This window comes from Phyllobates terribilis, unplaced genomic scaffold (genome assembly GCF_046119375.1).
Source record: "Phyllobates terribilis strain yellow unplaced genomic scaffold, ASM4611937v1 Scaffold_5__5_contigs__length_657084704, whole genome shotgun sequence".
NCBI classification, from domain to species: domain Eukaryota; kingdom Metazoa; phylum Chordata; class Amphibia; order Anura; family Dendrobatidae; genus Phyllobates; species Phyllobates terribilis.
Genome location: NW_027362765.1, coordinates 378,040,517 through 378,111,398, shown reverse-complemented (window position 1 = coordinate 378,111,398; position 70,882 = coordinate 378,040,517). Strand labels below are relative to the sequence as shown.

At 48.2% G+C, this 70,882-nt stretch overlaps 4 protein-coding genes across 12 annotated transcripts in view; 3 read left to right on the top strand and 1 right to left on the bottom strand.

Moving 5' to 3' along the window:
- Positions 1–13,879, top strand: part of LOC141273247 (peroxisomal targeting signal 1 receptor-like) — a 22,689-nt gene extending 8,810 nt beyond the window's left edge. For 3 of the 4 annotated variants that reach the window (XM_073684824.1, XM_073684825.1, XM_073684823.1), the window contains 3 exons: positions 9,993–10,158; positions 10,682–10,839; positions 11,155–13,879. In XM_073684824.1, the coding sequence (XP_073540925.1) occupies positions 9,993–10,158; positions 10,682–10,839; positions 11,155–11,359 (529 nt within the window). In that variant the 3' untranslated portion in view covers positions 11,360–13,879. The remainder of the gene's footprint in view (positions 1–9,992; positions 10,159–10,681; positions 10,840–11,154) is intronic. The other variant, XM_073684826.1, reaches the window with a different exon arrangement.
- A 9,251-nt stretch (positions 13,880–23,130) lies between these two features.
- Positions 23,131–27,006, top strand: LOC141273256 (peroxisomal targeting signal 1 receptor-like). The gene is made up of 3 exons (XM_073684849.1): positions 23,131–23,290; positions 23,812–23,969; positions 24,285–27,006. The coding sequence occupies exons 1-3, from the start codon at positions 23,171–23,173 to the stop codon at positions 24,487–24,489; spliced, it is 483 nt and encodes a 160-aa protein (XP_073540950.1). The 5' UTR covers positions 23,131–23,170; the 3' UTR covers positions 24,490–27,006.
- NECAP1 (NECAP endocytosis associated 1) lies at positions 27,005–48,957 on the bottom strand. Of its 5 annotated transcripts, none has more exons than XM_073684847.1 (8): positions 48,757–48,956; positions 48,585–48,685; positions 47,686–47,790; positions 45,493–45,574; positions 44,382–44,490; positions 43,735–43,909; positions 43,231–43,321; positions 27,005–27,748 (listed from the first exon to the last, which is right to left on the bottom strand). In XM_073684847.1, the coding sequence occupies exons 1-8, from the start codon at positions 48,849–48,851 to the stop codon at positions 27,733–27,735; spliced, it is 774 nt and encodes a 257-aa protein (XP_073540948.1). In that variant the 5' UTR covers positions 48,852–48,956; the 3' UTR covers positions 27,005–27,732. The 5 variants fall into 5 exon arrangements, with proteins under 5 accessions (XP_073540948.1, XP_073540947.1, XP_073540945.1 ...); XM_073684846.1 differs by lacking the exon at positions 27,005–27,748 and adding an exon at positions 36,582–37,305 and having other exon boundaries at positions 43,735–43,906; positions 48,757–48,957; XM_073684844.1 differs by lacking the exon at positions 27,005–27,748 and adding an exon at positions 36,583–37,308 and having other exon boundaries at positions 43,735–43,906; positions 48,757–48,957.
- Positions 48,958–64,833: 15,876 nt separating this feature from the next.
- C3AR1 (complement C3a receptor 1) overlaps positions 64,834–70,882 on the top strand; it is an 11,946-nt gene continuing 5,897 nt past the window's right edge. For both annotated transcript variants that reach the window (XR_012322079.1, XM_073684838.1), the window contains exons 1-2: positions 64,834–66,672; positions 68,824–70,882. The exon at positions 68,824–70,882 is cut by the window's right edge. Coding sequence is in view for 1 of the 2 variants with exons in the window: in XM_073684838.1 (XP_073540939.1) it covers positions 66,535–66,672; positions 68,824–69,921 (1,236 nt within the window). In the remaining variant the exon portion in view is untranslated. The remainder of the gene's footprint in view (positions 66,673–68,823) is intronic.

Below are 70,882 nucleotides of genomic sequence, written 5' to 3'. Positions count from 1 at the left end.
CCTTCAAAGGTGTCCAAAAGCTGACAAACTGCTCAGAAGACACAACTAACACATGGAAAAGTGACAAGTACATATAGTCATGCGAAAAGAAAAGAGGTGGAGGAGTAAAAGGAGGGGGAGACACAGATATAGGCATGTCATGCCCTTCCAAAATCCAAAAAGTGAGAAGCCGACACGTTCAGTCCGCTCCTGCCCGTGCCACCTCCGTGTCGCCGGGTTTGTGCCAGAGCCGCGGTGAACCCTAACGGCCAGCCCCCCTCTCCCAATACTGGTGCCTGTCCGCTGGTGGGTCGAGCGAGCCCCCCTGTGGTGGAGGCAGCTCTAAGCTTTTTAATTTAAATTGTCTCTCTAATTTGAATGAATACACTTTAAATCCATTTACAAGGATCTATTGGAGGGCAAGTCTCATGCCAGCAGCCGCGTAATTCCAGCTCCAGTAGCGTCCACTAAAGCTGCTGCAGTTAAAAAGCTTTTATAAGGATCGAGCTCGGCTGTCCACCGCAAGGCATCCTACTGCCAGTCCGAGCCCCTATGCCTTGGGGTGCCTCCTGATGCTCTTCACTGAGTATCCCGTGGTCCCGAAGCATTTCCTTTGAAAAAATGAAGTGTCCAAACTACAGGTGGTGTAGCTTGCTTAACAGCCGGGATAATCCGCTGACTAGCAGACCCTGCTACTAGGCACAAAGTATTTCCTGGGCTAGATGCAGTTAAAAATTTGTAATTAGATACTCTCGTTGGATGCTGAGAAAGCATTCCATAGAGTCTCCTGGCACGCCATATATGATTCTCTTAAAAAGCTTGGGGTAGGGGTCTAGGGGACCCTTTTATAGCCAAAATCACGGCCTTGTATCGCAATACGTCACCTAGGCTGAAGATAAATGGAACTGTAGCACCGAGGGCTCGGTTGCTACAGACGTATTGCACCTCACCCAGAGGTGTGATATCTCACTCTCAGGTAAGGATGTAGTGTGGATCAGGACCCGACACCTGCATGCATTACACCACATTGCCGTGGGGCAGGGCGACCAATATGCCCCTGAGATGGGCACGACAGTCCCTGTCCCTGGCTGGAGTGGGGGGAGGGAACACTGAGGAAGGGGAACCCTGTAGTGCAGGAGCAGGGAGGAAGCAGTTCCTGGGTGCATTGAGAAGGGAGTATAAAAGGTGGGCACCATCTTAGTTCAGTGCAGAGAAGTCTGAGCAGAAGTGGCAGGGAGCAGGGGCTCTGCATGAGCTCTGCTCCGGAGGCGGGCCTAGTAACAGAGGCCCAGGCCTGGAAGAGGGAGAAGGAAGGAAGAGGAGCGGAGAAGGCTCCAGGAACGAGGAACGAAGGGATCTCAGGGGTGCGGACGGGCGAGTCGCCACCGCACGCCCGAATCCACCTGCGTGGAGGGGCCAGGCCAAAGGGGGAGACCGGTCCCCGAAACTAGTGGAGGCAGAAACCGACCCTCAGCTAGAAACAGGAGGCTGTGACATTTTATGTGGCGCAGCCCCTCGCTACACCCGCTAGGAAGGCACCACATATGGTCAGGGAAACTGGCGCCAAGTTTACCAAGAGGAGGCCCGAGGCAGCCGGACAGAAGTGTTGGTAAGAAAGGCCAGACAAAGGACACACAAAGGGGGTCCTGTGAAGCACTCCAAAGTTATTTGGGAGTTGTCTGAGCCCCTCACCTGGTGAGCACAGTACGACGTGGGCAGCCGTTACCTGCAGACGTGGTCTGGATAATAAGAACTGTGAGTAAAGGCCCTGAACTGCATCACTGACTCCGTGTCGTTACTGCTGCTGCCCTGCACCATCACCCCCATCCTCCGCATACACTGCCCTGAGGCTATACTCCTCCCGTGGGGAGTTATGCTACGCTCTGCTGCACCCACAACACCAGCCTTAGCGGTCTGCCCTGTAGCGGCGGTTCACTCTGACCGCAATCCACGGGTGGCGTAGTCGGACATTTAAACATCAAAACCACATAAATAGTTCCGCCACTGGTTTGACCGCCCTGAGCCACGGAACCGGGTCGCCGCCACGAAGACTACAACCACCAGCATCCACCAAAAAGGGTCCGGCTCCGGGTGTCCCAAGGCCCAGGGGGTGCGTCAGAACATTTTCATCACCTTTCACAATCACCAATGGGACAAGGCAGGGATGTCCTCTGTCCCCTCTCTTATACATCCTAGTGACGGAGCACCTGCTCTCATCAATTCGCCATAACCCCAATATTAGGTGGATTGAGGTGGGAGGCACCGAGTACAAGTGCTCTCTATTTGCTGATGATGTCCTAGTATATATCACTCAATCACATATATCCATCCATGCTGTTATGGCTGAAATAGATCACTTTGTTACATGGTCAAATTTTAAAATCAATGCAGCGAAGTCTGAGGCCCTCGATGTCTCCCTCCCTAAATCCATATAGGATTCCATCCAGTCCAACTTTCCCTTTGCCTGGCCCTCACAGGGTATCAAATACTTAGGAATTCCTATTCATAGAGACCTCTCCCATCTATGTTATCTTAATTTTGGGCCCTTTATTGAACAACTCCATACAGACCACGGTTGGCAAGTTAGAACTGTAAGATTCAGTACGTGAACCACTGGTGTTTTGTGGAAAAGCACATGTACACTGCGTTCCAAATTATTATGCAAAAAGTGTTTAGGAGTGATAAGGGAAGAATTTGTTTGTTTGTCAGTTAAACTCATTGATGGTGATGTGTGTCAGGGCTCTTTATATCACTGTAAGCAATTGCAGACACCTGTGCTAATTAGTTTGGCAGGTGTGTCCCATGAAAGGCAAGACTACTTAAGAAGACTCTCTCACATTATTAAGCAGCCTACATTTTCTGCCAAAATGGGAAAGAAAAAGGATGTGTCGGCTGCTGAGAAGCAACAAATTGTGGAGTGTTTAGGTCAAGGCATGACTACAATCAACATTGTGCGATGATCAGGATGAAGTGTCTTGGCAATCAAAAAGTATGTAGCTGATTCACAGTACACACGTGTGCGTGCTGATAAGGGCAAATTGAGGACTCTTTCCCACAGGCAATTACGTCAGGTTGAAAGAGCAGCGGCAAAAAAGCCTTGTCATAGCAGCAGACAAGTTTTTGAAGCTGCTTGTGCCTCCAACGTCCCCCGAACAACAAGATGCAGGGTCCTTCAGAGGTTTGCAGCTGTGCATATGCCATCCTGTCGACCTCCTCTATCCACTTCACACAAGCAGAAACGGCTCCAGTGGGCCAAACATTACATGAAGACTGATTTCAAAACTGTTTTGTTCACGGATGAGTGCCGTGCAGCGCTCGATGGTCCAGATGGATGGAGTGGAGGATGGCTGGTTGATGGACACCCCTCGCAAACACGGCTACAGCGCCAACAAGGAGGAGGTGGAGTAATGTTTTGGGCTGGAATCATGGGGAGAGAGATTGTCGGCCCCTTTAGGATCCCTGAAGGCGCTAAAGATGAACTCCATAATGTATGTGGATTTTCTCAAACAGCACTTCCTGCCATGGTTCAAGAAGAAGAACCGTGTATTTCACAGCAAGATCATTTTTTTGCATGATAATGCACCATCTCATGCTGCACATAAAACATCTGCATCTCTGGCTGATATGGGCATAAAAGGGGACAAACTTATGGTGTGACCCCCATGCTGCCCTGACCTCTACCCCATTCAGAACCTTTGGAGCATCATTAAAAGGAGTGTCTATGATGGCGGGAGGCAGTTCACATCTAAGCAACAGCTCTGGGAGGGTATTCTGTCCTCATGCAAAACAATTGAAGCAGAAACCATCCAAAACCTGACAAATTCAATGGACGAGAGAGTTCAGAAGCTCCTTTCGAACAAGGGGTCCTATGTGAAAATGTAACATCACCTAGAATAAAGTTTTGAGTTGAAAACTGTTTGATTTCAGTTTCTAACAACCTGCTAATGCTTATAATTTCAAAAATGACCATTTTTTTGGTCTTTATTAAAATGAAAAGGTTGATCGAAAAGTTTGGGGGATCTAAGAGTGTGGCAACCCAGTAGTCATGATTACTTCGAATTCTGATAATATGAGGGTCATGCTGCAGGTAGTGCAGCAAGAAGGCACTTATGTGTCTTGCGCATCTCGGAGCCCCAAAATTATTTTCCGGGCTAGATGCAGCTAAAAATTATTAGTAATTTTAAATCTGGTGAAGCTTTAGTATAGATGGCCTAATAGGATCAGTGCTGCACACTGCTACAAAGCCCAAATTATTTTCCAGTCAAGATACAGATAAACATGATTAGTAATTTTAAATCTGGTGGAGCTTATTATAGATGGCCTAATAGAATCAGTGCTGCACACTGCTACAAAGCCCAAATTATTTTCCAGCCAAGATACAGATAAACATGATTAGTAATTTGAAAGCTTAAAACGGTTGGTAGGGTGATTTTAACCAATCATCAAGCTTTTACTCTCCCCAGGATGACACAGGGGTAGAAAAGTCGTTTCGGATCCATGATTTGTTCATCTTTATGAACGTGAGTCTGTCTACATTATCAGTGGAGAGCCGCGTGCGCTTATCTGTCAGCACACCACCAGCAGCGCTGAACACACGTTCAGACAGAACGCTGGCTGCGGGGCATGACAAGATCTCCAAGGCGTAAGTGGCTAGCTCCAGCCATTTATCCAGATTGGAAGCCCAAAAAGAGCAAGGGTCCAGTGACACAGTCGTGGCTTCAATGTTTACTTGGAGATACTCCTGTACCATCGTCTCTAGGCGTTGACTATGTGTCAGACTTCTTGTCTCCTGTGGCCTTGCAAAGGATGGGCTAAAAAAGTGGTGAAATGATTCCGCAAAATTGATGTTACCAGCAGATACTGTGGTTCTGTTACGGTTTGAGTGCTGAACACTTGACGGTCCCACGGTTGGCAAGTTGGAACTGTGAGATTCACTACGTGCACCACTGGTATTTTGTGGAAAAGCACATGTAAGATTCTGCAACAGTCTCTGCTGATACTCCTGCATGCGTGCATCCCTTTCTATGGCAGGAATAATTTCTGCAAATTTACTTTTGTACCGGGGATCTAACAGTGTGGCAACCCAGTAGTCAGGATTATTTCTAATTCTCACAATTCGAGGGTCATGTTGCAGGTAGTGCAGCAAGAAGGCACTCATGTGTGTTGCGCATCCAGGAGCACCAAGTCCCTGTTGTGTTGGTGGCGAGGTAACAATCATGCTTCCTTCCTCTGTCCTCTCCCCCCAACCTCGCACAACAGAAATGTGATCAAGGTCTCCCTCATCTGATGAGTCTTCCATCAGTTCGTCCTCCACTTCTTCCGGGGCTCCTGCACCTTCCTCACTAGTTTGGCTGCTACCATGCGCCCTGGTAAAACCATCTCCCCCACCCTCACATGCCTGCCGCCTTGGTGCTGCCGACCGTCTGGACCTTGCAGATGTTAGCCCTTCCGCATACAACTCCTCCTCCTCTACTTCCTCCACCTCCTCTTGTGCCACCACCTGACTCCGAATTCTGTTTAACATGTGCTCCAGCATGTAAATCACCGGAATAGTCATGCTGATAATGGCATCGTCAGCACTAAACATCTTCGTCGCCATTTCAAAACTGTGCAGAAGGGTGCATAGGTCCCTGATCTGAGACCACTCCTCCAGCGTGATTTGCCCCACCTCTGGATCTCGTTGGCCCAGGCTATACGTCAGAACGTATTGCACCAGGGCTTGTCGGTGCTGCCACAGTCGCTGCAACATGTGCAGAGTTGAATTCCACCGGGTAGGCACATCGCATTTTAGCCGGTGAAGTGGCAGGCCCAACGACTTCTGTAGAGATGTAAGTCGCTGAGCTGCGGGATGCGAACGGCGGAAGTGAGCACACAGCGACCGTGCCCTCTGCAGAAGGCCATCTAGTCTGGGATAGTGGGCTAAAAATTGCTGGACAACCAGGTTCAACACGTGAGCCATACAAGGCACGTGTGTGACATTGCCCCGGCGAAGGGCCGCACCCAGGTTTGCAGCATTGTCGCACACGGCCTTCCCTGGTTTCAGGTCCAGTGGAGACAACCATTCATGAAATTGGTTCTCCAGAGCTGACCACAACTCCTCAGCTGTGTGACTCACATTTCCCAGACATTTCAATGTAAAAACCGCCTGATGACGTTGAGCCTTACTGCCAGCATAGTAAGGAGGTGTGCAGGATCCCTTCTGCGCAGTTAGAAAGCTTGTGGCATGACCAGACAGGCTTTGGGTGCAGGTGGAAGACCGAGAGGAGGTTGAGGAGGCAGAAGCAGTGGAGGAACTTTGACATAAAGAGGATTGACGCACAACTCGTGGGGACGGCAAGACTTGGACAGCAGCCCCTTGTCCTGCTGTCACCATAGTTACCCAGTGCCCAGTCAGCGACATGTAACGCCCCTGTCCATGCCTACTCGTCCAAGTGTCTGTGGTGAAATGCACCCTGTCACACACAGAGTTTCTCAAAGAAGCGGTGATGTTGTGTGCGACATGCTGGTGGAGCGCAGGCACACCTTTCTTTGAGAAGTAGTGCCGACTGGGCATCTGGTACTGGGGCACTGCGACGGACATAAGGTCTCGAAAATCCTCTGTGTCCACCAGGCGGAAAGGCAGCATTTCTGTAGCCAAGAGCTTGCAGATGGTGAAATTCAACCTCTTAGCTTTCTCATGGCTAGGAGGAAATGGTCTTTTACTTGTCCACATCTGAGGGACCGAGGGCTGGTTATTGTGCTTAGACGGGGTTGATAAGGGTGTCCCCGGCAAACTGCCGGTCTGTGAGGAAGATGCAGGCGGACATGTTAGGTTGCCTTGATCCAAAGGTGGTGCTATCGATGTCGGACAGCGCTCAACACCAGCTGGTGTTACCACCTCCAAAGAAAATGATGACCTGCCAATCACGCTGGCTGTTGCGGGTAAAGAGGTGGCAGGTCTGCGCCCCAAAACAGGTGTGACTGCTGTCCCCCCAGTCACAGAGGATGAAGAGGCCGCGGATGCACAAGATATGGCAGACGGTGGTTGGCCCGGCCGGCTAGGCCGCATTGTAGCACACTGAGCTTCCCACTGCAACTTATGCTTCATGTCCATGTGCCGGTTCATGCATGAAGTACTCAAACTATGTATTTTTTGGCCTCTACTTAGCTTTTGCTGACAAATGTTACAGATAACACGAGTTGGGTCATCTTTATCGATCTGAAAAAATGCCCAGGCTATGCAAGGCTTAGCACCCATGCGACCTGAAGAGCCACCACGACTTGTGGTGAGAGGCAGAGTTGTGTTTGAGGATGCAGTTGTTGACGTGCTTCCAGTACTACGTCTCTGTCCAGGAAGGCGCAACCTGACCTCGTCGTCACTAGCATCTTCCTCCACCTCCTCTGCTGACCTCATCTCTTGGCTGACTGTGGGTTGACAGTAAGTGGGATCTCCGACCTCATCATCATCACCCTGTGCGTTATCACACCCGTCGTCCTCAGAGCCAACCTGTTCCTGCCCTGACAAAAAACTAAAGTTGTCGCTCCAATCAGGTATTTGAGTCTTATCATCGTCTTCCTCATTGTCTCCACCAACAGGAGTTACAGTTTGGGAATGAGGGTCTACATTATGGTCAGAACCTTCTGCGTCTGGTCCTGGATCCGACTCATAAAGATTCTGGGCATCAGTGCAGATCATTTCCTCGTCTGGATTCACAGAAGCGCTGGAGTCGACCTCTGATTCCCAGGCTATAGTATGAGTAAACAGCTCTGCAGACTCAACCATCTGTTCTACCTCATACTCAGACGGGCAGCTGGAGATTTGGGAGCTGTGAGGAAGCAAGTGCGATTTGGGTGACACCTTTGAGGACTGGAGTATTTGTGATGTTGAAGTTGATGTGGAGGAGAGCCCACTTAAAGGAGCACTTGATATCCGTTGAAGCACCTGCTGTTTTTGTGCCTCATCTGGAATTTGTAGCGATTGGCGTGGCCGTAAGAAAGGGATCTTATCACATTGTCCGCTAAAAGAAGTAGACATTTTAGTTTGGCTGGAAGATGGTCTTTCTTCTGCAGATGTTACTGTTGCTTTAACACCTACCCCACGGACACAACCTTTTTTCCCCTTCCCAACACGCCTATTCCCCTTTCCACCAGCAGCAGGCCTTTTTCCACTCATTTTGGTGGTTAACTAATTCACAACTCTGGAGTTGTTTGCACAAAAAAACAATGGATGGGAAACGAGCAGAGCTGAGTGGCCAAACTGTGGTATTAGGCCAAAACTATTGGCTGGGTTAGATGCAGAAAAAAATTATATTCAATTTGCAACCTGATGGAGGTCAGTATAGATGGACTAATAGAGAAAGTCCGACACACTACTAGAAGGCCAAATATTTTTTCAGAGCTAGATGCAGAAAAAAATTATATTCAGTTTGCAACCTGATGGAGGTCAGTATAGATGGACTAATAGAATGATGCTATGCCCAAAAGATTTTACTTCACTAGGTGCAGTAAAAAAATTGGTATTCTATACACAGGTGGTATATCTTGCAACACAGATAGGCTACTCCACTGACTAACACACTCTGCAATAGGCCAAAAAGGATTAGCTTTGCTAGATTCAGCCAAATGCTGTGAAAAAAACTTGCACAGCACTGGCACAGACCTGCCTGGCAAAAACTGATAGGAACTGATGTAACCTAGTCCTGAAAAGGACTCCAATTACAATTAGTCTTTACTCCCACAACCTATCTATTTAAGAGCACAGACCTGCCTGATAAAAGTCGTAGGAAATGCTGTAGCCTAGTCCTTAAAAGGACTGCAATCACAACTATTCCCTACTCCCAAGCTATCTGTAGATTTGTGCGAAAATTGGCTTGAAATTAACAAGGTATAGCGCACACAGCAACAGCGGTGCCGTCTAACACGCAGCTGCAGCAGTGAGAAAATGGTGGCGACGGGGAAAATGGCTTGGTCTTATAGGGCAAGGACATGTGACATACACTGCCAATCACACATGCCCTTGCTTGTGTGAAAAAAAGCCCTTCGCTCCGTGTGTGCGCTGCTGATAGGCTGACAGATTGCACCTCCCCACTGTAAATGCGGGAAAGAGAAAAAAAAATGGAGATCTTCATTGTTCCTGCAGAGATCCATCCCCTGCCCCTCCCCCCGCCCCGCTGTACACTCAAACTGCGTATTAACATTAATTTTCATCATTACTGAGAAAAAATCCAGTTATGATTTTGGTGCACGAACAGTTATCGAACATAACCTCGAACAGCCGAATTTTTCTCAAATTGTTCGTGTTCGCCGAACGGCTCGAACACCGCCCAAAACAGCTCGAATTTGAGATTGACGAACAGTTCGAGTAGAACAACGCTCATCTCTACTAAGGACCCCACCCCGGGCACCTCTTCTGATTAGCAGGCACGGTCTAAGGACCAAACCCCGGGCACCTCTTCTGATTAGCAGGCACGGTCTAAGGACCCCACCCCGGGCACCTCTTCTGATTAGCAGGCACGGTCTAAGGACCCCACCCCGGGCACCTCCTCTGATTAGCAGGCACGGTCTAAGGACCCCACCCCGGGCACCTCTTCTGATTAGCAGGCACGGTCTAAGGACCCCACCCCGGGCACCTCTTCTGATTAGCAGGCACGGTCTAAGGACCCCACCCCGGGCACCTCTTCTGATTAGCAGGCACGGTCTAAGGACCAAACCCCGGGCACCTCTTCTGATTAGCAGGCACGGTCTAAGGACCCCACCCCGGGCACCTCTTCTGATTAGCAGGCACAGTTTAAAGACCTCATCCGGGGCTCCGGCAGGTTGGAAAAGGTTCGCCGGGCTCTGGTCTGGTGGCCGCTGGACCAAGGTCCTGGGAATCTCTAATTTTCAGCCCATAAATGTAAAGAAGAATATTCCCCTACACTGCCAGCAAGCAGAGGTATTGAACATATACAAGAAAGTTGCAAAACTTTGTAAAAATGATTAATCCGTGTCCAGTCGGTGGAACGATCACTTCTTCTCTTGCTTTTTGCTTTCAGCTCCTTATTCTCAGAGGTGCGGGAGTTGTTCCTCGCCGCCGTCCTAATGGACCCCAATCAGGTGGATCCTGACGTTCAGTGTGGACTTGGGGTCCTCTTCAACCTGAGCGGGGAGTATCAGAAAGCCGTGGACTGCTTCACGGCCGCGCTGAGCCAGAGGCCGGATGTGAGTAGTGGTTGCGAGAACACATGGACACAGTTAGATCTCTGGGAAAACAGTGGAGTAATTATTCCTGACAACCAATTGGGTCGCTGCATCTATTTATCGGGATTAGTTTGCTATAGGTGATTACTCCACGCTTCCATACCACGGCCTGGTGATTGGTGGGGGTCCATTCTCTGACTGCTCCACCGATCCCCAGAGCGGAGGGGCCACAGGGTCAGTAAAGTTTTTTTCCATTTCATGGTGCCAAGTAGCACCTGGTCAGAAGTGACGTCGGGGGCATTTGCTACAGATCTAATACTTCTTCTCACAGCTGAGTGTTTGTTACTATTGCATCCAGTCTCTTCTGCGATCTAATCCTGCACGGTAACAAATTATAAGGAAGGGAGAAGGGTTTGTGCTGCAGATCCAATTGTAACAAACCCTCAGCTGTGAGAAGCGCTGGGGGTGAATACACTCTTAAACTGGGTTTTAGGGACTCTCTTGACCCCCCCTAGTGGTGATAATGCTGTGTTGCCTCCTGCAGGACTACTTACTGTGGAATAAGCTGGGAGCCACTCTGGCAAATGGCAGCGACAGCGAGGCTGCGGTGGAGGCGTACCGACGGGCGCTGCAGCTGCAGCCGGGCTTCATCCGCTCCCGATACAACCTGGGCATCGCCTGCATCAACCTGGGGGCGCACAGGTGAGGGAGAACATCCTAATAAATATACAAATCCAATAAAATGTCTGCAGCTCCTATGCAGACCAATGTGTCAAACACTCTGTATTTCAGGAGGAGGCTGCAGGCTCAGACTACACAGAAGTTGTTTGTAGTCTGTAACCATGGAGACACATTAGTCTGCATCAGCGCTGTGGAAGCAAAACAATTTTCTTAAGTTGCTTCAATATTTTTAGTTTTTTTTAAATTTGCATTGAAGAAATAAAGAAAAAATGAGTTTGAGAGGCCTCTAAATTAAAAAAAAAAATAATAAGAATAATTCTCCACCTTGGTTTGCAGGGAGGCAGTGGAGCATTTCATCGAGGCCCTGAGCATGCAGCAGCAGAGCGGCGGCCACGGAGGAGCCATGTCTGACAATATCTGGAGCACCCTGCGGATGGCGCTGTCCATGTTAGGACAGAGCAGCTTGTACTCTGCAGCGGATGCCCGCGATCTGGCCACTTTACAGGCAGCATTTCCTCCTCCCTCCGCACCAGCGCAATGACCGCAGTGTGACCGGTGGCCGTGCGAGTGCATGCTCGCAGGTGTCAGCCAATGTACCGGGAAAACGGAACCCAAAACCATGCACTAGGACTCCGCAGACCCAGACGGAGCCAAGAATCGCCCCCATCGTGGATCGGCCAGAACTGACGTGACCCTCTCACTAAGGGCTTGATCTTTCACTCCATTGGCTGGTACAGGGATGAAGGGACTAAGCTGATTTTTTAATTAACATATTGATTTTTATTTAATTACCTTGTGTAGCGGGAGATGGACGTTACAGACTTGTCCTGGCCATACACCTGACTTATCAGGCTGCGTCGCCTTGCCCTCCCGTTACCTGCGTCCCCCCGATGCTGATGACATTATAACCCGCGACCGGATCGTTATCTTCTTATATCTAGTATTTCTTCTGGAGAAAACGTCCGGCCTGTGACCGAATCGATCCTGGGTGATGAGAGCGATTTTGCACCTTTCTCAGACACATCGGGCCCCGATTCATCCTTTGAGGGTTTTTTTTTCCCCTTGGCCTCATGGTACTGATCGAATTTTTCTTTTTGCCAAATTCATCAAAATGGCGCAGATGGTTCATGAATTTCGCGCCAAACGAAAAATGCTCCTTTTTTTGGCTGCAAAGAGTCACACATTTCACTAAAGGTTTCCAAAAAAAAAATAATAATAATAATAGTAATAAAGTATAATTTCAGACGTACATTAGAAATCACTCCAGGAAAATTTTACGACTTCTTAAAAAATTTAATTTCATGAATTGGGCAAAAATATCCCGAAAAAATGCAAAGATGTCCTTAACAAAAAAAAAAAAAAAAAAAACTTGGCGAATTCACAATATAGATTTTAGAAAAAGGCTCAAATTAAAAACACCTAAAAATTGGCGCTATTGCAATAATGAATCAGAGCCAATGTATTTTCAGTTCTTCACTACAGGCAAGATCCCGGCTTGCTGTCGGTGAATGGGAACATTTTTGTTTGCAAGTGGAGGTGTAAAGAGATTTACTTGCCAAACCGTGCGGCCATTATAAAAAATAAAAAAAAAGCGTCAAACAGCACGTGGGCGTATCGCTGCACGTGGCCGTATCGCTGCACGTGGTCAGATGTGACGAGCCTTGCAGCTGGGTCACTTGGACACGATTAGGATGCGTTTCCAGCCTCTGGATGGGTTACTATTCACTGACAGCAAGCAGAAATCATTTAAAAAGGTAGGAAACTGAGTAAGGAGGTCTTCTTAAAGGAGTTCTCCAGAACCCTTCGCTTGTGCAGCAGGAGGCGAGAGGCGCTGCAATGCCGCTGCGTGAAATCCGCAGATGTCTGGTAAGCGGCTGTGAACGCAACGTGTGCATTTTGCCTCCTAATGCGGCTCTAGCTATCTCCGTTTTGGGCAGTGGTCTGCACATATCGGGCTATGCTGAGAGTTGTAGTACAGACTAGAACATCTAAGCAATCATCTGAAAGTGTATGGCCGAGGATGCATGACTGCTCTGGAGCACTTAACGTGACTGGTGTTGTCTTTTGGTCATTTCCTACATATCTATGCAATGTCTCCAGTCTGACCTAGCATGGAGCAGCGCCCCCCGTCTGTAGGTGACGGCACTGTTACTTGTAGCGTAGTCACTATTTATATTCAGTCTTACTGTCGTCCGTGCTCCAGTAGTACAGAAATATCTTGGGCACGTGGAGGAGATGACGCGTGGAAGGTTTACGGACGTAGTCGTCAGTGTAGGGTGTGATGGCGACACGGCCCGCAGAACTGCGCTCTTATAGGAGAAATGCATAGTAGCGCCACCACCAGGTGAAAAATTGACAGCAGGACGTGCTTCCGGCATGATCGAAACTTCCACAGAAAGCGTCAAACAGGAAAGAATTGGGGGTGGCTTGTAAAAATGGCAAATAGACGTGCGTGGCCAGCGGCGAGGTGCGTAGTCCTCAGCTGCACAAAGCACGCGCGCCCACTGACCATGGACGTCTCATCTCTTATCACATAATGCTGAAACATACTAACACGTGTAAAGATCAGAAAGACTCGGCTGCTGCTTGCAAATACAGCGCCACAACGGCTCATGGGACGAGTCTGGTCCTGCAGCTCAGCTCTCTCCATAAATGAAGTAAGGACTGAGATGCAATACCGCACATAACCTGTGTACAAGTGTGGCGCTGTATATGGACGAACATGACTGCATTCACCTATCCGTGTGGCCGGAGTACGACCTGCGACGCACAGACCGGCCTCAGGCAAATATGAAGCTGTTCAGGTCAGGAGCCCCGCAGCCTCTTCGGGCTAGTCCCACCTAAGCCACGGTTCTGCAATCCTGTGCACCCCCTGTAACAGCAGTGACCCTCTGCGGAGCAGAGACGACAGGTGCTCGCTGATCACAGACGGTACGTGTGCGTTGTGTGGGATGTAACGAGCCGTAATGATGGCGTCCTGCTGGAGGAGCGCAGACGTCGCTTTATTACACAATTATGTACATATGGAATAATAAAATATAAATAATGTTGAAACTTGAAACGATGCAGACGATCTTTATTGTGTGAATGGAGCGAGAAGGCAGCCCAACTCTGGGGCACGAGACGCGGCCACACCAATCCGGTATATCATGTAGATACAGTAGTGTTCAAAATAATAGCAGTCCAATATGACTAACCAGATTAATCACTGTTTTTGGTATAAATTCTATCACCACATGTCAAACAATTTACCAGTTGAAAACCACTAGATTCCGCATTTATGATCTGCAGGTTTTTGAGTCTGTGTATGTGAATAATTAATTGTACGGGGATGTGTTCAAAATAATAGCAGTGTGGAGGTCAATTAGTGAGGTCAATCATTCTGTGAAGAAACAGGTGTGAATCAGTTGGCCCTTATCTAAGGGTGAAGCCAGCACATGTTGTACATGCATTTCTCCTTGAAAGACTGAGAAATATGAGTCGTTCGAGACATTGTTCAGAAGAACAGCGTACTTTGATTGAAAAGTTGATTGGAGAGGGTAAAACTTATAAAGAAGTGCAGACAATGATCGGCTGTTCAACTAAAATGATCTCCAATGCTTTACAATGGAAAGCAAAACCAGAGAGAGACATGGAAGACTACCACTCGAATAGATTAAAGAATAGGCAGAATGGCAAAGGCTCTGCCAATGATCCGCTCCAGGATGATCACAGACAGTCTCAAGTTACCTGTGAGAACTGTGACAGTTAGAAGACGCCTGTGTGAAGCTAATCTCGTACCAAGAAGTCACCGCAAAGTCCCACTGTTAAAGAAAAAAAAAAAAAAGACCTGTACTGAAGCGGATACAATTTGCCAAAGAACACATCAACTGGCCTAAAGAGAAATGGAGAGACATTTTGTGGACTGATAAAAGGAAAATGGTTCTTTTTGGGTCCAAGGGCCACAGACAGTTCTTCAGACGACCCCCAAACTCTGCATTCAAGCCACAGTACACTTTGAAGACAGTGAATAGTGTTGAGCCACCCCCGTAGTGTTCGAGTTCGGTTCGGTTCGTCGAACACCCGTGTGTTCGCCGAACTGTTCGTCGAACACCTTCGAACACCGTTAAAACCAATGGCAGGCAAACAAAAACACATAGAAACACATAGAAAACACCTTCAAAGGTGTCCAAAAGCTGACAAACTGCTCAGAAGACACAACTAACACATGGAAAAGTGACAAGTACATATAGTCATGCGAAAAGAAAAGAGGTGGAGGAGTAAAAGGAGGGGGAGACACAGATATAGGCATGTCATGCCCTTCTAAAATCCAAAAAGTGAGAAGCCGACACGGCCAGTCCGCTCCTGCCCGTGCCACCTCCGTGTCGCCGGGTTTGTGCCAGAGCCGCGGTGAACCCTGACGGCCAGCCCCCCTCTCCCAATACTGGTGCCTGTCCGCTGGTGGGTCGAGCGAGCCCCCCTGTGGTGGAGGCAGCTCTAAGCTTTTTAATTTAAATTGTCTCTCTAATTTGAATGAATACACTTTAAATCCATTTACAAGGATCTATTGGAGGGCAAGTCTCATGCCAGCAGCCGCGTAATTCCAGCTCCAGTAGCGTCCACTAAAGCTGCTGCAGTTAAAAAGCTTTTATAAGGATCGAGCTCGGCTGTCCACCGCAAGGCATCCTACTGCCAGTCCCAGCCCCTATGCCTTGGGGTGCCTCCCGATGCTCTTCACTGAGTATCCCATGGTCCCGAAGCATTTCCTTTGAAAAAATTAATTGTCTAAACTACAGGTGGTGTAGCTTGCTTAACAGCCGGGATAATCCGCTGACTAGCAGACACTGCTACTAGGCACAAAGTATTTCCTGGGCTAGATGCAGTTAAAAATTTGTAATTAGATACTCTCGTTGGATGCTGAGAAAGCATTCCATAGAGTCTCCTGGCACGCCATATATGATTCTCTTAAAAAGCTTGGGGTAGGGGTCTAGGGGACCCTTTTATAGCCAAAATCACGGCCCTGTATCACAATACGTCACCTAGGCTGAAGATAAATGGAACTGTAGCACCGAGGGCTCGGTTGCTACAGAGGTATTGCACCTCACCCAGAGGTGTGATATCTCACTCTCAGATAAGGATGGAGTGTGGATCAGGACCCGACACCTGCATGCATTACACCACATTGCCGTGGGGCAGGGCGACCAATATGCCCCTGAGATGGGCACGACAGTCCCTGTCCCTGGCTGGAGTGGGGGGAGGGAACACTGAGGAAGGGGAACCCTGCAGTGCAGGAGCAGGGAGGAAGCAGTTCCTGGGTGCATTGAGAAGGGAGTATAAAAGGTGGGCACCATCTTAGTTCAGTGCAGAGAAGTCTGAGCAGAAGTGGCAGGGAGCAGGGGCTCTGCATGAGCTCTGCTCCGGAGGCGGGCCTAGTAACAGAGGCCCAGGCCTGGAAGAGGGAGAAGGAAGGAAGAGGAGCGGAGAAGGCTCCAGGAACGAGGAATGAAGGGATCCCAAGGGTGCGGACGGGCGAGTCGCCACCGCACGCCCGAATCCACCTGCGTGGAGGGGTCAGGCCAAAGGGGGAGACCGGTCCCCGAACTAGTGGAGGCAGGAAACGACCCTCAGCTAGAAACCGGAGGCTCTGACATTTTATGTGGCGCAGCCCCTTGCTCCACCCGCTAGGAAGGCACCACATAGGGTCAGGGAAACTGGCGCCAAGTTTACCAAGAGGAGGCCCGAGGCAGCCGGACAGAAGTGTTGGTAAGAAAGGCCAGACAAAGGACACACAAAGGGGGTCCTGTGAAGCGCTCCAAAGTTATCTGGGAGTTGTCTGAGCCCCTCACCTGGTGAGCACAGTACGACGTGGGCAGCCGTTACCTGCAGATGTGGTCTGGATAATAAGAACTGTGAGTAAAGGCCCTGGACTGCATCACTGACTCCGTGTCGTTACTGCTGCTGCCCTGCACCATCACCCCCATCCTCCGCATACACTGCCCTGAGGCTATACTCCTCCCGTGGGGAGTTATGCTACGCTCTGCTGCACCCACAACACCAGCCTCAGCGGTCTGCCCTGTAGCGGCGGTTCACTCTGACCGCAATCCACGGGTGGCGTAGTCGGACATTTAAACATCAAAACCACATAAATAGTTCCGCCACTGGTTTGACCGCCCTGAGCCACGGAACCGGATCGCCGCCACGAAGACTACAACCACCAGCATCCACCAAAAAGGGTCCGGCTCCGGGTGTCCCAAGGCCCAGGGGGTGCGTCAGAACATTTTCATCACCTTTCACAATCACCAATGGGACAAGGCAGGGATGTCCTCTGTCCCCTCTCTTATACATCCTAGTGACGGAGCACCTGCTCTCATCAATTCGCCATAACCCCAATATTAGGTGGATTGAGGTGGGAGGCACCGAGTACAAGTGCTCTCTATTTGCTGATGATGTCCTAGTATATATCACTCAATCACATATATCCATCCATGCTGTTATGGCTGAAATAGATCACTTTGTTACATGGTCAAATTTTAAAATCAATGCAGCGAAGTCTGAGGCCCTCGATGTCTCCCTCCCCAAATCCATATAGGATTCCATCCAGTCCAACTTTCCCTTTGCCTGGCCCTCACAGGGTATCAAATACTTAGGAATTCCTATTCATAGAGACCTCTCCCATCTATGTTATCTTAATTTTGGGCCCTTTATTGAACAATTCCATACAGACCACGGTTGGCAAGTTGGAACTGTGAGATTCACTACGTGCACCACTGGTATTTTGTGGAAAAGCACATGTAAGATTCTGCAACAGTCTCTGCTGATACTCCTGCATGCGTGCATCCCTTTCTATGGCAGGAATAATTTCTGCAAATTTACTTTTGTACCGGGGATCTAACAGTGTGGCAACCCAGTAGTCAGGATTATTTCTAATTCTCACAATTCGAGGGTCATGTTGCAGGTAGTGCAGCAAGAAGGCACTCATGTGTGTTGCGCATCCAGGAGCACCAAGTCCCTGTTGTGTTGGTGGCGAGGTAACAATCATGCTTCCTTCCTCTGTCCTCTCCCCCCAACCTCGCACAACAGAAATGTGATCAAGGTCTCCCTCATCTGATGAGTCTTCCATCAGTTCGTCCTCCACTTCTTCCTGGGCTCCTGCACCTTCCTCACTAGTTTGGCTGCTACCATGCGCCCTGGTAAAACCATCTCCCCCACCCTCACATGCCTGCCGCCTTGGTGCTGCCGACCGTCTGGACCTTGCAGATGTTAGCCCTTCCGCATACAACTCCTCCTCCTCTACTTCCTCCACCTCCTTTTGTGCCACCACCTGACTCCGAATTCTGTTTAACATGTGCTCCAGCATGTAAATCACCGGAATAGTCATGCTGATAATGGCATCGTCAGCACTAAACATCTTCGTCGCCATTTCAAAACTGTGCAGAAGGGTGCATAGGTCCCTGATCTGAGACCACTCCTCCAGCGTGATTTGCCCCACCTCTGAATCTCGTTGGCCCAGGCTATACGTCAGAACGTATTGCACCAGGGCTTGTCGGTGCTGCCACAGTCGCTGCAACATGTGCAGAGTTGAATTCCACCGGGTAGGCACATCGCATTTTAGCCGGTGAAGTGGCAGACCCAACGACTTCTGTAGAGATGTAAATCGCTGAGCTGCGGGATGCGAACGGCGGAAGTGAGCACACAGCGACCGTGCCCTCTGCAGAAGGCCATCTAGTCTGGGATAGTGGGCTAAAAATTGCTGGACAACCAGGTTCAACACGTGAGCCATACAAGGCACGTGTGTGACATTGCCCCGGCGAAGGGCCGCACCCAGGTTTGCAGCATTGTCGCACACGGCCTTCCCTGGTTTCAGGTCCAGTGGAGACAACCATTCATGAAATTGGTTCTCCAGAGCTGACCACAACTCCTCAGCTGTGTGACTCACATTTCCCAGACATTTCAATGTAAAAACCGCCTGATGACGTTGAGCCCTACTGCCAGCATAGTAAGGAGGTGTGCAGGATCCCTTCTGCGCAGTTAGAAAGCTTGTGGCATGACCAGACAGGCTTTGGGTGCAGGTGGAAGACCGAGAGGAGGTTGAGGAGGCAGAAGCAGTGGAGGAACTTTGACATAAAGAGGATTCACGCACAACTCGTGGGGACGGCAAGACTTGGACAGCAGCCCCTTGTCCTGCTGTCACCATAGTTACCCAGTGCCCAGTCAGCGACATGTAACGCCCCTGTCCATGCCTACTCGTCCAAGTGTCTGTGGTGAAATGCACCCTGTCACACACAGAGTTTCTCAAAGAAGCGGTGATGTTGTGTGCGACATGCTGGTGGAGCGCAGGCACACCTTTCTTTGAGAAGTAGTGCCGACTGGGCATCTGGTACTGGGGCACTGCGACGGACATAAGGTCTCGAAAATCCTCTGTGTCCACCAGGCGGAAAGGCAGCATTTCTGTAGCCAAGAGCTTGCAGATGGTGAAATTCAACCTCTTAGCTTTCTCATGGCTAGGAGGAAATGGTCTTTTACTTGTCCACATCTGAGGGACCGAGGGCTGGCTATTGTGCTTAGACGGGGTTGATAAGGGTGTCCCCGGCAAACTGCCGGTCTGTGAGGAAGATGCAGGCGGACATGTTAGGTTGCCTTGATCCAAAGGTGGTGCTATCGATGTCGGAAAGCGCTCAACACCAGCTGGTGTTACCACCTCCAAAGAAAATGATGACCTGCCAATCACGCTGGCTGTTGCGGGTAAAGAGGTGGCAGGTCTGCGCCCCAAAACAGGTGTGACTGCTGTCCTCCCAGTCACAGAGGATGAAGAGGCCGCGGATGCACAAGATATGGCAGACGGTGGTTGGCCCGGCCGGCTAGGCCGCATTGTAGCACACTGAGCTTCCCACTGCAACTTATGCTTCATGTCCATGTGCCGGTTCATGCATGAAGTACTCAAACTATGTATTTTTTGGCCTCTACTTAGCTTTTGCTGACAAATGTTACAGATAACACGAGTTGGGTCATCTTTATCGATCTGAAAAAATGCTCAGGCTATGCAAGGCTTAGCACCCATGCGACCTGAAGAGCCACCACGACTTGTGGTGAGAGGCAGAGTTGTGTTTGAGGATGCAGTTGTTGACGTGCTTCCAGTACTACGTCTCTGTCCAGGAAGGCGCAACCTGACCTCGTCGTCACTAGCATCTTCCTCCACCTCCTCTGCTGACCTCATCTCTTGGCTGACTGTGGGTTGACAGTAAGTGGGATCTCCGACCTCATCATCATCACCCTGTGCGTTATCACACCCGTCGTCCTCAGAGCCAACCTGTTCCTGCCCTGACAAAAAACTAAAGTTGTCGCTCCAATCAGGTATTTGAGTCTTATCATCGTCTTCCTCATTGTCTCCACCAACAGGAGTTACAGTTTGGGAATGAGGGTCTACATTATGGTCAGAACCTTCTGCGTCTGGTCCTGGATCCGACTCATAAAGATTCTGGGCATCAGTGCAGATCATTTCCTCGTCTGGATTCACAGAAGCGCTGGAGTCGACCTCTGATTCCCAGGCTATAGTATGAGTAAACAGCTCTGCAGACTCAACCATCTGTTCTACCTCATACTCAGACGGGCAGCTGGAGATTTGGGAGCTGTGAGGAAGCAAGTGCGATTTGGGTGACACCTTTGAGGACTGGAGTATTTGTGATGTTGAAGTTGATGTGGAGGAGAGCCCACTTAAAGGAGCACTTGATATCCGTTGAAGCACCTGCTGTTTTTGTGCCTCATCTGGAATTTGTAGCGATTGGCGTGGCCGTAAGAAAGGGATCTTATCACATTGTCCGCTAAAAGAAGTAGACATTTTAGTTTGGCTGGAAGATGGTCTTTCTTCTGCAGATGTTACTGTTGCTTTAACACCTACCCCACGGACACAACCTTTTTTCCCCTTCCCAACACGCCTATTCCCCTTTCCACCAGCAGCAGGCCTTTTTCCACTCATTTTGGTGGTTAACTAATTCACAACTCTGGAGTTGTTTGCACAAAAAAACAATGGATGGTAACCGAGCAGAGCTGAGTGGCCAAACTGTGGTATTAGGCCAAAACTATTGGCTGGGTTAGATGCAGAAAAAAATTATATTCAATTTGCAACCTGATGGAGGTCTGTATAGATGGATTAATAGAACAAGTCCCACACACAGCTAGAAGCCCAATATTTTTTCAGAGGTAGATGCAGAAAAAAATATATGCAGTTTGCAACCTGATGGAGGTCAGTATAGATGGACTAATAGAATGATGCTATGCCCAAAAGATTTTACTTCACTAGGTGCAGTAAAAAAATTGGTATTCTATACACAGGTGGTATATCTTGCAACACAGATAGGCTACTCCACTGACTAACACACTCTGCAATAGGCCAAAAAGGATTAGCTTTGCTAGATTCAGCCAAATGCTGTGAAAAAAACTTGCACAGCACTGGCACAGACCTGCCTGGCAAAAACTGATAGGAACTGATGTAACCTAGTCCTGAAAAGGACTCCAATAACAATTAGTCTTTACTCCCACAACCTATCTATTTAAGAGCACAGACCTGCCTGATAAAAGTCGTAGGAAATGCTGTAACCTAGTCCTTAAAAGGACTGCAATCACAACTATTCCCTACTCCCAAGCTATCTGTAGATTTGTGCGAAAATTGGCTTGAAATTAACAAGGTATAGCGCACACAGCAACAGCGGTGCCGTCTAACACGCAGCTGCAGCAGTGAGAAAATGGTGGCGACGGGGAAAATGGCTTGGTCTTATAGGGCAAGGACATGTGACATACACTGCCAATCACACATGCCCTTGCTTGTGTGAAAAAAAGCACTTCGCTCCGTGTGTGCGCTGCTGATAGGCTGACAGATTGCACCTCCCCACTGCAAATGCGGGAAAGAGAAAAAAAAATGGAGATCTTCATTGTTCCTGCAGAGATCCATCCCCTGCCCCTCCCCCCGCCCCGCTGTACACTCAAACTGCGTATTAACATTAATTTTCATCATTACTGAGAAAAAATCCAGTTATGATTTTGGTGCACGAACAGTTATCGAACATAACCTCGAACAGCCGAATTTTTCTCAAATTGTTCGTGTTCGCCGAACGGCTCGAACACCGCCCAAAACAGCTCGAATTTGAGATTGGCGAACAGTTCGAGTAGAACAACGCTCATCTCTACTAAGGACCCCACCCCGGGCACCTCTTCTGATTAGCAGGCACGGTCTAAGGACCCCACCCCGGGCACCTCTTCTGATTAGCAGGCACGGTCTAAGGACCCCACCCCGGGCACCTCCTCTGATTAGCAGGCACGGTCTAAGGACCCCACCCCGGGCACCTCTTCTGATTAGCAGGCACGGTCTAAGGACCCCACCCCGGGCACCTCTTCTGATTAGCAGGCACGGTCTAAGGACCCCACCCCGGGCACCTCTTCTGATTAGCAGGCACGGTCTAAGGACCAAACCCCGGGCACCTCTTCTGATTAGCAGGCACGGTCTAAGGACCCCACCCCGGGCACCTCTTCTGATTAGCAGGCACGGTCTAAGGACCCCACCCCGGGCACCTCTTCTGATTAGCAGGCACGGTCTAAGGACCCCACCCCGGGCACCTCTTCTGATTAGCTGTCACGGTCTAAGGACCCCACCCCGGGCACCTCTTCTGATTAGCAGGCACTGTCTAAGGACCAAACCCCGGGCACCTCTTCTGATTAGCAGGCACGGTCTAAGGACCCCACCCCGGGCACCTCTTCTGATTAGCAGGCACGGTCTAAGGACCCCACCCCGGGCACCTCTTCTGATTAGCAGGCACGGTCTAAGGACCCCACCCCGGGCACCTCTTCTGATTAGCAGGCACGGTCTAAGGACCCCACCCCGGGCACCTCTTCTGATTAGCAGGCACGGTCTAAGGACCCCACCCCGGGCACCTCTTCTGATTAGCAGGCACGGTCTAAGGACCCCACCCCGGGCACCTCTTCTGATTAGCAGGCACGGTCTAAGGACCCCACCCCGGGCACCTCTTCTGATTAGCAGGCACGGTCTAAGGACCCCACCCCGGGCACCTCTTCTGATTAGCAGGCACAGTTTAAAGACCTCATCCGAGGCTCCGGCAGGTTGGAAAAGGTTCGCCGGGCTCTGGTCTGGTGGCCGCTGGACCAAGGTCCTGGGAATCTCTAATTTTCAGCCCATAAATGTAAAGAAGAATATTCCCCTACACTGCCAGCAAGCAGAGGTATTGAACATATACAAGAAAGTTGCAAAACTTTGTAAAAATGATTAATCCGTGTCCAGTCGGTGGAACGATCACTTCTTCTCTTGCTTTTTGCTTTCAGCTCCTTATTCTCAGAGGTGCGGGAGTTGTTCCTCGCCGCCGTCCTAATGGACCCCAATCAGGTGGATCCTGACGTTCAGTGTGGACTTGGGGTCCTCTTCAACCTGAGCGGGGAGTATCAGAAAGCCGTGGACTGCTTCACGGCCGCGCTGAGCCAGAGGCCGGATGTGAGTAGTGGTTGCGAGAACACATGGACAGTTAGATCTCTGGGAAAACAGTGGAGTAATTATTCCTGACAACCAATTGGGTCGCTGCATCTATTTATCGGGATTAGTTTGCTATAGGTGATTACTCCACGCTTCCATACCACGGCCTGGTGATTGGTGGGGGTCCATTCTCTGACTGCTCCACCGATCCCCAGAGCGGAGGGGCCACAGGGTCAGTAAAGTTTTTTTCCATTTCATGGTGCCAAGTAGCACCTGGTCAGAAGTGACGTCGGGGGCATTTGCTACAGATCTAATACTTCTTCTCACAGCTGAGTGTTTGTTACTATTGCATCCAGTCTCTTCTGCGATCTAATCCTGCACGGTAACAAATTATAAGGAAGGGAGAAGGGTTTGTGCTGCAGATCCAATTGTAACAAACCCTCAGCTGTGAGAAGCGCTGGGGGTGAATACACTCTTAAACTGGGTTTTAGGGACTCTCTTGACCCCCCCTAGTGGTGATAATGCTGTGTTGCCTCCTGCAGGACTACTTACTGTGGAATAAGCTGGGAGCCACTCTGGCAAATGGCAGCGACAGCGAGGCTGCGGTGGAGGCGTACCGACGGGCGCTGCAGCTGCAGCCGGGCTTCATCCGCTCCCGATACAACCTGGGCATCGCCTGCATCAACCTGGGGGCGCACAGGTGAGGGAGAACATCCTAATAAATATACAAATCCAATAAAATGTCTGCAGCTCCTATGCAGACCAATGTGTCAAACACTCTGTATTTCAGGAGGAGGCTGCAGGCTCAGACTACACAGAAGTTGTTTGTAGTCTGTAACCATGGAGACACATTAGTCTGCATCAGCGCTGTGGAAGCAAAACAATTTTCTTAAGTTGCTTCAATATTTTTAGTTTTTTTTAAATTTGCATTGAAGAAATAAAGAAAAAATGAGTTTGAGAGGCCTCTAAATTAAAAAAAAAAATAATAAGAATAATTCTCCACCTTGGTTTGCAGGGAGGCAGTGGAGCATTTCATCGAGGCCCTGAGCATGCAGCAGCAGAGCGGCGGCCACGGAGGAGCCATGTCTGACAATATTTGGAGCACCCTGCGGATGGCGCTGTCCATGTTAGGACAGAGCAGCTTGTACTCTGCAGCGGATGCCCGCGATCTGGCCACTTTACAGGCAGCATTTCCTCCTCCCTCCGCACCAGCGCAATGACCGCAGTGTGACCGGTGGCCGTGCGAGTGCATGCTCGCAGGTGTCAATGTACCGGGAAAACGGAACCCAAAACCATGCACTAGGACTCCGCAGACCCAGACGGAGCCAAGAATCGCCCCCATCGTGGATCGGCCAGAACTGACGTGACCCTCTCACTAAGGGCTTGATCTTTCACTCCATTGGCTGGTACAGGGATGAAGGGACTAAGCTGATTTTTTAATTAACATATTGATTTTTATTTAATTACCTTGTGTAGCGGGAGATGGACGTTACAGACTTGTCCTGGCCATACACCTGACTTATCAGGCTGCGTCGCCTTGCCCTCCCGTTACCTGCGTCCCCCCGATGCTGATGACATTATAACCCGCGACCGGATCGTTATCTTCTTATATCTAGTATTTCTTCTGGAGAAAACGTCCGGCCTGTGACCGAATCGATCCTGGGTGATGAGAGCGATTTTGCACCTTTCTCAGACACATCGGGCCCCGATTCATCCTTTGAGGGGTTTTTTTTCCCCTTGGCCTCATGGTACTGATCGAATTTTTCTTTTTGCCAAATTCATCAAAATGGCGCAGATGGTTCATGAATTTCGCGCCAAACGAAAAATGCTCCTTTTTTTGGCTGCAAAGAGTCACACATTTCACTAAAGGTTTCCAAAAAAAAAATAATAATAATAATAGTAATAAAGTATAATTTCAGACGTACATTAGAAATCACTCCAGGAAAATTTTACGACTTCTTAAAAAATTTAATTTCATGAATTGGGCAAAAATATCCCGAAAAAATGCAAAGATGTCCTTAACAAAAAAAAAAAAAAAAAAAACTTGGCGAATTCACAATATAGATTTTAGAAAAAGGCTCAAATTAAAAACACCTAAAAATTGGCGCTATTGCAATAATGAATCAGAGCCAATGTATTTTCAGTTCTTCACTACAGGCAAGATCCCGGCTTGCTGTCGGTGAATGGGAACATTTTTGTTTGCAAGTGGAGGTGTAAAGAGATTTACTTGCCAAACCGTGCGGCCATTATAAAAAATAAAAAAAAAAGCGTCAAACAGCACGTGGGCGTATCGCTGCACGTGGCCGTATCGCTGCACGTGGTCAGATGTGACGAGCCTTGCAGCTGGGTCACTTGGACACGATTAGGATGCGTTTCCAGCCTCTGGATGGGTTACTATTCACTGACAGCAAGCAGAAATCATTTAAAAAGGTAGGAAACTGAGTAAGGAGGTCTTCTTAAAGGAGTTCTCCAGAACCCTTCGCTTGTGCAGCAGGAGGCGAGAGGCGCTGCAATGCCGCTGCGTGAAATCCGCAGATGTCTGGTAAGCGGCTGTGAACGCAACGTGTGCATTTTGCCTCCTAATGCGGCTCTAGCTATCTCCGTTTTGGGCAGTGGTCTGCACATATCGGGCTATGCTGAGAGTTGTAGTACAGACTAGAACATCTAAGCAATCATCTGAAAGTGTATGGCCGAGGATGCATGACTGCTCTGGAGCACTTAACGTGACTGGTGTTGTCTTTTGGTCATTTCCTACATATCTATGCAATGTCTCCAGTCTGACCTAGCATGGAGCAGCGCCCCCCGTCTATAGGTGACGGCACTGTTACTTGTAGCGTAGTCACTATTTATATTCAGTCTTACTGTCGTCCGTGCTCCAGTAGTACAGAAATATCTTGGGCACGTGGAGGAGACGACGCGTGGAAGGTTTACGGACGTAGTTGTCAGTGTAGGGTGTGATGGCGACACGGCCCGCAGAACTGCGCTCTTATAGGAGAAATGCATAGTAGCGCCACCACCAGGTGAAAAATTGACAGCAGGACGTGCTTCCGGCATGATCGAAACTTCCACAGAAAGCGTCAAACAGGAAAGAATTGGGGGTGGCTTGTAAAAATGGCAAATAGACGTGCGTGGCCAGCGGCGAGGTGCGTAGTCCTCAGCTGCACAAAGCACGCGCGCCCACTGACCATGGACGTCTCATCTCTTATCACATAATGCTGAAACATACTAACACGTGTAAAGATCAGAAAGACTCGGCTGCTGCTTGCAAATACAGCGCCACAACGGCTCATGGGACGAGTCTGGTCCTGCAGCTCAGCTCTCTCCATAAATGAAGTAAGGACTGAGATGCAATACCGCACATAACCTGTGTACAAGTGTGGCGCTGTATATGGACGAACATGACTGCATTCACCTATCCGTGTGGCCGGAGTACGACCTGCGACGCACAGACCGGCCTCAGGCAAATATGAAGCTGTTCAGGTCAGGAGCCCCGCAGCCTCTTCGGGCTAGTCCCACCTAAGCCACGGTTCTGCAATCCTGTGCACCCCCTGTAACAGCAGTGACCCTCTGCGGAGCAGAGACGACAGGTGCTCGCTGATCACAGACGGTACGTGTGCGTTGTGTGGGATGTAACGAGCCGTAATGATGGCGTCCTGCTGGAGGAGCGCAGACGTCGCTTTATTACACAATTATGTACATATGGAATAATAAAATATAAATAATGTTGAAACTTGAAACGATGCAGACGATCTTTATTGTGTGAATGGAGCGAGAAGGCAGCCCAACTCTGGGGCACGAGACGCGGCCACACCAATCCGGTATATCATGTAGATACAGTAGTGTTCAAAATAATAGCAGTCCAATATGACTAACCAGATTAATCACTGTTTTTGGTATAAATTCTATCACCACATGTCAAACAATTTACCAGTTGAAAACCACTAGATTCCGCATTTATGATCTGCAGGTTTTTGAGTCTGTGTATGTGAATAATTAATTGTACGGGGATGTGTTTAAAATAATAGCAGTGTGGAGGTCAATTAGTGAGGTCAATCATTCTGTGAAGAAACAGGTGTGAATCAGTTGGCCCTTATCTAAGGGTGAAGCCAGCACATGTTGTACATGCATTTCTCCTTGAAAGACTGAGAAATATGAGTCGTTCGAGACATTGTTCAGAAGAACAGCGTACTTTGATTGAAAAGTTGATTGGAGAGGGTAAAACTTATAAAGAAGTACAGACAATGATCGGCTGTTCAACTAAAATGATCTCCAATGCTTTACAATGGAAAGCAAAACCAGAGAGAGACATGGAAGACTACCACTCGAATAGATTAAAGAATAGGCAGAATGGCAAAGGCTCTGCCAATGATCCGCTCCAGGATGATCACAGACAGTCTCAAGTTACCTGTGAGAACTGTGACAGTTAGAAGACGCCTGTGTGAAGCTAATCTCGTACCAAGAAGTCACCGCAAAGTCCCACTGTTAAAGAAAAAAAAAAAAAAGACCTGTACTGAAGCGGATACAATTTGCCAAAGAACACATCAACTGGCCTAAAGAGAAATGGAGAGACATTTTGTGGACTGATAAAAGGAAAATGGTTCTTTTTGGGTCCAAGGGCCACAGACAGTTCTTCAGACGACCCCCAAACTCTGCATTCAAGCCACAGTACACTTTGAAGACAGTGAATAGTGTTGAGCCACCCCCGTAGTGTTCGAGTTCGGTTCGGTTCGTCGAACACCCGTGTGTTCGTCGAACACCTTCGAACACCGTTAAAACCAATGGCAGGCAAACAAAAACACATAGAAACACATAGAAAACACCTTCAAAGGTGTCCAAAAGCTGACAAACTGCTCAGAAGACACAACTAACACATGGAAAAGTGACAAGTACATATAGTCATGCGAAAAGAAAAGAGGTGGAGGAGTAAAAGGAGGGGGAGACACAGATATAGGCATGTCATGCCCTTCTAAAATCCAAAAAGTGAGAAGCCGACACGGCCAGTCCGCTCCTGCCCGTGCCACCTCCGTGTCGCCGGGTTTGTGCCAGAGCCGCGGTGAACCCTGATGGCCAGCCCCCCTCTCCCAATACTGGTGCCTGTCCGCTGGTGGGTCGAGCGAGCCCCCCTGTGGTGGAGGCAGCTCTAAGCTTTTTAATTTAAATTGTCTCTCTAATTTGAATGAATACACTTTAAATCCATTTACAAGGATCTATTGGAGGGCAAGTCTCATGCCAGCAGCCGCGTAATTCCAGCTCCAGTAGCGTCCACTAAAGCTGCTGCAGTTAAAATGCTTTTATAAGGATCGAGCTCGGCTGTCCACCGCAAGGCATCCTACTGCCAGTCCCAGCCCCTATGCCTTGGGGTGCCTCCCGATGCTCTTCACTGAGTATCCCATGGTCCCGAAGCATTTCCTTTGAAAAAATTAATTGTCTAAACTACAGGTGGTGTAGCTTGCTTAACAGCCGGGATAATCCGCTGACTAGCAGACACTGCTACTAGGCACAAAGTATTTCCTGGGCTAGATGCAGTTAAAAATTTGTAATTAGATACTCTCGTTGGATGCTGAGAAAGCATTCCATAGAGTCTCCTGGCACGCCATATATGATTCTCTTAAAAAGCTTGGGGTAGGGGTCTAGGGGACCCTTTTATAGCCAAAATCACGGCCCTGTATCACAATACGTCACCTAGGCTGAAGATAAATGGAACTGTAGCACCGAGGGCTCGGTTGCTACAGACGTATTGCACCTCACCCAGAGGTGTGATATCTCACTCTCAGATAAGGATGGAGTGTGGATCAGGACCCGACACCTGCATGCATTACACCACATTGCCGTGGGGCAGGGCGACCAATATGCCCCTGAGATGGGCACGACAGTCCCTGTCCCTGGCTGGAGTGGGGGGAGGGAACACTGAGGAAGGGGAACCCTGCAGTGCAGGAGCAGGGAGGAAGCAGTTCCTGGGTGCATTGAGAAGGGAGTATAAAAGGTGGGCACCATCTTAGTTCAGTGCAGAGAAGTCTGAGCAGAAGTGGCAGGGAGCAGGGGCTCTGCATGAGCTCTGCTCCGGAGGCGGGCCTAGTAACAGAGGCCCAGGCCTGGAAGAGGGAGAAGGAAGGAAGAGGAGCGGAGAAGGCTCCAGGAACGAGGAATGAAGGGATCCCAAGGGTGCGGACGGGCGAGTCGCCACCGCACGCCCGAATCCACCTGCGTGGAGGGGTCAGGCCAAAGGGGGAGACCGGTCCCCGAACTAGTGGAGGCAGGAAACGACCCTCAGCTAGAAACCGGAGGCTCTGACATTTTATGTGGCGCAGCCCCTTGCTCCACCCGCTAGGAAGGCACCACATAGGGTCAGGGAAACTGGCGCCAAGTTTACCAAGAGGAGGCCCGAGGCAGCCGGACAGAAGTGTTGGTAAGAAAGGCCAGACAAAGGACACACAAAGGGGGTCCTGTGAAGCGCTGCAAAGTTATCTGGGAGTTGTCTGAGCCCCTCACCTGGTGAGCACAGTACGACGTGGGCAGCCGTTACCTGCAGATGTGGTCTGGATAATAAGAACTGTGAGTAAAGGCCCTGGACTGCATCACTGACTCCGTGTCGTTACTGCTGCTGCCCTGCACCATCACCCCCATCCTCCGCATACACTGCCCTGAGGCTATACTCCTCCCGTGGGGAGTTATGCTACGCTCTGCTGCACCCACAACACCAGCCTCAGCGGTCTGCCCTGTAGCGGCGGTTCACTCTGACCGCAATCCACGGGTGGCGTAGTCGGACATTTAAACATCAAAACCACATAAATAGTTCCGCCACTGGTTTGACCGCCCTGAGCCACGGAACCGGATCGCCGCCACGAAGACTACAACCACCAGCATCCACCAAAAAGGGTCCGGCTCCGGGTGTCCCAAGGCCCAGGGGGTGCGTCAGAACATTTTCATCACCTTTCACAATCACCAATGGGACAAGGCAGGGATGTCCTCTGTCCCCTCTCTTATACATCCTAGTGACGGAGCACCTGCTCTCATCAATTCGCCATAACCCCAATATTAGGTGGATTGAGGTGGGAGGCACCGAGTACAAGTGCTCTCTATTTGCTGATGATGTCCTAGTATATATCACTCAATCACATATATCCATCCCTGCTGTTATGGCTGAAATAGATCACTTTGTTACATGGTAAAATTTTAAAATCAATGCAGCGAAGTCTGAGGCCCTCGATGTCTCCCTCCCCAAATCCATATAGGATTCCATCCAGTCCAACTTTCCCTTTGCCTGGCCCTCACAGGGTATCAAATACTTAGGAATTCCTATTCATAGAGACCTCTCCCATCTATGTTATCTTAATTTTGGGCCCTTTATTGAACAATTCCATACAGACCACGGTTGGCAAGTTGGAACTGTGAGATTCACTACGTGCACCACTGGTATTTTGTGGAAAAGCACATGTAAGATTCTGCAACAGTCTCTGCTGATACTCCTGCATGCGTGCATCCCTTTCTATGGCAGGAATAATTTCTGCAAATTTACTTTTGTACCGGGGATCTAACAGTGTGGCAACCCAGTAGTCAGGATTATTTCTAATTCTCACAATTCGAGGGTCATGTTGCAGGTAGTGCAGCAAGAAGGCACTCATGTGTGTTGCGCATCCAGGAGCACCAAGTCCCTGTTGTGTTGGTGGCGAGGTAACAATCATGCTTCCTTCCTCTGTCCTCTCCCCCCAACCTCGCACAACAGAAATGTGATCAAGGTCTCCCTCATCTGATGAGTCTTCCATCAGTTCGTCCTCCACTTCTTCCTGGGCTACTGCACCTTCCTCACTAGTTTGGCTGCTACCATGCGCCCTGGTAAAACCATCTCCCCCACCCTCACATGCCTGCCGCCCTGGTGCTGCCGACCATCTGGACCTTGCAGATGTTAGCCCTTCCGCATACAACTCCTCCTCTACTTCCTCCACCTCCTCTTGTGCCACCACCTGACTCCGAATTCTGTTTAACATGTGCTCCAGCATGTAAATCACCGGAATAGTCATGCTGATAATGGCATCGTCAGCACTAAACATCTTCGTCGCCATTTCAAAACTGTGCAGAAGGGTGCATAGGTCCCTGATCTGAGACCACTCCTCCAGCGTGATTTGCCCCACCTCTGGATCTCGTTGGCCCAGGCTATACGTCAGAACGTATTGCACCAGGGCTTGTCGGTGCTGCCACAGTCGCTGCAACATGTGCAGAGTTGAATTCCACCGGGTAGGCACATCGCATTTTAGCCGGTGAAGTGGCAGGCCCAACGACTTCTGTAGAGATGTAAGTCGCTGAGCTGCGGGATGCGAACGGCGGAAGTGAGCACACAGCGACCGTGCCCTCTGCAGAAGGCCATCTAATCCGGGATAGTGGGCTAAAAATTGCTGGACAACCAGGTTCAACACGTGAGCCATACAAGGCACGTGTGTGACATTGCCCCGGCGAAGGGCCGCACCCAGGTTTGCAGCATTGTCGCACACGGCCTTCCCTGGTTTCAGGTCCAGTGGAGACAACCATTCATGAAATTGGTTCTCCAGAGCTGACCACAACTCCTCAGCTGTGTGACTCACATTTCCCAGACATTTCAATGTAAAAACCGCCTGATGACGTTGAGCCCTACTGCCAGCATAGTAAGGAGGTGTGCAGGATCCCTTCTGCGCAGTTAGAAAGCTTGTGGCATGACCAGACAGGCTTTGGGTGCAGGTGGAAGACCGAGAGGAGGTTGAGGAGGCAGAAGCAGTGGAGGAACTTTGACATAAAGAGGATTCACGCACAACTCGTGGGGACGGCAAGACTTGGACAGCAGCCCCTTGTCCTGCTGTCACCATAGTTACCCAGTGCCCAGTCAGCGACATGTAACGCCCCTGTCCATGCCTACTCGTCCAAGTGTCTGTGGTGAAATGCACCCTGTCACACACAGAGTTTCTCAAAGAAGCGGTGATGTTGTGTGCGACATGCTGGTGGAGCGCAGGCACACCTTTCTTTGAGAAGTAGTGCCGACTGGGCATCTGGTACTGGGGCACTGCGACGGACATAAGGTCTCGAAAATCCTCTGTGTCCACCAGGCGGAAAGGCAGCATTTCTGTAGCCAAGAGCTTGCAGATGGTGAAATTCAACCTCTTAGCTTTCTCATGGCTAGGAGGAAATGGTCTTTTACTTGTCCACATCTGAGGGACCGAGGGCTGGCTATTGTGCTTAGACGGGGTTGATAAGGGTGTCCCCAGCAAACTGCCGGTCTGTGAGGAAGATGCAGGCGGACATGTTAGGTTGCCTTGATCCAAAGGTGGTGCTATCGATGTCGGACAACGCTCAAGACCAGCTGGTGTTACCACCTCCAAAGAAAATGATGACCTGCCAATCACGCTGGCTGTTGTGGGTAAAGAGGTGGCAGGTCTGCGCCCCAAAACAGGTGTGACTGCTGTCCCCCCAGTCACAGAGGATGAAGAGGCCGCGGATGCACAAGATATGGCAGACGGTGGTTGGCCCGGCCGGCTAGACCGCATTGTAGCACACTGAGCTTCCCACTGCAACTTATGCTTCATGTCCATGTGCCGGTTCATGCATGAAGTACTCAAACTATGTATTTTTTGGCCTCTACTTAGCTTTTGCTGACAAATGTTACAGATAACACGAGTTGGGTCATCTTTATCGATCTGAAAAAATGCCCAGGCTATGCAAGGCTTAGCACCCATGCGACCTGAAGAGCCACCACGACTTGTGGTGAGAGGCAGAGTTGTGTTTGAGGATGCAGTTGTTGACGTGCTTCCAGTACTACGTCTCTGTCCAGGAAGGCGCAACCTGACCTCGTCGTCACTAGCATCTTCCTCCACCTCCTCTGCTGACCTCATCTCTTGGCTGACTGTGGGTTGACAGTAAGTGGGATCTCCGACCTCATCATCATCACCCTGTGCGTTATCACACCCGTCGTCCTCAGAGCCAACCTGTTCCTGCCCTGACAAAAAACTAAAGTTGTCGCTCCAATCAGGTATTTGAGTCTTATCATCGTCTTCCTCATTGTCTTCACCAACAGGAGTTACAGTTTGGGAATGAGGGTCTACATTATGGTCAGAACCTTCTGCGTCTGGTCCTGGATCCGACTCATAAAGATTCTGGGCATCAGTGCAGATCATTTCCTCGTCTGGATTCACAGAAGCGCTGGAGTCGACCTCTGATTCCCAGGCTATAGTATGAGTAAACAGCTCTGCAGACTCAACCATCTGTTCTACCTCATACTCAGACGGGCAGCTGGAGATTTGGGAGCTGTGAGGAAGCAAGTGCGATTTGGGTGACACCTTTGAGGACTGGAGTATTTGTGATGTTGAAGTTGATGTGGAGGAGAGCCCACTTAAAGGAGCACTTGATATCCGTTGAAGCACCTGCTGTTTTTGTGCCTCATCTGGAATTTGTAGCGATTGGCGTGGCCGTAAGAAAGGGATCTTATCACATTGTCCGCTAAAGGAAGTAGACATTTTAGTTTGGCTGGAAGATGGTCTTTCTTCTGCACCTACCCCACGGACACAACCTTTTTTCCCCTTCCCAACACGCCTATTCCCCTTTCCACCAGCAGCAGGCCTTTTTCCACTCATTTTGGTGGTTAACTAATTCACAACTCTGGAGTTGTTTGCACAAAAAAACAATGGATGGTAACCGAGCAGAGCTGAGTGGCCAAACTGTGGTATTAGGCCAAAACTATTGGCTGGGTTAGATGCAGAAAAAAATTATTTTTAATTTGCAACCTGATGGAGGTCAGTATAGATGGACTAATAGACCAAGTCCCACACACTGCTAGAAGCCCAAATATTTTTTCAGAGCTAGATGCAGAAAAAAATTATATTCAGTTTGCAACCTGATGGAGGTCAGTATAGATGGACTAATAGAATGATGCTATGCCCAAAAGATTTTACTTCACTAGGTGCAGTAAAAAAATTGGTATTCTATACACAGGTGTTATATCTTGCAACACAGATAGGCTACTCCACTGACTAACACACTCTGCAATAGGCCAAAAAGGATTAGCTTTGCTAGATTCAGCCAAATGCTGTGAAAAAAACTTGCACAGCACTGGCACAGACCTGCCTGGCAAAAACTGATAGGAACTGATGTAACCTAGTCCTGAAAAGGACTCCAATAACAATTAGTCTTTACTCCCACAACCTATCTATTTAAGAGCACAGACCTGCCTGATAAAAGTCGTAGGAAATGCTGTAACCTAGTCCTTAAAAGGACTGCAATCACAACTATTCCCTACTCCCAAGCTATCTGTAGATTTGTGCGAAAATTGGCTTGAAATTAACAAGGTATAGCGCACACAGCAACAGCGGTGCCGTCTAACACGCAGCTGCAGCAGTGAGAAAATGGTGGCGACGGGGAAAATGGCTGGGTCTTATAGGGCAAGGACATGTGACATACACTGCCAATCACACATGCCCTTGCTTGTGTGAAAAAAAGCACTTCGCTCCGTGTGTGCGCTGCTGATAGGCTGACAGATTGCACCTCCCCACTGCAAATGCGGGAAAGAGAAAAAAAAATGGAGATCTTCATTGTTCCTGCAGAGATCCATCCCCTGCCCCTCCCCCCGCCCCGCTGTACACTCAAACTGCGTATTAACATTAATTTTCATCATTACTGAGAAAAAATCCAGTTATGATTTTGGTGCACGAACAGTTATCGAACATAACCTCGAACAGCCGAATTTTTCTCAAATTGTTCGTGTTCGCCGACCGGCTCGAACACCGCCCAAAACAGCTCGAATTTGAGATTGGCGAACAGTTCGAGTAGAACAACGCTCATCTCTAACAGTGAAGCATCATGATATGGGCATGTTTCTCTTACTATGGTGCTGGACCTATTTACCACATACCAGGGATCATGGACCAGTTTGCATATAGTAAAATACTTGAAGAGGTCATGTTGCCTTCCGCTGAAGAGGATATGCCCTTGAAATGGGTGTTTCAACAAGACAACGACCTTAAACACCCCAGTAAATGAGCAAAATCTTGGTTCCAGTCCAACAAAATTGAGGTTATGGAGTGGCCAGCCCAAACCCCAGACCTTAATCCGATAGAATACTTGTGGGGTGATATCAAAAAGGACGTTTCGGAGGCAAAGCCAACAAATGTCAAAAAATTGTGGGATGTAGTCAAAGCATCCTGGGCTGGAGTAACAGGTGCCAGAAGTTGGTTGACTCTATGCAACATAGATGTGAAGCAGCTCTAAAAACCTGTGGGTATACAACTAAATATTAGGTTAGTGATTCACAGGAATGCTAAATCCTCAAAAAAAAGAGACATATTGTAAAGACAAATGCAGACACTGGTATTTTTTAGAACAGCCCAATGTTCATTTTTTGTTACTTTCTGTAAAGTAGGTAAAATTATATACATTTCTCTTCATGTTTTGAATTAGAAAACAGCGTGCAATGTTCCCAATGCTGGAAATAGAAACTAGTTTAAAGACTTTATGCTTCACTCCTGTATTTGAACACCCTGCTATTATTTTGAACACTACGGTATAAGAAGATCAGCCCCTAGTCTGACGAGATCCTCATACGAGTCTCGTATAAGAAGGTTATGGTTCATTGTATAGCGGATTATTGGGATTTATGGCTCCGCAGAGACACATTGTGACCTCACATTTAACCATTCGTTTGGCGTCTCAAGTTGCACGAGACTCCTGTGTCGTAAACTTCAATGCATCTCAAATGTGACAGACTCCTCTACAATTTGGACGTTTTTTTTTACAGCACAATCACAGCTCCAAAACAGTCGCATGACAGCGAAGTTGTAAGAAGTTTTTTATCGCATGACTTTTCTTAGCATTGCTGTCCTGCCACATTTGTTGCCGTTTAGCTCCTGACTTTTACAGAAATTATATAACTAAAGAACTCAATTTTTTTTTTCTATATATAAATCATTAACGTCTATGTTTGTTGATGGTATGCTACCAGCACTATAGGTGCTGGAACTTCCTTAACCTCACTTCCCACCATGCATTGGAACTGCCAATTCTGAAATGAAAACCCGCCTCTCTATTGTGCCTGTATGCAGTGTGACAAAGCAGAGGAAGAGCACAGAGACAAAGCCCCCGTCTCAGCGTCTCTGCTGTTGGAGACAGATTACACCCGATAACAGGCAGCGGAAGGCAAGTAGCACATACCTGCTTTTGGAGGGAATTTTAGGACCTCTATTCAATGAGATCACGTCCTGTAAAAGTCCAGGGAGAAAGTAAAGACTGAGGACGACGGCGGCGAAAATAAGGAGACGAGAAAACGCGGCTCTGAAGTGTCCATACATTAAATTTATTTTATATACACTTTGTTCTTTTCTTCCAGAAGGATCACTATATAATAAATATGCTTCATGATTACAAGACAAGATACAAGAGTCCATCTACCCCCCTCCCTCACCTACCCTGCAGGAGGACACGATACGAGCAAAAACCCCCATACGGGAGCCCAAAAAACACAGGAAATCAAATCCTAGTAATGGCTGCACCCCGGGACCTGGATCTGCTGGATGCAAAGTCTCACCCGGCTGAGGACGGATCCGCAGCGGCCCGGGGGGCACAAACTAACCTGGAAAATAACTAAAAAAAAAAAATGAATAAATTTGTAAATAGTCAGTAAACGACGCAGCTCTGGTCCGGGTGGGCGCTGGGGCCGGGTGGGCATCTTGGCGCCAGTGCACAATACCCTGCATGTACGTGTGGAATGATTACAGTGTGGGACTAGTAGTTTGGGGGGGGTTGACAGACAACAAAACAATGACATGGTAACGGGGGGCACAGGCAGGGAAGGGGAGACAGGGAGGCAGAAAAGGAAGAAAGAATGAGATGCACAACACGATGCCCCTGGGAGACCCGCACAGCCCAAATAATGAGGAGACGTCACAATGATGCGCGGCGCGGAGCAGCGGAGCTTCTGTCGGCGGACGTGGGACTGTCAGTTCTCCAGGGGAGAGAAAGGAAGAGGTTCCAGGTGCGGCCATTAGAACTGAACCCAGCTAGAAGACTGCGGAGCTTGAGAGGACAGACTGCTGGACAGAAGAGAGAGCGCAAGCAGGTGAAGCCTCAATATCAGACATCGCACAGGCAGGAAGTACTGCAAGTCTCAGCAAGCTGCAGTGGCCCCACCACCAGCAACAATGCCCCGAGCAGAGAACAGAAGCCACCAGTGTAAGGTCAAGTTCAGACTTGGTGGTAGCGACACACCAATGGCCGCTACTACTGTGCAACACAGACCACGGCCAAAGAATAAGACCAAACTGTCGTATCTTACTGCAGGATTGTTCCTTTATGTTAAGAAATCTTCGTTCTCTGAAGACAGTTTTATTACAATCACAATTTTATCCAGGGAATTTTGTGAATGTAAAAAATCTATATTTATATTTATATCACAGAGAAACCACCAAGTATGAACTTCACCTAAAGAGCCCAAAGCCAGCCCTGAACACCAGCACTTATTCCTTATACTCCAGAGCTGCACTCACTATTCTACTGGTGCAGTCACTGTGTACATACATTACATTACTGATCCTGTACTGATCCTGAGTTACATCCAGTATTATACTCCAGAGCTGCACTCACTATTCTGCTGGTGCAGTCACTGTGTACATACATTACATTACTGATCCTGAGTTACCTCCTGTATTATACTCCAGAGCTGCACTCACTATTCTGCTGGTGCAGTCACTGTGTACATACAGTGGGTACAGAAAGTATTCAGACCCCTTTACATTTTTCACTCTTTCTTTCATTGCAGCCATTTGGTAAATTCTAAAAAGTTATTTTTTTTCTCATTACAGTACATTCTGCACCCCATCTTGGCTGAAAAAAAACAGATGTAGAAATTTTTGCAAATTTATTAAAAAAGAAAAACTGAAATATCACATGGTCATAAGTATTCAGACCCTTTGCTCAGTATTGAGCAGAAGCCCCTTTTGAGCTAGTACAGCCATGAGTCTTCTTGGGAATGATGCAACAAGTTTTCACCCCTGGATTTGGGGATCCTCGGCCATTCTTCCTTGCAGATCCTCTCCAGTTCCGTCAGGTTGGATGGTGAACGTTGGTGGACAGCCATTTTCAGGTCTCTCCAGAGATGCTCAATTGGGTTTAGGTCAGGGCTCTGGCTGAGCCAGTCAAGAATGGTCACAGAGTTGTTCTGAAGCCACTCCTTTGTTATTTTAGCTGTGTCCTTAGGGTCATTGTCATGTTGGAAGGTGAACCTTCGGCCAAGTCTGAGGTGCAGAGCACTCTGGAAGAGGATTTCATCCAGGATATCTCTGTACTTGGCCGCATTCCTGTTTCCTTCAATTGCAACCAGTCATTCTGTCCCTGCAGCTGAAAAACACCCCCATAGCATGATGCTGCCACCACCATGTTTCACTGTTGGGATTGTATTGGGCAGGTGATGAGCAGTGACTGGTTTTCTCCACACATTCCGCTTAGAATTATCACCAAAAAGTTCTATCTTCGTCTCATCAGACCAGAGAATCTTATTTCTCATAGTCTGGGAGTCCTTCATGTGTTTTTGAGCAAACTCTATGCGGGCTTTCATATGTCTTGCACTGAGGAGAGGTTTCCGTCGGGCCACTCTGCCATAAAGGCCCGACTGGTGGAGGGCTGCAGTGATAGTTGACTTTGTGGAACTTTCTCCCATCTCCCTACTGCATCTCAGCCACAGTGATCTTGGGGTTCTTCTTTACCTCTATCACCAAGGCTCTTCTCCACCTCTCTCACCAAGGCTCTTCTCCCACGATTGCTCAGTTTGGCTGGACGGCCAGGTCTAGGAAGACTTCTGGTGGTCCCAAACTTCTTCCATTTAAGGATTATGGAGGCCACTGTGCTCTTAGGAACCTTGAGTAATGCAGAAATTCTTTTGTAACCTTGGCCAGATCTGTGCCTTGCCACAATTCTGTCTCTGAGCTCCTTGGGCAGTTCCTTTGAGCTCATGATTCTCATTTGGTCTGACATGCACTGTGAGCTTAGAGGTCTTATATAGACAGGTGTGTGCCTTTCCAAATCAAGTCCTATCAGTTTAATTAAACACAGCTGGACTCCAATGAAGGAGTAGAACCATCTCAAGGAGGATCACAAGGAAATGGACAGCATGTGACTTAAATTTGAGTGTCTGAGCAAAGGGTCTGAATACTTATGACCATGTGATATTTCTACATTTCTGTTTTTTTTTCAGTCAAGATGGGGTGCGGAGTGTACTTTACTGAGGAAAAATTAACTTTTTAGAATTTACCAAATGGCTGCAATGAATCAAAATGAAAAATTTAAAGGGGTCTGAATACTTTCTGTACCCACTGTACATTACATTACTGACCCCGAGTAACATCCTGTATTATACTCCAGAGCTGCACTCACTATTCTGCTGGTGCAGTCACTGTGTACATACATTACATTACTGATCCTGTTCTGATCCTGAGTTATATCCTGTATTATACCCCAGAGCTGCACTCACTATTCTGCTGGTGCAGTCACTGTGTACATACATTACTGATCCTGAGTTACATCCTGTATTATACCCCAGAGCTGCACTCACTATTCTGCTGGTGCAGTCACTGTGTACATACATTACATTACTGATCCTGAGTTACATCCTGTATTATACTCCAGAGCTGCACTCACTATTCTGCTGGTGCAATCACTGTGTACATACATTACATTACTGATCCTGAGTTATATCATGTATTATACTCCAGAGCTGCACTCACTATTCTGCTGGTGCAATCACTGTGTACATACATTACATTACTGATCCTGAGTTATATCATGTATTATACTCCAGAGCTGCACTCACTATTCTGCTGGTGCAATCACTGTGTACATACATTACTGATCCTGAGTTATATCCTGTATTATACCCCAGAGCTGCACTCACTATTCTGCTGGTGCAGTCACTGTGTACATACATTACATTACTGATCCTGAGTTATATCCTGTATTATACCCCAGAGCTGCACTCACTATTCTGCTGGTGCAGTCACTGTGTACATACATTACATTACTGATCCTGAGTTACATTCTGTATTATACTCCAGAGCTGCACTCTCTATTCTGCTGGTGGAGTCACTGTGTACATACATTACATTACTGATCCTGAGTTATATCCTGTATTATACTCCAGAGCTGCACTCACTATTCTGCTGGTGCAGTCACTGTGTACATACATTACATTACTGATCCTGAGTTACATTCTGTATTATACTCCAGAGCTGCACTCTCTATTCTGCTGGTGGAGTCACTGTGTACATACATTACATTACTGATCCTGAGTCACATCATGTATTATACTCCAGAGCTGCACTCACTATTCTGCTGGTGCAGTCCCTGTGTACATACATTACATTACTGATCCTGAGGTACATCCTGTATTATACTCCAGAGCTGCACTCTCTATTCTGCTGGTGCAGTCACTGTGTACATACATTACATTACTTATCCTGTACGGATCCTGAGTTACCTCCTGTATTATACCCCAGAGCTGCACTCACTATTCTGCTGGTGCAGTCACTGTGTACATACATTACATTACTGATCCTGAGTTACATCCTGTATTATACTCCAGAGCTGCACTCTCTATTCTGCTGGTGCAGTCACTGTGTACATACATTACATTACTTATCCTGTACGGATCCTGAGTTACATCCTGTATTATACCCCAGAGCTGCACTCACTATTCTGCTGGTGCTGTCACTGTGTACATACATTACATTACTGATCTTGTACTGATCCTGAGTTACCTCCTGTATTATACTCCAGAGCTGCACTCACTATTCTGCTGGTGCAGTCACTGTGTACATACATTACATTACTGATCCGGAGTTACATCCTGTATTATACTCCAGAGCTGCACTCACTATTCTGCTGGTGCAGTCACTGTGTACATACATTACATTACTGATCCTGAGTTATATCCTGTATTATACCCCAGAGCTGCACTCACTATTCTGCTGGTGCAGTCACTGTGTACATACATTACATTACTGATCTTGTACTGATCCTGAGTTACCTCCTGTATTATACCCCAGAGCTGCACTCACTATTCTGCTGGTGCAGTCACTGTGTACATACATTACATTACTGATCCTGAGTTATATCCTGTATTATACTCCAGAGCTGCACTCACTATTCTGCTGGTGCAATCACTGTGTACATACATTACTGATCCTGAGTTATATCCTGTATTATACTCCAGAGCTGCACTCACTATTCTGCTGGTGCAGTCACTGTGTACATACATTACATTACTGATCCTGAGTTATATCCTGTATTATACCCCAGAGCTGCACTCACTATTCTGCTGGTGCAGTCACTGTGTACATACATTACATTACTGATCCTGAGTTACATTCTGTATTATACTCCAGAGCTGCACTCTCTATTCTGCTGGTGGAGTCACTGTGTACATACATTACATTACTGATCCTGAGTTATATCCTGTATTATACTCCAGAGCTGCACTCACTATTCTGCTGGTGCAGTCACTGTGTACATACATTACATTACTGATCCTGAGGTACATCCTGTATTATACTCCAGAGCTGCACTCTCTATTCTGCTGGTGCAGTCACTGTGTACATACATTACATTACTTATCCTGTACGGATGCTGAGTTACCTCCTGTATTATACCCCAGAGCTGCACTCACTATTCTGCTGGTGCAGTCACTGTGTACATACATTACTGATCCTGAGTTACATCCTGTATTATACCCCAGAGCTGCACTCACTATTCTGCTGGTGCTGTCACTGTGTACATACATTACATTACTGATCTTGTACTGATCCTGAGTTACCTCCTGTATTATACCCCAGAGCTGCACTCACTATTCTGCTGGTGCAGTCACTGTGTACATACATTACATTACTGATCCTGAGTTATATCCTGTATTATACTCCAGAGCTGCACTCACTATTCTGCTGGTGCAATCACTGTGTACATACATTACTGATCCTGAGTTATATCCTGTATTATACCCCAGAGCTGCACTCATTATTCTGCTGGTGCAGTCACTGTGTACATACATTACATTACTGATCCTGAGTTACATCCTGTATTATACTCCAGAGCTGCACTCTCTATTCTGCTGGTGCAGTCACTGTGTACATACATTACATTACTGATCCTCAGTTACATCCTGTATTATACCCCAGAGCTGCACTCACTATTCTGCTGGTGCAGTCACTGTGTACATATATTACATTACTGATCCTCAGTTACATCCTGTATTATACCCCAGAGCTGCACTCACTATTCTGCTGGTGCAGTCACTGTGTACATACATTACATTACTGATCCTCAGTTACATCCTGTATTATACCCCAGAGCTGCACTCACTATTCTGCTGGTGCAGTCACTGTGTACATATATTACATTACTGATCCTGTACTGATCCTGAGTTACATCCTGTATTATACCCCAGAGCTGCACTCACTGTTCTGCTGGTGCAGTCACTGTGTACATATATTACATTACTGATCCTGTACTGATCCTGAGTTACATTCTGTATTATACCCCAGAGCCGCACTCACTATTCTGCTTGTGCAGTCACTGTGTACATACATTACATTACTGATCCTGAGTTACATCCTGTATTATACTCCAGAGCTGCACTCACTATTCTGCTGGTGCAGTCACTGTGTACATATATTACATTACTGATCCTGTACTGATCCTGAGTTACATCCTGTATTATACCCCAGAGCTGCACTCACTATTCTGCTGGTGCAGTCACTGTGTACATATATTACATTACTGATCCTGTACTGATCCTGAGTTACCTCCTGTATTATACTCCAGAGCTGCACTCACTATTCTGCTGGTGCAGTCACTGTGTACATACATTACATTACTGATCCTGAGTTACATCCTGTATTATACTCCAGAGCTGCACTCACTATTCTGCTGGTGCAGTCACTGTGTACATACATTACATTACTTTTTCTTACCTGCTGGCAGTATTAAAATCCCCCCACAGGTCAGCGGAGGCAGGGGCGGCTTTAGGAGGTGGCAGCGGGGATCCCAAATCTAGCAGAATGTCTGAGGGAAAGAAAGAAAAAAATAAATAAGATTTCCTCTCACCCAATTTAATTCTTTATTCCCTCTAGGGGGCGCTGCTATGGAGGGTTACACTTGCTGGCAGCTTGCAGCTGATCACTGTGAATCAGCTTGTTGTTGGGTGCTATTCCTTACAACTAGAAAAGTAAAGGACCCTTGACATTTTTTCCAGTTTATAGCCCCTACCCTTTGGCTTTTAGATCCAATTTGGCAAAAAAAGGGTGATTAGGTTTATGCCTTTATTTGCCTGGATGTGGCGGCAGGACATGCCGCCGTGTAACACTTTTTTTGTACCCTATGGCTACAGTCAGCGCATGCACAGAAGACGGTGCGATGTGACCCTTGGGCTGGCGGGTCGCGTGCCTGGGCTGCTGGCGAGGAGGCGGTGCGCGTACCTGGGCTAGTGGGCGTGTTACTGGGGGGAGGAGTAACATGATTCGATATTGGAGTAGTTATGGGGGCAGTTGGTGTTGAGATTTTTCCCCCAGGAGGAGGAGGAAGCAGAGCGATGCCCCCGGTGCCCGCGTTCCCCCGGGGCTTACAGGAACCATCTTTCTTCTTAATGTTCTGCTAAAAAAAACAAAAAACAAAAAGTTTAAGAAACTGCAAGGATTTTTTTAAAAAAGTTTTGTAAAAACTGGAAACTCTGCTCTCCTCTTCTTAAAAACCATAACAGAGGGATTCCTAATTCTATCGTTTACCTCTTGTAGCCTAGGCTACCGGCCTCTTCGGCAGTCTATCAGTGGTGGCCAGTCTCCTAGGCAAGAAGAGCAGCACTTACAAGCTCAGCTGTTCTAAAGCTGGCAAAAAAAAAAAAAATGGTTGGCTCATCTCAGCCTGAGGGTCCCTGTGCTCCTCCGATGCCGGAGAGGTAAAGCGGCTTCTTCTTGCAACTTGGGGGCGCGCACAATTCGGACCACTGAAAAAGCGATCGTCAGGAGCGCACCGCCCCCGACTCGCAACCAGGAAGTCGAGAGGAAGGAGAGGGGAAGAAATAGGTTGAGAAAACATTGACCCCACAGCGGTCACATGAAGCACATACCCCGATGTTCAGCTTGATTGTCTGGCCTTCTTTAAATCCCAAATCCAGCTTGGGTTGAGTGTCCTGCCCTTGGGGCTCTTTGGAGAAATCAGATTCCTGTTTCACCCACCTGTGAGGAAAGGAAAGAGGCCGGATGGTGAAGATTCCTGACATTTTGTCACATTTCTATCAGTTCCAATTGAAGCAGTCATTCCCCATGTATCCCTCACATAGGGTGGTCCCAACATTCCTCAGGTGTAAATCTGCCCAGTTCTGCAGGGATTCCTATAAGGACACTTATGGACTGTAGGACAGTGCTGTCCCCTGTGGTGGCCATACTGGTTGTCAGCTAGACAGAAAATGACGTTATTAGAGGGGTAAGTCTTCCTGTATAATGATGGAATGTCACCCTTCACGATCAATGGGGTCCGATCTCTGGGATCCGAACTTATCCTGAAAATGATGGGGCCACAGGTCTGACCGCTGATCCGGAGACTGTGCCTGTGTGAATGCAGCTCTGGAGCACGTGCGTAACAACCATCAGTGAATGCAGCTCTGGAGCACGTGCATGACAACCATCAGTGAATGCAGCTCTGGAGCACGTGCATGACAACCATCAGTGAATGCAGCTCTGGAGCACGTGCATGACATCCATCAGTGAATGCAGCTCTGGAGCACGTGCGTGACAACCATCAGTGAATGCAGCTCTGGAGCAAGTGCATGACAACCATCAGTGACTGCAGCTCTGGATCACGTGAGTGACAACCATCAGTGAATGAAGCTCTGGAGCACGTGTGTGACAACCAGTGAATGCAGCGGCGGTTGAGAATGTGCACTAGGGTTCCATTAGGACAGAGGGCTGGAGGGACCCCCAGGGATCATATACTGGCACAGTGACGTTTCACTATGTGACCTCATAGCTGCAGCCAAGCGATGGCGCAGGATCTACGAGGAGTCACACGGCAGGTATATTACACGTCTCCTTATAGGTTTCTATTCCTTACAAGTTGCAGGGTTTTTACAAAAGCATCAAATCCTGTACAGGAGATTTTAGTGCAAAAAAAAAAAAAAAAAAAAAAAAAAAGGCCTGAAATCCCATTGTGGCACCAGAGGTGGCCGGTCTCGTGCTCACTTGAAGTGATCCTGTAAGGAAACATTGAAGTCGAAAGCGTCCCCCCGATCTGCAAACCCGATGCCGATGAAGGCGCTTCTTCCTAGGAGAGAAGAGAAGTAACGATGAGATGGAGGGAGGTGCTGAGATGTGCGGCCCCCGGGGCTGCCCGTCACCCCACAGCACGTACACTGGGTACGGAAAGTATTCAGACCCCTTTACATTTTCACTCTTTGTTTCATTGCAGCCATTTGGTAAATTCTAAAAGCTTCATTTTTTTCTCATTAAAGTCCACTCTGCACCCCATCCTGACTGAAAAAAACAAATGTAGAAATTTTTGCAAAATTTATTAAAAAAGAAAAACTGAAATATCACATGGTCATAAGTATTCAGACCCTTTGCTCAGTATTGAGTAGAAGCCCCTTTTGAGCTAGTACAGCCATGAGTCTTCTTGGGAATGATGCAACAAGTTTTTCACACCTGGATTTGGGGATCCTCTGCCATTCTTCCTCGCAGATCCTCTCCAGTTCCGTCAGGTTGGATGGTGAGCGTTGGTGGACAGCCATTTTCAGGTCTCTCCAGAGATGCTCAATTGGGTTTAGGTCAGGGCTCTGGCTGGGCCAGTCAAGAATGGTCACAGAGTTGTTCTGAAGCCACTCCTTTGTTATTTTAGCTGTGTGCTTAGAGTCATTGTCTTGTTGGAAGGTGAACCTTCGGCCAAGTCTGAGGTCCAGAGCACTCTGGAAGAGGTTTTCATCCAGGATATCTCTGTACTTGGCCGCATTCATGTTTCCTTCAATTGCAAGCAATCATTCTGTCCCTGCAGCTGAAAAACACCCCCATAGCATGATGCTGCCACCACCATGTTTCACTGTTGGGATTGTATTGGGCAGGTGATGAGCAGTGCCTGGTTTTCTCCACACATACTGCTTAGAATTATCACCAAAAAGTTTTATCTTCGTCTCATCAGACCAGAGAATCTTATTTCTCATAGTCTGGGAGTCCTTCATGTGTTTTTGAGCAAACTCTATGCGGGCTTTCATATGTCTTGCACTGAGGAGAGGCTTCCGTCGGGCCACTTTGCCATAAAGGCCCGACTGGTGGAGGACTGCAGTGATAGTTGACTTTGTGGAACTTTCTCCCATCTCCCTACTGCATCTCTGGAGCTCAGCCACAGTGATCTTGGGGTTCTTCTTTACCTCTCTCACCAAGGCTCTTCTCCCACGATTGCTCAGTTTGGCTGGACGGCCAGGTCTAGGAAGACTTCTGGTGGTCCCAAACTTCTTCCATTTAAGGATTATGGAGGCCACTGTGCTCTTAGGAACCTTGAGTAATGCAGAAATTCTTTTGTAACCTTGGCCAGATCTGTGCCTTGCCACAATTCTGTCTCTGAGCTCCTTGGGCAGTTCCTTTGAGCTGATGATTCTCATTTAGTCTGACATGCACTGTGAGCTGTGAGGTCTTATAGAGACAGGTGTGTGCCTTTCCAAATCAAGTCCTATCAGTTTAATTAAACACAGCTGGACTCCAATGAAGGAGTAGAACCATCTCAAGGAGGATCACAAGGAAATGGACAGCATGTGACTTAAATATGAGTGTCTGAGCAAAGGGTCTGAATACTTATGACCATGTGATATTTCAGTTTTTCTTTTTTAATAAATTTGCAAAAATTTCTACATATCTGTTTTTTTTTCAGTCAAGATGGGCTGCAGAGTGTACTTTAATGAGAGAAAAAAAGAATGAACTCTTTAGAATTTACCAAATGGCTGCAATGAAACAAAGAGTGAAAAATGTAAAGGGGTCTGAATACTTTCCGTACCCACTGTATGTCTGCAGTGCCCCCATGTGGATGTGTTGCTTTAGCTTCGCTATTCTGTGATGTCATGGTTGCGGTGAGACACACACGAGGTCATGCTGGGAGCCGGCAGGTAGGAGGCGGTGTGCTGGGCTTTTGTCCGCTGGCCATGGGCTACTGAAGTGGCCACTGCAAATCGAGTGGCTCATCACCACAATTAACTCCTTAAGGACAAGTCTGTGTTTTTGTGTAAGCACCGAGCACGCTTCGTCTTGTACGATATAATTGTTACTGAGGGGGTTAACGGGAGATCATCCGACACCGCAGGTCCCCCGGGGAGCCCTCCTTGCTGACTTCCTCCCGGCAGATGAACATATCTGCTGACAATTCCTCCACATCAGCGATTACTTATCACTCACCGTTTCCGTCCTGAATCCTGATCACAAAGTAGCGGCTGGAATCCGTCACCGTCTCCACCGCGATCCCAGGAAACTGATCCACCGGAGCCTGAGCAAAGAGCTCCCCTGCGAGAAAGAGGTGTGAGGCACACGGGGCCGCGCTGCAGGGGCGGGCTTTGACATCAAGGGCCCCTCCGTGCGGCCCCTGCTCTGCGGGGATCAGTGTGCACCCCATAGCCCCCCGTGTGCCCAGCACAGGCTGTAACACCCGACCGGCAGACAACGTCACTGGCACCAGTGCCTCCTCCATCTCCACCTCCAATAAGAGAAGAAGTCAGTGACCACAGATATTTGGGGCATCAGCGCCCCCCGCCTGCTGCACCGTTACCCCCGGCACGTCCAGGTCACACACCGCGCTGTATACTGAGGGGCGGCAGCTCTCTAATATACTCAATCCTTCACCACTTTCAAGATCTCTGATTGATGTCACTCAGTATCCCTCCTCGAAAGAAAGGAGCGCGGCGACGGGGGAGAGGGGCGCGGCGACGGGGGAGAGGGGCGAGGCATGACGGGGGGCTCGGAGAGGGGCGAGGCATGACGGGGGGGCTCGGAGAGGGGCGAGGCATGACGGGGGGGCTCGGAGAGGGGCGAGGCATGACGGGGGGGCTCGGAGAGGGGCGAGGCATGACGGGGGGCTCGGAGAGGGGCGAGGCATGACGGGGGGCTCGGAGAGGGGCGAGGCATGACGGGGGGCTCGGAGAGGGGCGAGGCATGACGGGGGGCTCGGAGAGGGGCGAGGCATGACGGGGGGCTCGGAGAGGGGCGAGGCATGACGGGGGGCTCGGAGAGGGGCGAGGCATGACGGGGGGCTCGGAGAGGAGCGAGGCATGACGGGAGGCGTAGTCGGAGGCTGTCGGTACCTGACACCTTGTCCTCCAGCTTGATGAAGGCCACCTTCCCCTTGGAGGTCAGCCGCATCCTCCCCGTCCAGTCCGGCTGATCCAGCTTCCAGTCCGAGGCCCTGAGGACACATCGTGCAGTCAGGACTGTGGGGACACTGCGCCCTGTACACACGCCTGCTCCGCCGCTCACCTGTAGCCCCGGTTGGACGCTCTCGGCGGGATCCGGTATACGCTGATCTCAGGCTTCACACACAGCACGGACTCGTACTCAGCCTCCGCCGCCATCTTTACCGAACCTACCAGCTGACAGGCCGACTTCCGTCATCACCATGGAGACAGCATCCGGCCGCCATCTTCACCGTCACCTGAGACACGTGACAGCACGCCGCATTCCAGCTCTGCAGGTGACGTCATGTGCAGTACCTACATATGGACTGTGAGTGTCGCTGTCGCACTTCTGGCGATCTGTGAGTCTGTTATTGCTCGGCGTCGCCTCCGCTACAGTGTAAATGCTGTAAGTCTACAGCGACGCCCACAGGCCATAGAGGGAACTAACGGAGTACAATCTTCACCTGCTCCTGCAGATTGGCTGTGAAGATGCTGATAGAGCAAACAAGGTGTCCAGCCGAGCGGACATAAAGCTTCACCAATGTATTCACAAGGCTTAAAAGGCTACAGGAACATTAAAAATATTGCATCAAGGCAAAACTGACGCGTTTCAGACATAGAACTGTCCTTAGTCATGGTATGGACAGGTCTGTGTCCAAAACGCGTCGCATTTTGCCTTGATGTAATATTTTTAATGTTCCTGGAACCTATTAAATTAGTAACGTTTTATATCCACACGGCTGGACACCTTCGATGGCTTCATGGAGGGTCCTGCATCGGATGTGTCCTCAGTCATCAAACAAGTCCCAGCGTGTACAAACACACCATGGTCCGCTGGGGACAGACGAGGGTCCGCAAAGAAAAATTAACGTTTTAAATTTTTTTTTTAATTTTCCTGATCTTTTAAAAGAAATATTAATAAATTGCTGTAAATGGCCGAACGTCTGCATTCACTGAGCGCAAGCTGAGATCCTGAAAATGAAGCATTGAGGCCAGAGGATTATCAGAGACTCACAGACCTCACTGATAGCAACAGACATGGCGGACAGGTGGTCGCTATGAAAACCCGGATCTCACAGGATGTGGGTGCTAAAAAAAATATATGTTTATATAGTTTACAATCTCTTGTCTGCAGTGATCCCTTCCTGTGAAGAAGCCATTACTGAGGAGGCGGCGATGTGACCCCTGGGACCCCCGCAATCCTGAAATACAAGGATAGCGACCAGGCCGGACCCCTGCAATCCTGAAATACAAGGATAGCGACCAGGCCGGACCCCTGCAATCCTGAAATACAAGGATAGCGACCAGGCCGGACCCCTGCAATCCTGAAATACAAGGATAGCGACCAGGCCAGACCCCTGCAATCCTGAAATACAAGGATAGTGACCTGGCCGGACCCCTGCAATCCTGAAATACAAGGATAGTGACCTGGCCGGACCCCCGCAATCCTGAAATACAGTACAAGGATAGCGACCAGGCCGGACCCCCGCAATCCTGAAATACAGTACAAGGACAGCGACGAGGCCGGACCCCTGCAATCCTGAAATACAAGGATAGTGACCTGGCCGGACCCCCGCAATCCTGAAATACAGTACAAGGATAGCGACGAGGCCGGACCCCTGCAATCCTGAAATACAAGGATAGCGAACAGGCCAGACCCCCGCAATCCTGAAATACAAGGATAGCGACCAGGCCGGACCACCGCAATCCTGAAATAAAAGGATAGTGACCAAGCCGGACCCCCACAATCCTGAAATACAAGGATAGCGACCAGGCCGGACCCCTGCAATCCTGAAATATAAGGATAGCGACCAGGCCGGACCCCTGCAATCCTGAAACACAAGGATAGCGACCAGGCCGGACCCCTGCAATCCTGAAATACAAGGATAGCGACCAGGCCGGACCCCTGCAATCCTGAAATACAAGGATAGCGACCAGGCCGGACCCCTGCAATCCTGAAACACAAGGATAGCGACCAGGCCGGACCCCTGCAATCCTGAAATACAAGGATAGTAACCAGGCTGGACCTCCGCAATCCTGAAATACAAGGATAGCGACCAGCCCGGACCCCTGCAATCCTGAAATACAAGGATAGCAACCAGGCCGGACCCCTGCAATCCTGAAATACAAGGATAGCGACCAGGCCGGACCCCTGCAATCCTGAAATACAAGGATAGCAACCAGGCCGGACCTCCGCAATCCTGAAATACAAGGATAGCGACCAGGCCGGACCCCTGCAATCCTGAAATACAAGGATAGCAACCAGGCCGGACCCCTGCAATCCTGAAACACAAGGATAGCGACCAGGCCGGACCCCTGCAATCCTGAAATACAAGGATAGCAACCAGGCCGGACCTCCGCAATCCTGAAATACAAGGATAGCGACCAGGCCGGACCCCTGCAATCCTGAAATACAAGGATAGCGACCAGGCCGGACCCCTGCAATCCTGAAATACAAGGATAGCGACCAGGCCGGATCCCTGCAATCCTGAAATACAAGGATAGCGACCAGGCCGGACCCCCGCAATCCTGAAACACAAGGATAGCGACCAGGCCGGACCCCTGCAATCCTGAAACACAAGGATAGCGACCAGGCCGGACCTCCGCAATCCTGAAATACAAGGATAGCGGCCAGGCTGGTCCCCCGTTCTATGCCCAGAAGGCTCCTCTTCGCTTTTGGTTTTCCCTCCGCGCCTTCGCAGAGACGTCACTTCTTTATTCTCCGGTCCGCAGTGTTGTGTCTGGTTTTGTATTTTCAGGTACAAGTTGTAGTTTTCACCATTTTGGGGTCCGTACGACTTTCTCGTCTTTTTTGTCCTATTTTATTGGGAGGTGAAGTGACCATAAAGCAGCAATTCTGACATTTCTATTTTTTTCCATTTCAGCGTTCACCGTGCCGGATAAATACTACGATATTGTATTAGTTCGGACACTCGCACACACGGCGATAACAAATATGTGAATTTTTTTATTTTTTAGAGGACTTAAACCTGTGATCATTGTACAATACACAGAGACCCTGTAACATCGGAGTGAATTGTGAACTCACCCCTCTTCTACGAAGCCCAGCTACAGACCTCATAGGGGCACAAACATGGCAGACGCGGGGCCCTTCAGTAGCCCCCCGGCTTCAATGACAATGCCGGCAGTACGTCACAATCATGGGGGGTTGGAAAGGACCTCGTCCCCTATTTTCAGTCTCTTAATTGTTGCTGTTGTAATTGACATCATTTACATTTGTATTTATTTATGGGGCTGGTTTGGGGGTCTGTATTTAGACTGTCTGGGATTGTATTTATTTAGGAAGTCTGGTCTGGGTTTCTATTTGTTGAGGGGATCTGGTCTGGAGTCTTTATTTTGCATGTCCTGGGTCTGTTTTTGGAGGCTTTTGGTACATGTATTAGGTTATATACAGCGGCTTGCAAAAGTATTCACCCCCTTGGCTTTTTACCTATTTTGTTACATTACAACCTGTGTGTAAATATTTTTGTAATCCGATTTGTGTGTGATGCATCAGAACTAAATAGTCTAAGTTGGTGAAGTTAGAAAAATATAGGCATAAAGTTAATTTATGTGATCAAATAACTAAAAATTGGCATGTGCATATGTATTCACCCTTTTTGCTATGAAGCCCCTAAAAATTTCTGGTGCAAGCAATTCCCTTCATAAGTCCCATGCTTAGTGACAGGACGTCAACCTGTGTGCAATCTAAGTGTCACATGTCTGTCAGTATATATACTTTACCTTTCCTAAAAGGCCACAAAGGCGGCAACACCATTAACAAGAGGGACTACTAACCAAACAACACCATGAAGACCAAGGATATCTCCAAACAACACCCTGAAGACCAAGGAGATCTCCAAACAACACCGTGAAGACCAAGGAGATCTCCAAACAACGCCATGAAGACCAAGGAGATCTCCAAACAACACCATGAAGACCAAGGAGATCTCCAAACAAGTCATGGACAAAGTTGTTGAAATACAAGTCAGGGTTGAGTTTTAAAAAAATATCCCAATCTCTGATGATCCCCCGGAGTACCATCAAATCCATTATCATCAAATGGAAAGAGCATGGTACCACAACAAACCTGCCAAGAGAGGGCGTTCACCAAGACTCTCAGCCGGGGCAAGGAGGGCATTAATCAGAGAGGCAGCACAGAGACCAAAGGTAACCCCGAAGGAGCTGCAGAGTTCCCAAGCAGAGACTGGAGTATCTGTCCATATGACCACAATAAGCCGTACACTCCATAGAGGTGGCCTTTATGGAAGAGTGGGCAGAAAAAAGCCTTTTCTTACACACAAAAATTGTAAGGCTCGTTATGAGTTTGCCAAAAAACGTGGGAGACTCCCCAAATGTATGGAGGAAGGTGCTGTGGTCAGATGAGACCAAAATTGAACTTTTTGGCCACCAAAGTAAACGCTATATCTGGTGTTGCTTTAGCCGTATGCTTTGGGTCATTGTCTTGTTGGAAGGTGAACCTCCGTCCCAGTCTCAAATCACTGACAGACTGAAACAGGTTTTGCTCAAGAATATCACTGTATTTCGCACCATCCATCTTCCCCTCGACTCGGACCATTTTCCCTGAGATGTTTCTGCTCCCCACAGGCGGAGCGGGCCCCGAGGCAGGGTTGATGGAAGGGATGCAGGTGAGAGGTGGCCCGGTGGGGTCAGGGGGAATGACGGACGCGCACACAGGGGATTCGCTTCAGTACCTTTACTGGTGTAAACGGCAGGTATGGTCCAGGGTACTTAGTAGGAAGGGTGCACTTCTGGACTCTCCCCAGTGAGCAGGTAGTAGGCCTCCTGATCCGTTTCTTCCTCTCTCTCTGAAGCTCCTGACCAGCCTGGAACTAGGCCTAGCTTCTGTACTGTTTCACTCTCTCACCTGTCTGCTTGGTAGTAAGAACTTTTCTCTGGCTACCACTATCCCTGGACGCTGGGGCCTTTGTGGTTCCTAGTTCTGTAGATGATTGTAGCTTCAGGTTGACCAGGGGTCTGGAATCTTCCTGGTATACCGGTTATTCCTACTAGGCATAGAGGACCCTGTAGGTGCGGACCCGGTGTCCAGCTTGTGTTCTGGGGTGAGCCTAAGATGCTCCTCTGCCCCCTTCACTCCTTTCTCCTCTCTCCTTGCCTCGGCCACACTCTGGGCCCTCAATACAGCAGCAGACGTGCTGCGTCTTCACTGCTCTAAGCGTCAGCACACTCTGACTACCTAACTCCACCCTCCATATATATATCCCTAACAGGCTCCCTCTGGTGGTATGAGGTGGAAGGGTGGAGGTGTTTGTTTGTAGTGAGGGCCTCTTGTGGAGAAGTCCGTCCATGCACCCTTTTGGGTCTTGTGGTACCTGTAGTAGCAGGGTGCCACATTCCCCCCTAGTACAATTCAGTACTCCTGGATTGAAGAATTTTAAACAGGTAACAACAAGTAACAATAATAATTACAACAACAATAACAATGTTACAGTAAGTCCCGTCACCAGGTGTCCATTCCACTGATGAAGGTGTAATAAGGGTAACATGAGGGACCCGCCTGAAAACCCTCAACGTAGGCCCTGGGCGTGGCTACAGGGCATAAGTGATCCAGGTGTTGGACCACGTCTTCGGCCACGCCAAACGGTTTTTGTTCTGTGTTTTTTTTATGGAACAAATAAGGGGGCACTTTGATAAGTGTAACTATTTACAAGGGAAAGTTTTTGGCGGCTCACAGTCCTCAGCCTACAAGTCTTTATACCCTCACGGGTAACTAAATGAGCACATTATTTTCATTTCACACCATAAATAACAGTAGCAATACCCAACTGGGTAACTATTTACAATGTAGGCATTCTGTATTTATTTCCTATACGAAGCAGGGATTTGGCCTTGTGTGCTGCATGTGGACCTTCGTAGCACTGGGGTGTTACTGGTGTCTGTGCATGCACTCTCTGTTAACCTACCAGGTGTATGTGCTGGTAGATTATAAAACTGCCTCAATCTCTCTATGGGACTGGCAAGTACACTGTTTACTGGGCCTTCAGGCTCTGCCTCAATGGGTGATCCTCCTCTTAATGAGGATTCTTCCTGTTCCTGAGCAGGTTCTTCTTGTGGCGGAGGCTCTTCTGGTGGTATACAGAAGTGTATTACTGGTATAATAACTGCTCCATCAAGTTGAGGCCAGTCCGCAGGGAAGTCTCCTAGAACTGTATGAAGTACAGTACAGACCAAAAGTTTGGACACACCTTCTCATTTAAAGATTTTTCTGTATTTTCCTGACTATGAAAATTGTACATTCACACTGAAGGCATCAAAACTATGAATTACCACATGTGGAATTATATACTTAACAAAAAAGTGTGAAACTACTGAAAATATGTCTTATATTCTAGGTTCTTCAAAGTAGCCACCTTTTGCTTTGATGACTGCTTTGCACACTCTTGGCATTCTCTTGATGAGCTTCAAGAGGTAGTCACCGGAAATGGTCTTCCAACAATCTTGAAGGAGTTCCCAGAGATGCTTAGCACTTGTTGGCCCTTTTGCCTTCACTCTGCGGTCCAGCTCACCCCAAACCATCTCAATTGGGTTCAGGTCTGGTGACTGTGGAGGCCAGGTCATCTGGCGTAGCACCCCATCACTCTCCTTCTTGGTCAAATAGACCTTACACAGCCTGGAGGTGTGTTTGGGGTCATTGTCCTGTTGAAAAATAATTGATGGTCCAACTAAACGCAAACCGGATGGAATAGCATGCCGCTGCAAGATGCTGTGGTAGCCATGCTGGTTCAGTATGCCTTCAATTTTGAATAATCCCCAACAGTGTCACCAGCAAAGCACCCCCACACCTTCACACCTCCTCCTCCATGCTTCACGGTGGGAACCAGGCATGTAGAGTCCATCCGTTCACCTTTTCTGCGTCGCACAAAGACACGGTGGTTGGAACCAAAGATCTCAAATTTGGACTCATCAGACCAAAGCACAGATTTCCACTGGTCTAATGTCCATTCCTTGTGTTCTTTAACCCAAACAAGTCTCTTCTGCTTGTTGCCTGTCCTTAGCAGTGGTTTCCTAGCAGCTATTTTACCATGAAGGCCTGCTGCACAAAGTCTCCTCTTAGCAGTTGTTGTAGAGATGTGTCTGCTGCTAGAACTCTGTGTGGCATTGACCTGGTCTCTAATCTGAGCTGCTGTTAACCTGCGATTTCTGAGGCTGGTGACTTGGATAAACTTATCCTCAGAAGCAGAGGTGACTCTTGGTCTTCCTTTCCTGGGGCGGTCCTCATGTGAGCCAGTTTCTTTGTAGCGCTTGATGGTTTTTGCAACTGCACTTGGGGACACTTTCAAAGTTTGCCCAATTTTTCGGACTGACTGACCTTCATTTCTTAAAGTAATGATGGCTACTCGTTTTTCTCTACTTAGCTGCTTTTTTCTTGCCATAATACAAATTCTAACAGTCTATTCAGTAGGACTATCAGCTGTGTATCCACCAGACTTATGCACAACACAACTGATGGTTTCAACCCCATTTATAAGGCAAGAAATCCCACTTATTAAACCTGACAGGGCACACCTGTGAAGTGAAAACCATTTCCGGTGACTACCTCTTGAAGCTCATCAAGAGAATGCCAAGAGTGTGCAAAGCAGTCATCAGAGCAAAAGGTGGCTACTTTGAAGAACCTAGAATATAAGACATATTTTCAGTTGTGTCACACTTTTTTGTTAAGTATATAATTCCACATGTGTTAATTCATAGTTTTGATGCCTTCAGTGTGAATGTACAATTTTCAAAGTCATGAAAATACAGAAAAATCTTTAAATGAGAAGGTGTGTCCAAACTTTTGGTCTGTACTGTACATCTTCCTTGGGTTTCTCCGGTATTACAAGAGGTGCTTCTTCCGGTGTCTTCAGTAGACCTGGGCACAATTTGAAGTGGTCTCTTGAGACTGTTGCGGTTGTTTAACTCCATCCTTACTAATCAGGCAGGTTTTGGTGTTGTCAAATTTAGAATTCAACACTGTGTAGGGCTCTCTTTCCCACTGGTCATCGAGCTTGTGACCTCTTCTTTTCTGCTTTAGCACTATCTCTCCTGGTGCCAAGGGTTCTGCTGGGGCATGTTTATTATACTGCTCTTCTTGTCTTTCCCTCACCTTGTGACAGGCCTTCGACACAGGCCTGTACTTTCCTGTACTGCTCTTGCCGACTTGTGTCCCAATCTTCAGTGGACGTATCTGCAGCAGGTTCTACCACTCCAAGCTCCAGGTCCATGGGCAATTTTCCAGGTCATGCTCTCATGAGGTATGCTGGGGTACAATTAGTAGAACTCACGGGTATGTGGTTATACAGGTCCACTAGGTCGGGTAGCTTTTCTGGCCACTGGTTCCTCTCTTCCAAAGGTAGGGTTTTTAGCAGGTCTATAACGATGTTATTCATTTTCTCGCACATACCGTTGGTTTGCGGATGATATGGCGTAGTCCGGATCTTCTTGCATCCATACAGGTGACAGAACTCCTTGAATAGCTCAGCTTCAAAAGCAGGGCCTTGATCTGTTAGCACCTTGTCCGGATATCCATGGGGTCTGCAGAAGTAGGCTTGGAACGTTCTTGCTGCAGTTTCTGCTGTGAGATCCTTGACAGGAGCTACCACCAGGAACCGGGAATATTGATCCACCATGGTCAGGGCATAGGAGTAGCCTGATCTGCTGGGTGACATTTTGACATGATCCAGAGCGACAATATCCAGGGGTTGGGTTGTTTTGATGGACTGCAAGGGTGCTTTCTGGCTGCCGTAGTCTTTCTTTCTACGGCTACAGGGCCCACAATTCCGGCACCACCTTTCTATGGAACTCCGCATTCCAACCCAATAGAATCGGTCCTTCAGGTTTCCAGCTTCTTCCAGCCAAAATGACCCGCTTGGTCATGGTAGGCCTCTAACACCATCTGGATATCCGTCCTGGGTACAACAATCTGCCACACCATTTCATGGGTTCTAGGGTTGACATACCTTCTGCACAGCTTTTCTCTATAGATGAACAGCCGGCTTCTCTCATTCCACAGGTGTCTGGCTTGTAGAGTGGCATCCTTCTCCAGGTGAGAACCTTCTTGGGTTATCAGTCCTTTGATGAGGCTGACAATCGGGTCACTGTCCTGGGTCTCCTTCCAACTGTGATGAGGTAAAGGATTCGGCGTCCTACAATGACGTCTTCTGGAGGCATGTTGCTCGTGGATCACTCCGCTTCTGTGGAAAGCAGGTAATTCAATTTCCTCTAGGTCATCTACTTCATCCTCAGTGTCCGACTGGTGGGGCATTCTTGACAGGGCATCTGCATTGGCGTTCTTGTGACCTGCCCGGTACTTGATTGTGAACTGATAATTCGACAACCTGGCTACCCAACGCTGTTCCATGGCTCCCAACCTGGCTGTCTCCAGGTGTGTCAAGGGGTTATTGTCGGTAAAGGCTGTGAAATTAGTTGAGGCTAGGTAATGCTTGAATCTTTCAGTGATAGCCCAGACCAAGGCCAGGAACTCCAGCTTGAAGGAACTGTAATTCTCCGGGTTCCTCTCAGTAGGGCGAAGCTTCCTACTGGCATAGGCGATTACCTTTTCTCTGCCGTTTTGCTTCTGGGACAACACAGCTCCCAGTCCCTCATTGCTGGCATGTGTGTACAACAGGAAAGGTTGGCTGTAGTCGGGGTAAGCCAGGATTTCCTCACCGGTTAGGACTTCTTTCATTGATGCAAAGGACTCAGTCTACTCTTTGCCCCACTGGAATGGGGGACTTTTACCTCTTTTGGACTGTCTTACTAGGAGATCTTGTAAAGGTGCTGCCTTTTTTGTATAGTCCTTAATGAACCTCCTGTAGTACCCGATCAGTCCCAGGAATTGACGTACTTCTTTGATGTTCCTTGGTTCAGGCCACTTCTGGATGGCAGTGACCTTCTCTGGGTCTGGTGCTACTCCCTCTGAGCTGACCACGTGTCCCAGGTACTGAACCTTCTGTTTGAGCAGGTGGCACTTGGAAGGTTTTAGTTTCATCCCATACCGGGACAATGCCTCAAATACCTCCGCCAGGTGCTTTAGATGGTCCTCATACGTCCTCGAGAACACGATAATGTCATCCAGGTATAGCAGCACTGTCTCAAAGTTCCGGTGTCCCAAGCAACACTCTATCAACCTCTGGAACGTTCCGGGTGTGTTGCAGAGTCCAAATGGCATGCTATTGAACTCGCATAATCCCATCGGGTTGGTGAAGGCTGTCTTCTCCCGGTCTTCCTCAGCAACAGCGACTTGCCAGTACCCGCTAGTGAGATCCAATGTAGAGAAATAATTGGCAGATTTCAGTGCAGCCAGGGATTCCTCTATACGGGGCAAAGGGTATGCATCTTTATGTGTTATTCGATTAATTTGTCTGTAATCTATACACATACTCATGCTACCGTCCCTTTTCCTGACCAGGACCAGGAGAGCTGCCCAGGGGCTAACAGCTATCCCTTACTACCCCTGCCTTTTTCATATCATGCAACATTTCTTTGGCTTTTTGGTAATGTGCTGGTGGTATGGGTCTGTAACACTCCTTAATGGGTGGATGGTTACCGGTGGGTATGTGATGTTGTACCCCTTTAACCCTTCCAAAATCAAGTGAGTGTTTACTAAACACCTGTTCATATTCCTGAACGACTCTGTAAACACCGTGTTTCTTATGGACAGGAGTGGCGTCAGTCCCAACATGGAGCTGTTGACACCATTCCTCCAGCTGAGCTTCGGAGTCATTGTCCTCCACTGTATCCGGTGGGGTCAAGGATTCCACTGTGTGTATGGCATCATTATTCACAGTATACAATCTGGCAACAGTGGCATACCTTGGCAATTTGACTTCCTCCTCCCCACAATTTAGGAGACGTACGGGTACCCTCCCATTGCGCACATCAACTACCCCTCTAGCAGTTAAGAGTGTAGGTCTGTGCTCGGAGCTAATGGGCTCCACTACCGCCTGGTAGCTCCGTCCTTTGAGACCTATTGCTGCCCTACACCAAATCAGCATTTCACTCATTGGGGGAATCACAATGAGTACCGGGTCTGTCACCTGTACATTACCAATTTCACCGCCTGTTAGCTTTACCTGTTGCTGGTACATAAGGGCTCGAATCTCTCTCTGGAGCACCTTCCTCTGCCCTGGTTTGACAGTGTCAGCAATCTGTTGGAGCAAAAACAACACTTCTCCCAAACAGTTACCAGCAACATTTGTACCAAGTATCATACACGGATTTGTGTCACCAGGGTTAGATTCTATGACAATCAGTCCTTGGTCTTTTAGTTCCACTCTCCCCACCTTCACTGTCACGTCCTTAACCCCTACTAGGTTAAGAGGAAGGCCATTGGAGGCATACACAGAGAGATTTGGGGCTGGCGGGTGGAGTTCGTCTATGGACCAGTACCTTTAGTAGAGGACATCAGGTATGATGGTTACCTGTGAGCCGGTGTCCAGTAACGCAGGTGTTGCTATGCCGTCTAGCACGATGGACAGGAAAGGCCTTTCTCCTACAAACCGGTCGTACCAGCCTGATGGGCCTGGTTGATCTACTCCTGGGTGTCGGCCCTTGGCCCCAGGGTTTGCCCTTTTAAAGGACAGATCGGCTCGGTGTGGCCTGCCTTGTGGCAACGGTAGCAGATGAATTCTCCTGGAGGGCGACTTTGGTCGTTGGTCCTCCCACGGGGTGGCGTTGTCCTCCTTCTTCTCCTCATCCAGGGGACATCCTCAGGACTGTCGGCGAGTAAGATCCTTCCATCCGGCTCGGGCTCCGTCTGTAGCTGCAGGGCGCTCAGGACAGTGGTCAGGGTTTTACTTAGCTGACGCACTTCAGAGCGCAGGCTGTCAAGCTCACTAGGGGGCGCTGTTTGCACTTTTGTCTCAGCCGTTAATGAAGGGGCAGTGAGTGCTGTGGCCATTGGGGTGGCCCCACCCTGGTAACGCTGGATAGCAGCGCCTGATGTTTCCAGGGGCTGAAGGCCCTTAATAGCCATGTCCTTCAGGGTGTCAAAGGGGGCATTTGGATGATCTAGGGCCCACCACCGTACAGTTCTGCTCTCCTCCTGGGACCTCAACTCCCGGATGAATTGTTCTATCAGCATTTTGTCCTCACCATGTATGCTGGCTGGACTAACCTGTTTCAGGGCCCGCAGTGCCTCTTGTAAACGCCAGTGTGGCGCCCCCGAGGGTTCGACCGCCACAGGGATGCTGCACTTCTTTAATGGAGTGTAGTGTTCTTCCTCTGAGGTAAGAACAGTGCAATGGTCAGGACTCCACCTCCACATCCAACACCACATTTCTCCACCAGAGGGGGCTAGAATGCACTAGCTGCTGCCCTCCTTGTTACAGGGAGACTGGGAAACCAAAAGTTAGGGGAACCGTTTAGTGGGAGAGGGTGGAGGAATCACAATTTAGTTACACTTTAAATTTCATATTCAATAAAAAGCCATCTTGGTTCTTGGTCCTTTTTAGTCCTTGTTAGTCAAGTTTACTGGCTGTCACGTACTGTGATCTCCTACCCTGAGCGTGGATCCTGTGTGGACCTGCAGGGGATGGAGGCACAGATCTCGTACCCCGGCCTTGGGACGAGGGGCAGGTTGCAGACAAGGAATGTCTCCACCCGGTCAAGGACCACGACCAAGAAGGCCCGGAGCTTAAGAGTGTAGCTCCACCGCAAATGGATCCCAGGGAGGATGCAGACGGAGCGGAGTACGCCACCTGTCCTCGCCAACCTGATATATTCAGAGGGAGTCCAGCTGCAAGAGGGGTACCGGCCCCCGACACCCGACCTCGCTACTCCACGTCCTGGTCGGGAAAGCCCGGTAGGCCCTGAGGATCCCACCGGGTAACGGAAGGAGCGGAGCTGCCACCCGTACCCTTTTTCTGAGAGGAGTTCAGAGGGAGACCCGGCCTATCTACACACACAAACAGGAAAGGATACGGTCTGTAGTTCAGGAACACTCTGGTGCAGGGTCCTGATTGAACGCTGGACTTACTCGGAGGTTGTCGGACCCCAGTTCCTGGTGACCGCAGAACTCCGCGGGGAGCAGGGAGTCGCCTTCCTTCTGCCATCTCTTATGTGAGTAAAGCCTTGGAAGTTCACCCCTATGGCCTCCGGACTCTTTATTCTGCGTCACAGCGCACTATGCAGACTTTCTAGACTACTACCCCCGTCATCCTGTCTTTCTGCCCTGAGGCCTTGCTCCGCCTGTGGGGAGTAGTAACAACTACGGCTGCCATAACACCATGCCTCGGCGGACTGCAGCAGCACTGGTGGCCTTCACCAGGTACCACAGGTGGCGTAGTCGTAATCAGCCACTCAACCCGGATAAGCCCACACCATCCTTTTTAATGTGACGGCCCTGGGCACGGAGCGGGTCCGGACCACGGCTGCACCCCATCTCTCCAACTTAGGACCCGACTGCGAGTCCCCATCTCCCAGGGTGAAAAGGGGCTTTCGAGTAGAGGCGTCACACCAGGCATAGTCCCGGATACTGTCCTCAGGTTTCTGGGTACAGTGGTAGAACCTCATCCGGAGATCTGCGGTTTTCAAAGACAGTTTTCAGTCTCTTAAAGATAATGGATACTGATTGCTGGTCTGCGGCTGGCCAGGTTTCAACTTCCCGCTCTGCGGCACCAGTCAATTGTCCCAACACAACAGCGGCTCTCTGTTTACCAGTCATTGAATACATGTCCAGTACACCACATATTTTCCTTTTGAATCCAGACAGGGTGTCTGGTTTGCCGTCATACTGGGGAAGCCATTTCACTCCGGGGATATACGGCAGGGCCATGGGTATCAATGGAGTCACGACCCCTGCTGGTGGGGCGGCGGCCCCGGACGGAGCAGCGCCAGGTGCGAGTTGAACATCGGGAGCGTTAACTGGTGATCCGGTGTCTTGCTGGTCGTCGGTCATGGTTGCGACCCCCTAGTAAACTGTAGCCTACCTCCTCTTTCTTTTTCGGGTAGGCCGCAGCTCCGCAGACGACGGCCTCCTTCCAGGACCTGACGCTTCCTGGTGCTGCGTCAGAGCGCGAGGCGGGGCTTAATTTTCGCACGCTTCCAACAGTCACGCCTCTCTGGTTCCCGCGGTTACACCCCTCTTCTTTCCGCCCGGCGATGCGCTAATGGCGGCGATGTTCACCACAGTACAAACACAGTTCAAATATGGCACACAGTACCCGGTGGCAACGGGCACGAAATCCTGTTCGTGACACCAGGAAGAGTGTGACTCGCCCACTGGGGTATGGGGGAGACTTGGTACCCGGGCCTTTACCTCCCTGGGATGTCACGGCAGTCGGCTCCCGGGCCCGTACTCTGGGGTCACTCTTTAAAAGGGGTTTTAGTGTACAGTTTGTCTCGTGACGCCACCTGTGGTTTCCGGGAACAGTTACCGGCGCTGCTGCAGACCTCCGGGGGTGGTGGGATGGCAGCTGGAATGTTTCTGCTCCCCACAGGCGGAGCGGGCCCCCGGGGCAGGGTTGATGGATGGGATGCAGGTGAGAGATGGCCTGGTCGGGTCAGGGGGAATGACTGACACGCACACAGGGGATTCGCTTCAGTACCTTTACTGGTGTAATGGCAGGTATGGTCCAGGGTACTTGCTAGGAAGGTTGCACTTCAGGACTCTCCCCAGTGAGTGGGTATAAGGCCTCCTGATCCGTGTCTTCCTCTCTCTAAGCTTCTGGCTAGCCTGGAACTTGGCCTAGCTTCTGTGTTGTGTTGCTCTCTCACCTGACCACTTGGTAGTAGGACTTTTCTTTGGCAACCACTATCCCTGGACGCCGCGACCTTCGTGGTTCCTAGTCCTGTATCTGATGGTAGCTTCAAGATGACCAGGAGTCTGGAAGCCTCCTGGTATGCCGGTAGTCCCTACTGGGTATAGAGGACCCTATAGGCGCGGACCCGGTGTCCGGATTGTGTCTTGGGGTGAGCCTGGGATGCTCCTCAGCCCCCTTCACTCCTTTCTCCTCTCTCCTTGCCTCGGCCACACTCAGGGCCCTCAATACAGCAGCAGACGTGCTGCGTCTTCACTGCTCTAAGCGTCAGCACACTCTGACTACCTAACTCCACCCTCCATATATATATATCCCTAACAGGCTCCCTCTGGTGGTATGAGGTGGAAGGATGGAGGTGTTTGTTTGTAGTGAGGGCCTTTTGTGGAAAAGTCCGTCCATGCACCCTTTTGGCTCTTGTGGTACCTGTAGTGGCAGGGTGCCACATATCCCTAACAGGGTTCCCTCTGGTGGTATGAGGTGGAAGGGTGGAGGTGTCTGTGTGTACTAAGGGTCTCTTGTGGAGAAGTCCATCCATGCGCCCTTTTGAGTCCTGTGGTACCTGTGTGTAGCAGGGTGCCACAGTTGCAGGGTCTATAATTGGGGGGTCTGGGATTGTATTTATCTATTTAGGGGTCTGGTCTGGGGTTTGTGTTTTGAGGGTCTGGGTTAGTATTTGTTTAGGGGGTTTGGTTTGGGGTCTGTATTTGGAGAGTATCGGTTAGTATTTGTTAATACTCTTGCACCACCTTTTCCAAGAATGTTAGTAAAATCTTAAAAAAAGTTTTAAAAAAACAAACATTTGGTACGTAACTGTCCGTACTGATATCACAATTGAGGAAATAATTTGAAATGGCAGAATTGCTGTTTTATGGTCACTTCGACCTCTCAAAAAATGGCATACAAACAGTGGAAAATGGTGACCACAATAACTACGGCTTTCACCGCAAAATACAAGACAGGAGACAACGCTGCAGACAGTAAAATAAAAAAGTGATCACTCTGAGAAGGCGAGGAGGAAAAGCCGAATGCGAAAAGGAGCGCATGAACCTGGAGCCGGGTCGCCCCCACAATCACAGAGTTACCAAATAGGCCTGAACTTTCCAGGACTTTCCAAAATTTCATAAAACAATTCTGGCGAGTTGTAAAGGGACCCAAAATGTAAAGAGATTCGTGCGGAGATGAGACGTTTCTTCTCGTTTTTCCCCGGAGATTTATCTCTGAATCAGCAGTTTCTACATTTGCACTAAATGTATTTTTAGATTTTGGCCTGAAGTGTCGAAGAAAAGCAGAAGTTTAGTGCAAGTTCTGGTATTTCACATGGCGGCCGCTTCCCCCCAATGGTTTTGAGCGGCTACAATAATGGATACGATCTCGTCTCTGCATTGAAAAGACACAGAAAAAGCGAGAATCAGAGCAGAAAGCTGCAGCGACTCAAAGAAACCAACCTGAAGATACGTCTGCCACTGATTATCCAGGATCTCAGGATCAGGCTACCGACTCCATATTATGTACAGGATTCTCTACAGACCCCAGACCAGACCCCTAAATAAATGAACTCCCAGACCCTCCAAATCCAGACCCCGCAACCAGCCCTATAAACAAATACAAACACAGACCCCAGACCAGACCCTTTAGACACATACTGACCCAGACCCTCAAATACAGATCCCAGACCAGATCCCTAAATAAATAAATACAATCCCAGACCCTCAAAATATACACCCTGCAACCAGCTCCTCCAAACAAATACAAACCCAAACCCTCGAAATACAGAACCCATAAACAAATACAAACACAGACCAAAAATCAGACCCCTTAGACACATACTAACCCAGACTCTTCAAATACAGACCCCAGACCAGACCCCTAAACAAATGCTAATTCAGACCCTCCAAATACAGACACCGCAACCAGCCCCTATAAACAAATACAAACCCAGACCCTCCAAACACAGACTCAAGACCAGACCTCTTAGACACATACTAACCCAGACCCTCCAAATACAGATCTCAGAACAGTTCCCCTAAACAAATACAAACCCAGACCCCATACCCTGAAGACACATACTAACCCAGATCCTCAAAATACAGACCCCAGACCAGATCCCCTAAACAAATACAAACCCAGATCCCAGACCAGACCTCTTACAAAATACAAACCTAGACCCTCCAAATACAGACCCCAGACCTCCTAAATAAATAAAATCCCAGACCCTCCAAATATAGACTCTGCAACTAGCACCTATAAACAGATACAAATCCAGACCCTGTAATACAAACAGACTCCCCAAACATAGACCCCAGACCAAACCCCTTTAAAAAATACAAAACCAGCCCCTCCAAATACAGACCCCAAACCAGATCCCCTAAACAAATACAGACTCCAGACCAGATCACTTAGACACATACTAACCCTCACCCTCCAAATACAGACCCCCGACCAAGTCCCATAAACAAATACTAATCCAGAGCCTCCATACACAGACCCCAGACCAGACCCCCAAGACACATACTAACTCAGACTCTCCAAACACAGACCAACGACCCCCTAAACCAATACTAACCCAGACCCTCCAAATGCAGACCCCAGACCAACCCCCTAAACAAATACAAACTCAAATCCTCCTCCAAATACGAGACCCTTTAAATACATAATTTAGATCAACTCCCTTTAGAAACTCAGACCCTCCAAAAACAGACCCCAGACACCCTAAATAAAAGCTCCAGATCAGACCCCTAAACAAACAGACCAGACCCTTAAAAGGAATGCAAACCTAAACCAGCCCCCTTAATAAGTACAAACCCAAACCCAGATAGTATAGAAATACAGATGTGCAAATGCGTTATACGGCCATAAGATCTAACAGGTGTCATCTATGGAGGAACAGGACGGCAGAAAGCGGCCCCTCTGGGACCCCGATACTGTGATGACTGAGGCTTCATAGAGGGAAAAACTAAATCTAACGGTATAACGAAATAAAAAAAACTCATCCAAAAATATATTCACCCCGTCAGACATTCGGATCCACAGCTGGTAACACGAAAATTGTCATAATCAAGATATCACACAGGAAGGAAGTGATGACACATGAAGAGAAAGGACGGCGACGACTTCACCGGACAGCTGAGAACTGCAGACCACAATCATCAGAAGCGAGGCGGGGGGCGACTATTATTAGAGGGACAGTATATATCAGCGCCACAGTATATAGCTCTCAGGTAAGAATATACGGAATATAATTATGGAGCCATATGTATAGAAATCATTTTCCATTAATTCTTCTTCTATTATTATTATTTTTTATACATTTTTAAAAAAATATTTTTATTTCATTTTTTTTCTACGTTTCAAGCTAAAAATCTTAATCAAAAATTAAATATTTAAATTGTGGAAACTTTTTTTTTGTATTTATTAGAATTTTTGCAGGATGTTTTGGTGATGATGGAATCACCACAGCCTGCTCAGTAAAAGCGTTTTTTTTTTTTTCTTCATTTTTGCTCTCATTTGCAAATTTCACATATTAATGTTAGTTTTGGGCATTGGGAAGAGATTTGCTGTCATAATACGGGTGCAAAAAAAAAAAGAAAAGCAGAGATAATATATTAGCAAGAACAGTTCTTAAGGGTGACTAAAGCAGGAGTGGTGCTAGAGCGACGGGGATCTAATAGATAAGGCTAAGTTTCCACAATGAACTTTTGGTAAGTTTTTGATGTTACAGATTTTCTGCAGCCATTAAGTAACATAGGTTTCTTGAATATTTATGTAAATCCGCAGAGTTAAAAACTCACCAAAAACTCATTGTCGGAATGTAGCCTTAGGCTATGTTCACACATCATGTTTTTTCAGCTTTTCTGCTTTTTTTCTGCAGGAAAACTGTAGCAAAACCTGATCTCTTGCCAGGAGGTTGTTCAGGATTTTTCTTTCCTTTTTTTGCTTGTTTTTTTTGGTGCGTTTTTTTCACTGTCCTTTTGTCTCTTATATGCATGTACATAAAGTTCGGTGAAAAAAAATCTCGTTTTGGTTTTGGCACAAAAAAACGCTGAAAAACTTGACACCTGCGTTTTTGGTGCTTTTTTTAAGCGTTTTTTTTCACCACCCATTACTTCCAATGGGTGAAAAAACACTGGAAAAAAAACGCTGAAAGAAGTGACATGCTCAATTCTGCAAAAAAACATACAAAGCACAAAATACTGATCAAATAAAAACCATGATATGTGCATGAGATATCTGGAATCTCATAGACTTTGCTGGTACTGTGAAACGCAGCTGAAAATTTGCATAAAAAAACCACATCAAAAAAACGCTGAAAAAAACCATGATGTGTGAACATAGCCTTAGTGGTCTTGGACAACTCCTAGAAAAACTGCCCTTAGGAGCTGCACTGGATCTACTTGTTCCCAGCACTTAGTATTAGTAGTAAACCTTTAAGTAATCCAGTCCCTAGAGATAGCAAACAAAAAAAGGTCTTCATATGAAGCCAAACTTCCAAAATCACAACCCTCTTTTGTTCACCTCTGCATTTTTTTGGTGGCAACTCTGGGGCCATATAGTCCACTATTGGCTTTTTTTTTCTTTCAGTAACCATTGACTTCTATAGGGAGCACAACACCATATGGCGGCAAGAATGCACCACAGCACACAAATATATTGGCACATGGAAACCGTTATACATCCACTACATATTCAGGAAAGAAGCCTGCACTATCAAAACAGAAGGATTCTTTACTGTAAGAGCTGTGATGGAACTTTCCTTCCGTTCCCAGGATGTTTGGGATTGATAGTTAATCAATTTCATTCAAAATGATCCAATATAAAGTTATTCAGCTCATTATTCTGTTATATTTATTATGTGGCGGAACCAGGCAAATTCCTCCGCAGCGCCACCACGGGGGGAAAATAAAGCGTTGCACAGTTCCTATCATAGGCAACAGGCTGCACAAGCATGCTGGGTCCTCTGGAGCAAAAGGTGCACTTTGTATTTTTTTATTTTTTTTATTTTTATTTATGTTAATTTAATAATGACTAAGCGCTGGATATTTGCACGACCGTAATAACCAGGAGAATACATTCTATAGGTTATTTTGTGTAAAAAGTCATTAAGGTGTTTAAAGTTTTTATGTAATTTTTTTATGCAAATATGACATTATACTGCAGTTTTCATACTTACCAGTAGATGTCAGTATTCCTGTACAGTACATCATGAAGATCTCAATTTACAGCTGCTGCAAATATTGTTGATCATTGCCTCTTTATAACAGTGGGAAAAAAAACCTGGATAATTAACCAGGCTACTCTCCATGGGCAATCCTAAAATGTTACATGTGTCTTGGAAACCTCCAGTAAACCACAGAACCTTTATATTTTTACAGGTAGCCAGGATGTTCAATGGAAGTGATGACAATATTGACTTTCCCTACTCTCACACCCAGGAGACTACTTTCACCACGCTGGTTTTTGTGGTCACCTTTCTGGTGGGTGTCCCCGGTAATATCCTGGTGCTTTGGGTCACTGGTTGGAAGATGAAGAAGACAGTGAACACTGTTTGGTTCTTGAACCTCGCTGTGGCCGACATCGCGTGCTGCCTGTCCCTTCCGTTCTCCACCGTCCAGTTACATTACCAGGAATGGTTGTTTGGAGCTGCGCTCTGTAAAATAATCCCGGCTGTGGTCATTCTTAACATGTTCGCCAGCGTCTTCACCTTGGTGGCCATCAGCATTGACCGTTGCATCCAGATAGTCCTACCAGTGTGGGCCCAAAATCACCGCAGCCTACGAATGGCTTGGCTTGTCTGCTTGATTATTTGGGCATTATCCTTCATGATGTCACTACCCGCCTTTCTCTACAGACAGATCTCTACACACCACAACGTCACCAGATGTGAGCATCAGTTCGGTGACAACAATGAAGTCAGTGATTATCATGGCAGCTTTGGTTTGGATTATGAGGACATTTTCAACTTTTATGAATATGACGTGCCTTTCATGGGTTTTGACGACCACCTCTTGGGTATAGACAACCAAGTCTCCAACCGCGAAGTCACTATCACTGTCCTCCGAATGTTATTTGGGTTCCTGTTCCCCCTCTTGATCATCGCTGCCTGTTACATTCGTCTCGCCCTTAAAGTACAAAGCAGCAGATTTCTCAAGGTGGGTAGAAAAACCACCAAGGTGGTGTGCGGCATCATCGTAGCCTTCTGCGTGACCTGGGCTCCCTACCACATAATCGGCATGGTCATGTTGTACGTCCATAACCAAATAGTCAATAAACTCAATCACGTCTCGGTGGCCTTGGCTTTCTCCAACAGCTGCATCAACCCAATACTGTACGTCTTCATGGGCAAAGACTTCAAGACCAAGATGAGTCAGTCTTTACGGCAGCTCATGGAAAGCGCCTTCAGTGAAGAAGTGACCAAAACAACTGAACGTAGCCAGGTTAAAAGCTCGGTCCAAAACAGTGTGGACGTCTAAGATGAAAGTGCAATGAGACGTTCATAGGTGGAGTTGACCTAATGGGGTTCCATGTAAGACCTGGTTCATGAATCCTCCAAGGATATGAGTGCTTGCTTTCTGTTCGTGCAGACGAGAAAGATGGTATGACCCCTGGGCTTGTTCCTCTCTGGTTTTTGGTAATGTCGCTGTTCTTAGGAGGCTCCTTGGAGGTTCACATCACCTACACAAAGAGGACAGGGCTTATCTGAGCTAAGCCTTCTTGTCCAAGGGTCCCAAATCTACTGCACTTTGACCTTGGAAGGAGTCCCATCTGAAGTTGTCGAAAAGAACCACAATGATGCTTCCTTAGTCGATTGGTCCTGGCTAACTTCAAGTACTGTGCAGGGTTTAACCCAACAGTGGAAGTGGCCACCTGATTTCCTATGCTTTAGTGATATCTTAAAGGGGTTGTCCAAGACTTATAATTTGATGACCTATCCTTTGGATGGGTCAAGATCTAAGACCCCACTGATCAATGATGCAATAGCGGAACCAGACCAGTGCAGCTCAATACAATGTGTAGAGGTCATTCTCGAGTACTGCAGGTTAGCAACCAGAAGCTGAACTTTGTTTGTTTCTGGTTGTTGTGGGGTCTGCAAACATGTGATTAGTGTAAACGTTGGGTTTCGGACCTCCATCGATCTGATATTGTTGATCCATTCTAAAAATACATAATCAAAATCCAAGTCATGGACATCCCCTTTAATTTCATCTTAAGCTTACATATCCTGTTATTAAGTGTCACTGGTCCTACTAAAGGTCTAGTTGCCATTTTCCCTTAGGCTACATCTACAACCAAAATCAGACATTGCAGTGTAACAAACTAATTACTGGTCCAAAGAGAAGGATTGAGGACTCTGCTCATAAGAGCTGACAATCTAAAAGGAAATTGGGGTGACATAAAAGGTAAAAAGTGTTTGTATTGTATAGAACGTTATTA

What these genes read in the sequence shown, in the direction of transcription:
- NECAP1 (XM_073684842.1), bottom strand. Translation starts at nt 48,851, where the DNA reads ATGGCGGCGGAGGCTGAGTACGAGTCCGTGCTGTGTGTGAAGCCTGAG. An exon ending in GCGTCCAACCGGGGCTACAG is followed by an intron (nt 48,686 to 48,756) that starts GTGAGCGGCGGA and finishes ATGTGTCCTCAG; the next exon opens with GGCCTCGGACTGGAAGCTGG. An exon ending in GCTGGAGGACAAGGTGTCAG is followed by an intron (nt 47,791 to 48,584) that starts GTACCGACAGCC and finishes TCTTTCTCGCAG; the next exon opens with GGGAGCTCTTTGCTCAGGCT.
- LOC141273256 (XM_073684849.1), top strand. Translation starts at nt 23,171, where the DNA reads ATGGACCCCAATCAGGTGGATCCTGACGTTCAGTGTGGACTTGGGGTC. An exon ending in CGCTGAGCCAGAGGCCGGAT is followed by an intron (nt 23,291 to 23,811) that starts GTGAGTAGTGGT and finishes TGCCTCCTGCAG; the next exon opens with GACTACTTACTGTGGAATAA. An exon ending in ATCAACCTGGGGGCGCACAG is followed by an intron (nt 23,970 to 24,284) that starts GTGAGGGAGAAC and finishes CTTGGTTTGCAG; the next exon opens with GGAGGCAGTGGAGCATTTCA.